General features: G+C 35.2%; 1 protein-coding gene and 1 long non-coding RNA gene across 5 annotated transcripts in view; both read right to left on the minus strand.

The window, feature by feature from the left end:
* Positions 1 to 45,358: 45,358 nt before the first annotated feature.
* Positions 45,359 to 53,815, minus strand: LOC129896007 (E3 ubiquitin-protein ligase At3g02290-like). Of its 4 annotated transcripts, none has more exons than XM_055971822.1 (5): positions 53,593 to 53,814; positions 52,284 to 52,585; positions 50,197 to 50,605; positions 49,695 to 49,804; positions 45,359 to 45,538 (listed from the first exon to the last, which is right to left on the minus strand). In XM_055971822.1, exons 2-5 carry the CDS (start codon positions 52,398 to 52,400, stop codon positions 45,512 to 45,514), a joined length of 663 nt encoding a protein of 220 aa, XP_055827797.1. In that variant the 5' UTR covers positions 52,401 to 52,585; positions 53,593 to 53,814; the 3' UTR covers positions 45,359 to 45,511. The 4 variants fall into 4 exon arrangements, with proteins under 4 accessions (XP_055827797.1, XP_055827795.1, XP_055827793.1 ...); XM_055971820.1 differs by lacking the exon at positions 45,359 to 45,538 and adding an exon at positions 45,880 to 46,863 and having other exon boundaries at positions 52,284 to 52,576; positions 53,593 to 53,815; XM_055971818.1 differs by lacking the exon at positions 45,359 to 45,538 and adding an exon at positions 45,880 to 46,863 and having other exon boundaries at positions 53,593 to 53,815.
* An 8,936-nt stretch (positions 53,816 to 62,751) lies between these two features.
* Positions 62,752 to 64,507, minus strand: part of LOC129896133 (uncharacterized) — a 5,043-nt gene continuing 3,287 nt past the window's right edge. The window contains exon 2 of the long non-coding RNA XR_008767914.1: positions 62,752 to 63,029. This is a non-coding gene — a long non-coding RNA (uncharacterized LOC129896133). The remainder of the gene's footprint in view (positions 63,030 to 64,507) is intronic.

The raw sequence follows: 64,507 nt of genomic DNA on the forward strand, positions 1-64,507 counted from the left end.
ATGCTCTTTTACAAATGTCAAGGTATGAAAAATTATTAAAAGAGTTGTTAAAGAAGAAGAATAAGGTAATTGATGTGGAAACCATTGAAGTGTCCCGCTATTATAGTGCTATGATGTCCAACAATTTGTCCCCAAAAAGAGAGGATCCGAGAGCTTTTACTATATCGTGCATCATAGGGGTATACATGTGCAACAAAGCCTTATGCGACTAAAGGGCAAGTATCAACTTCATGCTCCTCACGATTTTTGAAAATTTAGGGCTTGGTAATCCCAAGCCTACACCAATGAGGTTGCTAATGGTGGATCTCTTAATCAAGAAGTCGGTTGGTATACTATCTATCATCTTAGGATCAAAGTAGATAAATTCATTCTCCTGATTGATTTTGTAAGGCTGGATTGCAACATGGATCTAGAGGTGCCTATAATCTTAGGTTGAATATTCCCTATCATAGGTCGTGCACTGATAGATGTTGAGCTTGAAGAGCCCAAGTTTAGAGTTAGAGAAGATGCAGTGACATTTAATGTGTGCACTCTTACAAGGCCACCTAATGAATATAAAGTCGTGTGCATGAGTGAGTTGGTAGAAGGTCCATGGCAAGAAGAAGTGACACCAGATATTGGTTGGCATTAAGGTGTCAAGATCCAAGCTAACTCTTGGTTTGATACAACAATTAAAATCCCAAGGGACCCCAACCAAGTCCCTTAACATATAATTCATGAGCATACATATGGTATTTAAAGCAATAATTCTAAGACATAGATGCGGAAATAAAGTCTCAACATGAAATGTCTCAATAAAAGAGAAAAAGGTTTCAGCTCAAAATAAAAAGACAACATAGACTCCATGACATCCAACATGCCTCTACTAATCTAGATGGGGGAATAAAACAAGCTCCTAGCTCCCCCATGACAACACATAAAATTCATAAAAACGATGAAATGATAAAAGTAATGTCCTCGAAGGAAGAGGACTCATCAACTATAAGAAAGTAAAGCTCAACTCTAGCCACGAATGGGATATTGTCACAACTCAAAATTGGGTGTGATGGCACTCCCTAACCCACCATGCCATGTCAGTCTAAGAGTCTGAACAATTTAAAATAAACAAAAAATAAAAGCAGAAATGTAAAGTCTAATATGATATAAATAAGGATAAGTGGAAAATAGATTCTAAACCACCCAAGACTTGGTGTCACATGTACAAGCCACTAGTTTTTGACAGAAATAAGAAAGAACAAGTCTAAATGTCTTGGTCCTCAAATAAAACTAAACATATAATAAATGAGCGGCGAGAGTCTGCCAGAGAAGACAAGATGCTACCTCTCCCACATCTGAAGGCTCATTCCAAACTAAAGAAATGCTAAGAGCATGAGGTACCATGCTCAGATCCTACACAAGTGTAGATGCAAGGGGTGAGCACCAACAACAAGGTACTTAGTAAAATGGAAACTAAACTCTAAGTAAAGTAAAGCAGAACACAGGTGTTCCCGACATTCCAACCACATACCTCCACAACTACACACCTACACTCAGACAACCTAGTCTCTACAATTTAAACAACAATTATCTCAAAAATATTAGACAGTCCACAAATAGAGATTATATAAATATATGTTTACATCACCATACACAACATATAAGTAAGCTCAATCATATACAACCACAGGATGAAATAGATGTAAATGCAATGTCAAATAATCGTGATACATGTCTATCCTATGATACACATCCGCTGATCAACTCAGACTGAAACCCATGGGGGACTCACATAGACCATGTATCAATTATCATTGCCGAAAGAGACCTCAGCCAATATCTGTCGAAAGAGACATCGACTATAATATCTGCTGGAAAAGACCTCAACCGCTGAAAGTGACCTCAGCAAATCACCTCGACCGGTAGAAACCTTGATCCCAATATCAGTATCTCCCTTGATACGCTCAAATTACACCACCTTAAAGAATCATAAAGAGATCATTAATCAAATATAGAACCTAACGAAGGTTAGGGTAGATCCCACGAGGAATATGGTTTAGACTATAGATTAATTGTTTATTATTTTCTTTAGTAATCAAGTTATTTCCATAAAAAGAGAAAACAAAGGGGGGAATTTTTATAACCAAATTAATAAATTAAATAGCAAACATCAACAAACGAAAGTATGATTTGATGTGGTTTAAATCAATAAGAAGTGAAACTAAGGTTTTATGTGCTCCCCATGAATCCTTAACTAAGTAGACTTTTTTATTAGTAATTCTTTCCTAGTGTGTTACATATAGAATCGGTAAGTTAATTTCATCTAAGTCCTTGATCCGGAAAATAGGAAAATTTTACTATGCAACTTGATCCGTCTACGAGTGTATGCTTTACCAACCCTTACCAATGATCCCAGATTTAGCTATCCCTTGATCCGTTAAATCTAATTAGATGAGGATGATTAGCCCCAAATCTCATTGTTTAATCCCTTTTCCTATCCGTTACCACTTTGATCCGTCAAGTAAGGATAAGGGGAGTTCTAATGTTGGCCACCATTAAAAAGCAATCAAACCGAAGGAAAAAACAATATACGCATGCACACTATTCAAGAATTACTTTTTATTAAGTTCTACATCGTCAATTCTTCATGGTTTCCACAACCCTAGTTGTGGAATTAGCTACTCATAACTATGTGTTCAGACTTAATAGTTTTAAGTTAAAGGAAATCATAAACTTACAATGAGAAGTGTGAAAGATCAAAAAATATTCAATAAATTTCGAACGTAAAATATCGATAACAAAAACTCAAATTTAAGAATAAAAGCTCAAAAGTAGTTTAAGCTATATTCTCAAACCTAAAAAGGTACCTCATAAATATGAACCTAAGAAGTGTATTTATAAACTTATTTTCCTAAATAAATATGGATTTTGAAACCAAAGGAGACTAAAATTTGGATTGGGTCTACGGCTCATTTCTATGGATCGTAAGCTTTCAGACAAGCCGTAGACCCAGCTCGTACTCTTTCATCTTCCACTAAGGACTTCTTCTTCTTCACGGAATCTCTCTATGGCTCGCTATCTTGAGAACGGCTCATCAACTAGGGTCATAGATGTTGTCCTTCATTCACCACTTGCAACTTCTAGCCATGACTGACTGCTATGCCTCGTTGAAATGTCGATGAGCCGTATAACCTGCTCGTTTCCTTCACTATTTATTCCTTCCTTCACGGTTGCTTTGATGACTAACCCCTATGACCCGTAGTTCAATGATGAGTCATAGACTGAGTTCATAGACCTCAAGAATTAGCTTCCTTCAGTGCTATAATTCCTCAATCAATTCTCCGACTTAGTTTCCTGTAAAATATGCACAACCAACATTAAACATGCTAACATATTCTTAAAAGACATGCACATTCTTAAGTATTAAGGCATTAAAAGTACTGTAAATACATGGTACATCATTTCTCATATCATTTCTCGACCAATCACAACTAACTATAGGCACAAGTAATGAGTGATATAGGATGAATATTCACATTTGATGCCATATAGTCCACAATCACATAATAAGTCAATATTTCGTAATTCACAATATTTAGACGCTTACCCATATCCAAATTCCACTATCACACTTTAAATCATATAGTTCACCTCAATTCAATAACCCAATACACCCTAGTTCACTCACATAGGAAAATACAAGGTTCAACATACTTGACAAAGGTTAAAATTCCACTTGCCTTATCCAAAAGTCATGAACAATTCGAAATCAAAGTTTTTCCTCTTCGTCCAAATCACCAGAATCTAATCAAATAAGGGTTCACAATCACATTTCAAAGCTATTGACACTAAAATCAAATAATTTGCGTGAAAATGGGAAAATGGTCAAAACCCCATATCAGAAAACGAACTTGGATTCTGATTATTTTTAGACGAAAACATTCTTCAAGTAGTAAGGAATCTAATGGTGAAAACTATTTCAAAAACAGGGTTAAAATGAGTTCACAAACCCAATTTGTGATAGAATTTCGGATTGGCCAAAACCCCCAAAAATTTCCAATTTGAAATCCCAATTTTGAAGTTCAAATCACAAATTAAACAATGTAAATCAAAGATATAAGTTGAAAATGACTTACCCAATGGTTTTCCATGAAAAATCCCTTTGAAAATTGCCTAAACCGAGCTTTGAAATGATAAAAATGGTGAAATCCCAATTTAACACTGTTCAGGCGGATTTTGTTCTCTACGAATGCAAATGACTTACTATACGAACGTGGAGGCAGCAGTATCAACCCTCGTGAATGCAACCTTGTCTCTGCCAACGCGGCCTTGTTTCCACGAACGTGGCTATGTCTCTGCAAATACGGAGAAGGGGACCATCACTCTCCGCAAACACATCCTTGCCTCCGTGAATGCGTAGAAGGAAGCCATTACCCTGCACAAACGCATAGAAGAGTTTTACATGCACTAGATAGCAGATTCTAAAAAGTCTAAAAGTCAAGGAATAGGCTCTTGGGGTTTGTTCGGGACCCTATGTACACAAACGATATATGCAATCCTACTAAATTCGATGTCCCAGACTCAGTGGAACCATTACAATTCGAATTTGAGGTCTCCTTGACCCAAAATACGATAAGTCATAACCAAACTACTTTTGGCACTTGAAATACCCAAAATACCCTCGAAACCTCTAAAATTATAACGATGCCATTTCTAGCGCTCAAATGTTGACCAAAGTCAAACTTGTATCAAACTTTAACTCAATTTCCAACTTCGGACCTAAAATCCACATTTCAACTCCAAGTCCTATTCCGACAACTCCCCTAGACCAATTTCCATATTCCAAAACTGATGGAATGGACAAAATTCCATTCCGAGACTCAAAACTCCAAATGACTTCGAAACTCAAAAATTGACAACTTAATCCTTTAAAACTCATGTCTTTGGCAAAACCTCATATTTTTACAAGATGTTCGAAAACCAACTTTTAGACCCAACCAAAAGTGACTTAGGAAAACTAACGGCAAGGGCAAAATAATAATTTTATCAAAAATATTGAAAATAACCCTTAGGATCATTACATCATCCACTACTAAAAACCATGTTCGTCCTCGAACATAAAGTAAGGGATATACCTGGAGTCTCGAAAAGATGGGGGTAACGGCCCGCATGTCTAACTCTAACTCTAAACTAGCCTCCCCCACAGGCCGATGTCGCCAACGAACCTTCACCGAAGCTATCTCCTTAATCCTCAACTTCCTGACCTATTTGTCCAAAATAGTCGCAAGCTCCTCCTCATAGGTCAAATCTATGCGCAACTCAACCAAACCAAGGGAAATCACATTGGAGTCATCCAGAATATAGCGCCATAGCATTGAGACATGAAATACTGGATTACATAGGATAGACTAGGTGTCAAGGCAAGTTTGCAAGACACCTTTCCCACTCAATCTAGGATCTCAAAAGGACCAATAAACTAGGGTTGAACTTGCCCCTCTTCCTGAACCTCATGAAACCCTTCAAGGGCGAGACCCTCAACCATAATTGGTCACCGACCTTGAACACCAAAGGTTAAATCAGCTTGTCAGTATAGCTCTTCTGGTGACTCTGAGCTGTCAACAACCTACCCTAAATCAACAAAACTAGCTCTATGGAATCTCTGAGTATATCAGTGTCTACGATATCCACCGCCACTGAATCAAACTATCCAATGGGAGATCTACATCACCATCCATACAGTGACTTAAAAAAAGCCATCTGGATGATGGAATAGTAATTGTTGTTGTAAGCGAATTCAACCAAGGCTAAGTGTTGATCCCATCGAAAACCAAAATCAATCACACATGTTCGTAGCATATCCTCAAGTACCTGAATAGTCCTCTCAGACTGTCCGTCCGTCTGAGGGTAGAATGCGGTACTCAGATCTAATCGGGTACCCAACCCACACTACAGGGCCTCCTAGAAGTGAGATATGAACTATGAGCCCCGATTAGGTATGATGAAAATAGGAACTCCAAGAAGTCTAACAATCTGACAAATATAGAGCTGAACCAATCTCTTCTCCGTGAAATTAACCTTAACCGGAATAAAATGAGAAGCTTTGGTCAATTTGTCAACCACAACCCAAATGGAATCATATCCTCCCACGGTGGTGGGTAGACCTACCACAAAATCCATAGTGATCCTCTCCTATTTCCAAGTAGGAATGGGCACCCTCTAAAACTCACCCCCTAGCCTCTGGTTCTCACACTTAACCTGCTAGCATGTCAAATGATTGGACACAAACTCGATGATGTCCTTTTTCATACCACACTTCTAATAGTGTTGACTCAAGTCATGATGCATCTTTAGTAACATCGGATAAATAGAATATTGAGTGTAATTAGCTTCCTCAAGTATCAATCTGACTAAATCACCCACCTTAGGCGGATAAATATGACTCTCAATCCTCAAAACAACCTCAAATTCAAGGACTGCTTCCTTAGCTTCACCCCTCATCACTTGTCTCGAATGAGGTACAACTTCTCATCCTCAAATTACCTCCCATAGATCTGATCCATCAAAGAAGAGTGGGCCTTTATGAAAGCAAGCAACCGACCCTTATTAGAAAGCTGCAATTTCACCAATCCACTAACCAATCTCTAAACATCTATAGCCAAGGGTCACTCCTCAGCTCGAATAGAGGTAATACCTCTCATGCTAGATATCCTCCTAATCTATACATCGGCCACTACATTGGCCTTCCCGGGGTGATACAAAATAGTCAAGTCATAATCTTTCAGAATCTCAACCCACTTGCCTTGCCTTAAATTCAAGTCCCGTTGGCTGAAATTATATTGTAAACTCTGGTAATCGGTGAATATCTCACAATAGGCCCCATACAAATAATATTGCCATAACTTTAAAACAAAGATAACCGCCGCCAACTCTAAATCATGGGTAGGATATTTCTTTTCATGAATCTTCAATTGCCTTGAAGCATAGGCAATCACCTTCCTCTTTTGCATCAACACTCCACCTAAACCTACTCTTGATCCATCACGATACAAGGTAAAGTCAACACCCTCCTCAGGTAAGGTCAATTAGGTGCGGTAGCCAATAATACCTTGAGCTTTTGGAAGCTCTCATCACAATCATCCAACCAATAAAACACCACATTCTTCTGAGTAAGCTTGATCAATGAAGCTGCTATCGTGGAGAATCCTTGAATAAAACATCTATAATATCTAGCAAAACCCATAAAACTATGAATCTCTGTAGCTGAGGTGGGTCTAGTTTATCCTCGAACCACCTCGATCTTAGATAGATTGACTCTAATATCCTCCTTGGACAACATGTCCTAAGAACACCACCAAACTCAACCAAAACTCACACTTGGAGAACTTTGCGTAAAGATTCTTCTTTCTAAGCCTCTAGAGCACAATCCTCACGTGTTGTACATGATCTGCCTAAATCTTGGAGTAAACCAAGATATCATCAATGAAGACAATCACAAATAAATCTAGATATGAAAGAAACACCCCATTCATCAACTCCATAAATGTTGCTGGGTGTTAGTCAACCCAAAAGACATAATAAGGAAATTATAGTGGCCATATCTGTCCAAAAGGTTGTCTTAGGAATATCTGAAGGTCAAATCCTCAACTGATGATACCTGAATCTCATGTCAATCTTAGAAAATAAGGCTGCTCCTTAGAGCTGATCAAAAAAATCATCGATACAAGGAAGAAGGTACTTATTCTTGACAGTCACCTTGTTCAACTGTCTATAGTTGATACACATCCTCATGGATCCGTCCTTCTTCTTCATAAATAAGACTAGGGAACCCAAGGGAAAAACACTAGGGCGAATAAACCTCTTACTCAATAGATCTTGAAGCTACTCATTTTTCTCCTTCAACTCAGCTGGAGCCATATGATAAAGAGGAATAAAACTGGGCTTGGTGCCTGGCTCAAGGTCAATGGCAAAGTCAATATCCCTATCAGGTGGAAACCCTAGAAGATCGATAGAAAATACATCCATAAACTCTCAAACCATAAAAATAGACTCTATAGAAGATAGCTCAACAACAGTATCATGAATAAATGCCAAATATGCTAAACAACCCTTATCAATCTATCGTTGGGCTCGAATACAAGAAATAACCTTATTAGGATAGGAACCACTCAAACCCTTCCACTTTATCCATGGCCTACCAGGCATAACTAAGGTCATAGTCTTGGTATAAAAATCAAAAATAGAATGATACGAGGATAACTAATTCATACCCAAAATAATGTAGAAGTACATCATATCAAGGATAATCATGTCCACCCACGTATCATAACCCGCCAAAGAAACAACACAGGATCAGTACATCGAATCCACTACTAAGGGCTCTCCTATTGAGTAGAGACATGCACTAGCACGGGCATAAGATCATATAAAAAGTCAAACCCATAAGAGAAATATACAGACACATACGAATAAGTGGAGCCAATATCAAATAACACAGACGTAGGGAAATGGCAAATCGAAACAACATCTGTGATGACTGCATCGGAGGCCTCAACCTCGGGTTCTACCTAGAAAGGCATAATAATGAGCTTCACATCTTCCACCTATTTAGGAAACTCCTCTTCCACACTATTGTTCTAAGGCATCACACACTCCCTAAAATCTAGTATGACCATCTCTATCAGATAGACCCCTACCATGACCCGGATCTGTGGGGTTGAACCTCTGGCTGGTGGTGTTGAACCCCTAACTGGAGCTGTGTGTGAGAACAGCATGGACTAGAATGAGTATGCATGGGGCATTGTCGAACCATATGGTTTGGGGATCCACACACAAAACACGATCTCGGAGTAGACAACTGCGCAAAGAAATAAGAGAAATACTGTAACCATCCCGACCCACAAGCCTATGTTGTAAACCGGATAAACTTTGACTCAAACTATATAAACCACGATGACCCTTTTTTTCCCTAATATTTCGATAAGGAAGCATGAACTCCATGGAGCCGGAAGAAATCACTACTATATGCAACACCTCTGCCTCCAGATGAGGCACCCGAAAACTTACCAGAATCACGAGCCTTCTTGGGGTCCCTAAATTCTTCCCTCTCTATTAACTCCACCTCTTTGGTGGTACTAACCACAGACTAAAAGGAGGCTCTATCTCTAGATACCCAAAATACAAATTGCTTGATAGAATAAGTCAAACCTCTCACGAAATGGCAAACCCTTTCGGTCTCATCGGGGATGACAGCATGGCAAGTCTGGCTAACTGACAGAAATGAACTTCATACTTAGAAATGGAGATCCCATTCTGCCTCAAGCTCTCAAAATTAATGTGACTATCCTCCCTCATACTCCAAGGGACGAAATATCATAAAAGCCAAGGGTGAACTTCTCTCAAGTCACTCGAGGATACCCAATTGGTAGAGACTTGTCTTGTGCACATGTGAGACCTATCAACATGGGGCTCTAATACCAATTTGTCATGACTTGGAATCAGGTGTGATGGCACTCGCCTAACCCACGAAGATGAGTTAGCCTATGAGTCTGAATAATTCAAAATAAATGAAAATAAAAGTGGAAATGTAAAGTCTAATATGATATAATAAGAATAAGCAAAAAATAGATTTTAAACCACCCAATACTTGATGTCACATGTACAAGCCACTAGTTTTTGACAGAAATAAGAAAGTACAAGTCTAAATGTCTCAGTTCTCAAATTAAACTAAACATAAAATAAATGAGCTACAAGATTCTACCAGAGAAGACAAGATGCTACCTCTCACACTCCGTAGGCTCGGTCCAATCCACAGAAATGCTAAAAGTAAGAGGTATTGGGCTCAGATCCTACACAAGTGTAGAAGCAAGGGGTGAGCACCAACAATACGGTACTCAGCAAAATGGAAACTAAACCCTAAGTAAAGCAATGCGGAACATAGGTACTCCCTACATCCCAACCACATACCTCTAAAACTACACACATGCACTCAGACGACCCAATCTAACAATATATACAACAATTATGGCAGAAATATTAGATAGTCCACAAATAGAGAGTATATAAAATATATATTCTCATCACCATACTCAGCACACACAGGTACGCTCAATCATACACAGCAACAGGATAAAATAGATGCAAATACAATGTCAAATAATCATGATGCATGTTTGACCTATGATACAAATCAGTTGATCACCTCTGATCGGAACTCATGGGGGACTCACATAGACCATGTATTAATCATCATTGCCGGAATACACCTCATCCAATATTTGTTGGACTAACAGTGAGGCCGAAAAGCCCTGCTACCAGTAAGATATCCCTTACCGACTCGAGTTGTCCACTCATTTTACAGCCAGTCTAGACCTTATCTCCGTTAGGTTTAAACTTAGTAAAACTGAACCAAAACCATTGTTATCCCTAGTAGGCTCAACTTATTTGCATCACTTGCATTTGACTTAGTGGAACTCAACACAGGGATCGGATCCGTCTAAGATAGATATTCATATTTTATTTGACTACTTAGATAATTTTATGTGCTATCTAAAAATAACATTTATTTGTAAGGTATTTTCATGTTTTATAGTGATCAACTAAAATGAGAAAAAGAGTTATCAAATCTACAAGAAAACATAATAAGAAAACACAAGAAAAGAAATATTGTCTTAGTTTTTTATGTATTTCTTTAAAATGAGTTCTTTTAAAAAAAGAAAACTTTTTAAACAAATATCACAAAATAAGTTTCTATTTTTACTTATTTTTATAATTCGTAAAGAGAAAATTCGAGAGATTTTTCTTTTATACCATTTTTTACAAAAAAAACAATAACAAAAAAAATTAGTTTCTTTTTTTTCCAACAAAGTTCCAATATTTTAAAGTTCTCTTAGCTGTCCAATATGAATGAACTACGCACACCTGATTCTCACCTCGATGACATATGTAGGCAAACCCTCCTTGGGTTCGGTGATCGTTATTCAAAGAAAAAAGAGTTATTATTCCATAGTTAAAATTTCAAAAAAAAGAACAGTGTTATTCCTTGTTCATTAAAACAAAACAAATTTTTTATTTCTTATAACAAAAAATAATCGACACGAGTATTGAGGCAATCGGTACGAGTTTGGGGCCATTTGACGTTTTTGCCTTTAAAATATGGCCTATGGTTGACTTCAACCAACATTATTGGAGTATGCACTTGGATCAAAATTCCATCAATGCAGTTAGCTCTGAAATGTCGATTTTGGTCTAGGATGACCCTTCATTCGCTTTCTAAGGCTGCCGATCTATTTCAGAGACCCGTTGCGGAATTAGGCTCAAATTGGCACTGGGTGTGGGACCCAATTTCAGTCGTAATGATCTCGTATGAAAATTTTGACTGCTCTATTGGGTGCAAAAACTCAAATTTGATGGGGTAGCATATCTTATTTGCGTGCATGCGATTCCGAACGAATTTTGTAGAACTCAAACTATGAAAAAGTGAAACAATTCTTAATATCCTATAGCCTCTAGATTATAAGTGTGGTGCAAAATACACCCATAAGAAAGACTCTCCTAGACACGACTTCATAGACTCTCTAGGACTATTGAACTATATGCTCTGTACCAAGTTTTTCATGCCCCGAGAGGGTACCCTAGGCGTGGATGACACTTAAAGACCATTGATGGTCCCCAAGCGAACCACTTGATCCGATCACACATTCAATCACTCATTCTAAGACTGAACATCAATTTAAAAGAAATTCAAAAGGGCTAACCAAATAAATATTTCAAGAAGAATTATGTATTTAAAACAAATCTCAATCAACTCCATATCATAAGGATAGTTTTGGAAATAAAAATATCTACTCGACATTATCATCTATCTATCTATGAAGCATCTAATACTATTCAGAAGATGTCAATGATAAGTCCATTGCTACCCAAAAAGAAATACTTCAAAGAAAAGATAACTAATCTAGAGTACCTCCGGATGCAAGAAGGAGTCACCAACTCTGAGAGTAGAAGTGATCGTAAATGATGCGCCTGTTAAGAATCTCTAACACCTATATCTATATCATGAAATGATGCAAGTCAAATGGAATCAGTACGTGGAATGTACGAGTGTGTAAAATGGAAGGAAGGAGAAACAGTCAATAAATACTTACCTCAAGCTCATTAATCAACTCAAAGGATATGCAAAAATTTAGAATTTAGCAAATGTTTCTCCAATCGACTCAATCATCTACAATCTCAATCTAACAATCCTATCATGCAAGATCATATCCTAATTGGGAGTTTCTCAAATTGACAACCATCATATATGCGTCGGTGATGAATAACAAAGCAGTGTTGTTGTCATACCCTTCCAATACCTTGCTAGAGTAAAGGACGAATCACTATCATTGGATCCACAATTAATAAAATTCCATCATTTTGGGACTTAAGAGGTTTAACCCTCCATCCTATGATCGCAACGTAGTTCATGGGAATTGAGTTATAACTATACTCTTATCCAAATCGGTGCTCAATACTCCTTTCAAGACTCAATATGCTCATAAGACTCAAATCAATCAGTTTATATAAATTAATCCATCTAGGCACATTGGACTCTACTCAACTAAATCATCATTTTAATCATCACTTCTTTCAATTATACATTCTTTTCAAGACTCATTCATGACTCATCAAAACTCCAATCAACAATCATTTAGACTTCTACTATCCAACTCAGGTTCAACTCATGCTCATTCAATATTCACCAATCAAACTTTTAGACTCAATCATTGTATAATACATTAAAAGTTAATACTCAAATAAGATTCATGTAGGGAGAAATATAATCATTTATTTTAAGTGTTTAATTCATGAAAACTATCAATCATGCGAATTTATGTAAAAATATACTAGGATTTAAAGAGATCCTACTCAACCAAGCATATACTTAGGGGCACATGGAAGATCTTAAACCATGCTTTAGTTAGCTTTACATACCTGTAACTCGAATAACAATCAAGAGTTCGAAGACCTTGCTTGAAGAACTTGAACTCTAACCTTTCTTCTCTTCTCAAATCCACGCTCTCAAATAATCCAAGTATTAATTAGAGGGTTATGCATTTAGGGTACTGTTAAGGAACTTAATTTAGTCCTAAAATGTCAAGGTTTTAGTCTAAGAGAGGTGGGAAAAGACCAATTTATCCTCATTAAAATCCTGAAGTTTGTCTCCTATGAGTCGTCATTATGACTCGTAGAAACGTCTATGGGTCATCATCTTCAGTCGTGGAATTCGGCTGGAAAGTATTGGGTTCTATAACTCGTGTGTTCGAGTCGTTAAAGAATCAACAAGTCGTAGACTCAAATCATCCTGCATCTCCTCAAAAATCAGAGAAAATTAAGTCTCTACACTTTTCATACAAGCCGCTATTACGATTCGTAGACTCTTTGATGGGTCATCAACTTGACTCATAGAAGTGACATTTAGGTTCTGGAATTTAGCTAAGTGTCAGTTGTTTTTAGAGTCATTTCTATGACTCGTAGGAACCTTTATGATCTGTCCTGATGACTCATAACCAAAGTATTGAGACTTGTGATTTCAAAACTTAAGCAAGGACTCTCTACGTCTCATTCTTACAAGTTGTCAACATCCTTACGAGCCGTAAGGTGACTCATAATTCCTCTTCACATTTGATCAAATTCGTCCTCCTCATTCCAAATACCATGACCATCCTACGATCCATAGAATCTTCTATAAATCATAGGTTGACTCATAATAACTGGTACAGTCCACTTTCCTCAACTTTGCACCAAGTACTCAAATTTAGTCAAGTATAAAAAAACACGGGGTGTTACAATATCTTCCTCTTGGGATCATTCGTCCTCGAATGATGACCAAGCTAAGGATTTACCTAAGACACGAATCATCATAAGAACTCAAAAGATTCTAATCCAATATAAAATCACTCAATTCCTCAACTCAGGAAAGGGTTAATTAAAAAAGAAGAGTAGGAATAGTACCTTCAACATCAACCCTAGGAGAAACAAATAAGTAAGGGTAATTGGCTTTCATATCCTCCTCGTCTTCCTATGTAGCATTCTCAATAAACTAATTTCTCCATAGTACTTTAACTAAAGCAGCCTCTTTGGTCCTCAATTTATGAACCTGTCAATCAAGAATTTGGATAAGAATCTCGTCATATGATAAACTATCTTTCACTCCAATGTTTTCTGTAGGAATAATGAGTGAAGGATCTCCCGGGCATTTCTTAAGCACAGAAATATGGAACACCAGATGAACGACATCTAACTATGCCGGAAGCTCTAACTCATAGACGATGTTGCCAACTCTCCTTATAATCTGATAAGGACCAATGTATCAGGGACTTAATATTTTTTCCTCCCAAATCTCATAACTCCCTTCATGGGCGAAAATTTTGGTATACCCAATCATTTACCTCAAACTCTAAGTCTCTCCTCCTAATATTATTGTAGGACTTTTGACGACTTTGCGTAGTCTTTAACCTTTCTTGGATTATATTTACTTTTTCCATAGCTTGATGAACCAAATTTGGTCCAATCAACTTAGCTTCGCCAACCTCGAACCAACTAATTGGTGATCTACACCTTCTTCCGTAAAGGCCTCATATGGAGCTATTTGAATAATCAAATGAAAGCTATTATTGTAAGAAAACTCAATAAGTGGCAAGTGGTCATCCCAATTACCTTTGAAGTCGATAACACAAGATCTCAACATATCCTCAAGGGTCTGAATAGTATGCTCTGCCTGACCATCTGTCTAAGGATGGAAAGTGGTACTAATATTCACCTTCAAACCCAAACCTTTATGGAACGACTTCTAGAACTGAGCAGTGAATTGATCTCCCCTATTTGAGATGATAGAAAAGGGTACCTTATGAAGTCTGACAATTTCTTGAAGGTACAATCAGGCATAGTCCTTTGTGGTGTCCGTAGTCTTAATAGGTAAGAAATATGTTGATTTAGTCATCCTGACTACAATTACCCAAATAGAGTCATGCTGCATATGGGATCGCGGTAAACCTATAATGAAGTCCATATTTATCATCTCCCACTTTTATTCTGGAATCTCAATGTTCTAAGCCACCCCACAAAGCTTTTGGTGCTCAACTTTGACTTATTGGCAGTTCGGGCACTTGGAAACAAACTCTGCTACATCTCTTTTCATTCCATTATCATTTTTGACGCTAACGATGTGATAGATACACCTCTTAGCAATTAAATTTTTGGCCTTAAGGTAGGAGATAAACTTACCCTTAGGTACCACAAAACTACCCTTCCATTCCAAGACAGGTTCATTTAGGAATTGGAACTTAACAATCCGAGTCCTATAATCAACAGAAGCATAAAAGGTATAAAGCCAGCACATGCTAAGAATCAAATCAAAATCAACCATGTCCAACTCAACTAAGTCAGCTATGGTATCTTTATGATATATTGACACAGTACAATCTCTATGGACCCTCTTCAGCTAAGATAGATTCACCAACAGGGGTAGACACACTGAAAGGCTCAAGAAGACACCTAGGGATTCTAACAAACTTATTAGCCACATAAGGGGTCACAAATGACGATGTATTACTCGGGTCAAGCAAAGCATAACAATCGAAAGAGAAGACTCAAAGCATACCAGTGATAACATCCGGTGAATTCTCCTAATCCTGGCGATTAGTTATAGCATATAGGTGGATTGGAACTCCGCTCATACCTGTAGTGATACCTCTCTAATTACCTATAGTTTGGGGTGCTGCAATAGAGGATTGGGCTCTGTCGCCCCACATCAAATACTGCCACTGAAAATGTCCTATCTTACCATATTTGTAGCAACTATTACTTCCATCTCGTCATTCTCCTAAGTGTAATTTGCCACATTTACTACAAGGTGGATTTCCCTTCAAACTTGAAGCCAAAATAGCTTGGGATTGAGAACCCTGATCTCTAAAGTTTCGGTGGCTCTGTGCCTTCAGGTCATACTTGTGTCTAGGGGAAGGTGCACTTGTTGTCGACTAAGCATAGTTAGAAGACCTATTTTGGAAGAAGGACCTATTACCCTTACCTTATCTCTCCTCATTCTCATGCCCAGCTGATTTGGCCTTCTTGCTCAAGTGATCTTTTCTTTCTTTCTTCTTATCATCCTCAACTTGCTGGACATACACCATCAACCTAGAAATATCCATATCACAAATCAGTAATGATGCCTTACACTCTTTCTTCACATGCTTTCCCAGGCCAGAGATAAACTTCCTCATCTTTAATATCATATTTGGGATCATCTCCGGAGTATATCTGGACAGTTGGATAAACTTTAGACTATACTCCTTAACTATCATACCCTCTTTTTTCAAATTCACAAACTCTTCTACTTTTGCTTCCCTCAATTCTCTAGGAAAGAAGTGATCAAGGAATGCTCCCTCAAACTCATACTAAATAGCAGGCTCAGCATCATCACCATGACTCTCCTCCCATTAGTCATACTAGACATCAGCAATATCCTTGAGCTGATAAGAAATCAACGCAACCACCTTAATGTCAGTAGTATGCATTTCTTTAAGTACTTTCCACATCTGATCGATAAAGTTCTAGGGGTCCTCCTTAGCCTTAGAACCCATAAAAATTGGTGGATTCATTCTCAAGAAGTTTCTAATCCTCGTGGCAGCAGATAGATCTTGGGTACTAGAGCTAGGAGCTGGTGAACTCTGGCTATCATTTCAGGAAGCTACCAATTGAGTGAGCATAGCAATTGCTCTTTGTAAATCGGTCTCTAAAATTAGTATAGGCTGAGTAATAGGCACTCAAGTTTTTCCACCGTAGATCGGGAAGGTCAACCCCTAGTTCTCACTTTAGGAGGTGGGGGCATCTCAGACTAAGGGATCTTGGTGCTGGTGGTGTTTTTCTGACTCGTAGTACATTTTGGAGGCATTATCTGCAAATGCGTAAATCACGAATTAGGAAGGGAGTTTTAGAGTTAAACTCTTTTACATGAACTCAGAATATGAAAAAGTGAAACAATTCCAAATTTTCTATAGCCTCCTTATTATAATTATGGTGCACAATACGCCCATAAGCAAGACTCTATTAGACACGGCTTCATAGACTCCCTAGTACTCTTGAACTCTATGCTCTATACCAAGTTTACCATGCCCCGGGAGGGTACCTTATGCGTGGTCGGCACTTAAAGACCATTATTGGTCCCCAAACGAACAACTTGGTCAATCACACATTCAATCACTCAACGTAAGACTCAACATCAATTTAAAAGACATTCAAGTGGCATAACCAAATCAATATTTCTAGAAGAATAATATATTTAAAACAAATCTCAATCAACTCCATATCATAAGGATAGTTTGGAAATAAAAACATCTACTCAACACTATCATCTATCTATCTATGACACCTTTAATAGTATTCAGAAGTTGCCAATGACAAGTCCATGGCTACCTAAAAGAAATACTTCAAAGAAAAGATAACTAATCCAGAGTGCCTCCGGAAGTAAGGAGAACTCACCAATTCTGAGAGTAGAAATGATCGTCAATAATGCGCCTATTGAGGATCTCTAACACCTGTATCTACTTCATGAAATGATGCAAGCCAAATGACATAAGTACGTGAAATATACGAGTGTGAAAATAGTAGAAAGGAGTAACAGTTAACAAATACTTATCTCAAGCTCATTAATTAACTCAAAGGATATGCAAAAATTTAGAATTTAGCAAATGTTTCTCAAATCAACCCAATCATATACAATCTCAATCTAACAATCCTATCATGCAAGATCATATCCTAATTAGGAGTTTTTCTAACCAACAACCATTACCTATGGGCTGGTGATGTACAACGAAGTAGTGTCGTTGCCACACCCGTCCAATACCTTGCCAGAATAAAAGATGAATCACTATCATTGGATCCAAAATCAATGAAAGTCTATCATTTTGGGACTTAAGAGGTTTAACCCTCTATCCTAAGTTGGTGATGTAGTTCATGGGATTTGAGTTATAACTACATTCTTACCCAAATCGGTGCTCAATACTCCTCTCAAGACTCAATTTGCTCATAAGACTCAAATCAATCAGTTTATACAAATCAATCCATCTAGTCACGTTAGACTCTAATCAACTCAATCATAATTTCTTTCAATTAGACATTCTTTTCAAGATTCATTCATGAATTATTAGAACTCCAATCAATAATCATTTAGAGTTCTACTATCCAACTCAGGTTCGACTCATGCTCATTCAACATTCTCCAATTAAACTTTTAGACTCAATCATTGTATAATACATTAAAAGTTAATACTCAAATAAGGTTCATGTAGGGAGAAATATAATCATTTATTTTAAGTGTTTAATTCATGAAAACTATTAATCATGCGAATTTATGCAAAAATATACTAGGATTTAAAGAGATCTTTCAAAGACTCAGTCGTAGAAGACCTATATCACTTACTACTCAACCAATCGTATACTTAGGGGCACCTAAAAGATCTTAAACCATGATTTAGTTTTCCTTACATATCTGTAACTTGAAGAACATTCAAGAGTTCGAAGACCTCGCTTGAAGAACTTGAACCCTAGCCTTTCTCCTCTTCTCAAATCATCGCTCTCAAATAATCTAAATGTTAATGAGAGGTTTATGCATTCAGGGTACTATTAAGGGACTTAATTTAGTCCTAAAACGTCAAGGTTTTAGTCTAATAGGGGTAGGAAAAGACCAATTTATCCTCATTAAAATCCTGAAGTTTATTGCCTATAAATCGTCATTACGACTCATAGAAACGTCTATAAGTCGTCATCTTCAGTCGTGTAATTAGGATGGAAAATATTGGGGTCTATAACTCGTGTCTTCGAGATGTCAAAGACTCGACAAGTCGTAGACTGAACTGGTCCAATAGGTCCTTAAAAATTAGAGAAAACTAAGTCTCTGAACTTTTCATACGAGACGTTATTATGACTCTTAGACTCTTTGACGAGTCTTCAACTTAACTCATATAAGTGATATTCAGGGTCTGGAATTTGGCTAAGTGTCAGGTGTTTGTACGAGTCATTTCTGCAACTTATAGGAATCTTTACTATCCGTCCTGATGACTCGTAGCCAAAGTACTAAGACTTGTGATTTCAAAACTTAAGAAAGGACTCTCTACTACTCGTTCTTATGAGTTGTCAACATCCTTAGAATCCATAAGGTGACTCATAATTTATCTTTATAATTGATCAAAGTCTTCTTCCTCAGTTCTAACACCACAAGTCCATCCTATGATCCGTAAAATCTTCTACAAATCATAAGTTGACTCATAGAACTTGGTATAGTTCACTTTCCTCAACTTTGCTCCAGGTTCTTAAATTAAGTCAAGGATAAAATAACACCGGGTGTTATTGGTGGTGTGCGATTAGCTGTGGTAAACAGTGCTTCTGTCCTTGATTAGTTGGCTCCTTTAGTGCCTCCTTACTGTAAATAGGTTGTGTCTTGCGTGTGTAGGTGCATTCTTTGACTCTCTCTTCTATATGTATCCTACCTCTTAACTCTCATTTCCTGTTTTACCTTATGTTAGATCTTAATTTCTTACTTATGCTTTATATACCAGATTACCTACGATTTATACTTGCTTTATTTGTGTAACTCAGTTGGCCTATACCTACTGTGTATCATTCATTTAGTACTCATGCTACACTTCTTCCCCTTGCACATAATAGTACCGTTCTTGATGTTGATTTGGATTGGTGCCTAGCAGCTTCTGATTCAGAGATTTGGTGAGCTCCTAGTGTTCGGAGTTGCCGATTTCTATCCATGATGGAATAGGACTAGTCTTTACTTTATTTCGAAGATTGTCTGTACTCTTATTGTATTTGCAACAGCCTTATATCCATATTTTATTTAGATGTTCGATTACTAACTAATGCTAGGTCATGGGGTAGTTTTTTCTATTTATTCAGTTGTTCTCTTTCTTCTCATTTATAACTTACTTTTCGCTTATATTATCCATGTTCCTCTTGATAACCAGTTGCCACTGGTTCTGGGCTAAAGGTTAAGGTTTAGGCTTACCTATTAGTGGGTATTAATAGGTGCCATCACGACCTGAGAAATTGGGTTATGACAAGTTGGTATCAAAGCTCTAGATTGACCGGTATCATTATATGAGGGCAATGTCTAGTAGAGTCCTGTAGATCGATATGGAGACGTCTGTATCCTATCTTCGCGAGGCTATAAGGTATTTTTAGGGAATTATATTCTTGACTCTTGATTGTTTGTCCTTTCATTAAATAATCTCTAAACTGATTATTTGGAATCCATTCTTTCTTACATAGATAGCACGAGTTTTCTAGTGGACCTGGTCGGAGCATTAGCAGGTACTTCTAGAGTTTCAGCAGATTGTTCTCAAGCAAGAGATGGGTTAGCGGTTCCCTAACAAGGTTCTTTCTCAATATCAGAAATGTCATGGAATTCCTTGAGTAGGCTAAGAATAACCCCATATCATCCCCTATGGATCGGGATATGAGTTAAGAGTTTTTTAGGGGGTTGTATTTGCCCCTCCGTTTGGCGTCGGAGCATTTAATAGTAGCTGGGTCTACCTTTCCCCAGATTTCCATCCACATGAGGGCAGTGGAGTAGTCAATCCTTTAGGCTAATGAAGGTAGTGGTAAGAGTCCTTGCTATCAGCATAGTGGTAACATCATCTCACTTTAGGGCGAGAATTAATTCAACGAGCATCATCTTTCTTCTCGACCTATTAGGCATACGGTAGTAGCACCTTAAGTTTTAGGAGGTTCTGAGGTAGATCATAGAGCTTACAGAGGAAATAGTTCTGGTCATACTTCTCAGGGTGAGCACATTGGACCTTTAGGTGTTGGAGTATATTCTATCCCATCTAGGCTCTTTTAGCGGGATATTATTAGTGATGATTTCTATGAGGGTGGCGAGGAAGGACACTTTGTTAGAGAGCATCACAGGACCCCAATATAGTCTTCTAAAGTGAGGGATAGCCATGGCGGCCAGCGCCGCTAGGGTAGTTCTAGTGCAGGCTAGAGCTTAAGGGGGTCAGCTTCACTCTCTTCCTATCGAGGTTGAATTATTACAGGCATTCAACTTCAGGATGTTATGGCTGCAGTTCACTTGACCACTAGTACCAGGAGTGCCCCAGGTGAGATCCGATATTTCAGACATTTTAGACTCCTCATACTCACCAGAATAGAGTTGTTGGACTTTGTCGCATTTATGGAGAGCTTGGCCATATATCTAGAGTTTGTCCCAGGTGTGGGACCCATGTGTAGTTTGTTTAGTCGGGTGCTCAGGTCGAGGTTGGTCACGATCCATTCCATGCTTCTATGAGTCAGTATGAGGTTGAGGACCAAGGTATCTATGGTATTTGCTGGATTCCCTTGTTTTGCTATATATTACTTATGTTATGTAGTTTTAGGGTTTTCATACCCATACGTGTCTATTTGGCTTATTAGTTACCTCCTTACCGTAGTGCTACCTTATTTGGACTTATGTAGATATATTCTAGTGTTGTAGATAATTTCTTTTAGTAATGGATCGACTAGGCCGAGGTTCTATGTTGAGTAGTAGTGGTTGACCAACTCCCCGTGCCTTGTCTTGGTGGTTCTATTTTGAGTTTGCAGTCGGGATAGTAAGCTTTCCCTTTTGTCTCCCTGACCATTAATCTTGTTGTAGTGCCAAACCTTGTTAGGTAGGTGGCTAGACCAGCTTTATTAGTTTGGCGAGAGTTATGGTGTTGGTGGATTTGGCTGGATTAGAAGGTTTCCTTAGTTGCAGGTTGTCTTGTTGGCTTAGGGGTTGGATGAAACTTCTTACCATTGTGCACAACTAGCTTTGCTTTGTTTAGTAATCCTCCTTTGCCATATTGAGTTTTCTTGGCTAGACGGCTGTCTCCATTGTTGTGTATTGTTTTGTTCGGTTCTAGGTTATGGCTTGAGGTTTGATCTGTTAGCCTACCGGTTTAGATTCCTTGTAGTAATCCCAATTGTCCATCCCTTCCCATTTTCCTTAGTCTTATTCTTAGTTGTAAAGTTGTGGTCCGTTAGTTCAATATTTTGGAAGTGGTTTCTTCTGAAGGTTCCAGTGCTTGGCTGTGGTGATTTGATAATTTAGGATGTGTGATCTCGAATGTGCCTTATTACTATTATTATTGGTTCCCTCCAATTGTGTTGGTAGCTCTCGAGGCTTGGTTTCAGATAGAGTTGGAGCAGCAGTGTTCGTGATTGGCTCCAAATGTAGCCTAAGCTGGAAGATGTGGAGTTGGTTAGAAAGTTCAGATACATGATGTGGTCAAAGTAATTCATGGAATCTGTGATTCTGAATTTGTTCAGGATATGAGGTCTGCCATTATCATATTTTGTAGCTTGCGGTGTTGTGAGTGGGACTTGGTGCCTTTAGACCATTACCGATTGGTTTTCCATATTTTGTGTATCGCCTACCAGCTTGGTTTCCTTAGACTAGGATGGTTGTCTTAAACTTGAGGTGGCAGAGTAGTTTGTGAGCACCTAGTGCTGGTGTTTCAAAAGTCCCTATGATAGGATTAAGCCGATAGAGTTGGACTTAGTGCGGTCTTGTCCTTCACAGGGTAAATTGGACTTTTGGAGTGGAGGAATGTTCAATTTTAGAAGGTGAGTTTAGGTTGGGTTTTTGGATTTTGAAGTTGGGAATGGAAGTTTGGGATTTCCCCAGTTTAGTTTCCTTATTTTGGCAGTTGTCATCCCTTGAGGTTTAGTTGGGATATGTGACTTCCCTGAGGTTGTGCGGTGTGGTTCGGTAAGTAAGTTTCAAATGGTATTAGTATAATTCAGGATAGCTAAGGACCAGCAAAATGCCCTGGTTGGCTAGAAGAAAAGAGATTGGAATCATAACATGAGTATTTGGAAATTTTAGCTGAGCTATATTTGCCATGATCCTGCATTGTCCATTGCGGTGATTTCCGCATGGTTAGATCTTCCTCGAATGAATCCAGTTTTTTTGATCAAGTTGGGTTGATTGAGCGAGAGTTGGATTCCAAAAAGGAATTGGAAAGGTTTTTAGAGTTTGAAGTCAGCTTGAGGTTTTTCTCTCAGTCTAAGTTCTATGATAGCGTCATTCAATCCGAGAGGGTGTTTGAGGGTCTGGAAGAGCATGCGGTCCTGGTACCCTCATCCTTTTGTGCCTACAAAATATGACTGTACTTTTACTTTTGTGGACAAAAGTTCTTTCGTAGTGGATGTTGTAATGACTCTCTAGGTCATTTCCTTCATTCTCCTATCTTTTCGTCATTTAGAGCATTTCTGTAGCAACCTCAAGTCATTTAAGACTTTTTGGCACTGACTATTTGGTCGTCTCGTCATTTATTTGGGTTTTAGGCCCGTTTCCCTATTTTAGAGCTTTTATAACTTAAAAAGGTAACTTTGGTCATAACTTCGGGTAAGCGACCTTAGAATGGAATTTTGATGGTTCCATCAGTTCTGGAATGGCCAAATTAGGCTAGTAGCAAAGTCAGAATAACTATCAAGGCAATCAAAATGAGTTTAGGGCCATTTGGCGCTTTATCCTTTGAAACTTGCCTATGGTTGAATTTGGTCAACATTCTTGGAAAACACACTCGGATCAAAATTCCACCAGTGTGATTAGCTCCGGAATATCGATTTTGGTCTAGGATGACCCTTTGTTCTCTTTCTGAGGCTTTTGGTCAAATCCCAAGGCCGTTGTGGAATTAGGCACAAATCGGCACTGGTGTCTGACCACTTTAACGCGTAACAACCTCTTATGAAATTTTGGTTGTGCTATTGGGTTTAGAAAGTTGAATTCATGGGGTAGAATATATCATTTGCGTCCCCATCGGGGATTTTGAACTTGCCAAAATAGCTGATGCAGCACCTTGCTGGTGTAGGGGTATTTTGCCCTTCACATTTGCGAGCATAAGGTCGTGTTCATGGAGGCCAGGTGAACTTGTCTCGGCGTTCATGAGGTTCAACGGAGTAAGCCTTCGCATTCTAGGGCCAGGGGCCGCATTCGCGTGAATCTTCCTATATTCGCGAAGGTCATGCATTTTTCCTTCCGCGATTGCGGGCTACTTAGGCCGCGTTTGCGAAGGTCTTTTAATGAGAGACCAAGGACGAACTCCGCCATAGTTGGCATTTTAAAACCTTGGATTCTCCTTGGATTCTCAATCAAATTAGGCGATTCAAGAGGCTATCTTCAAGAGAATTCATGGGAAAAATATGTGTGAGCTCATAATCCTGAGAGGAGGCTTGGTGTGAGGTATAATCTTGAATTTAGCTTCTATTCTTAACATTTTCGAGTTTAAGATTTCTATGAAATTTTTAGTTTGATTTTTTAATCGTTTTAACTCCATTTTCAGTGATTCTTGAGGCTAAGTTGTGGGTTTTTCTATAAGGAATGTCGTGGTTGATTAGTTTCTTTCGTTGAAGCATCATTTGAGGTAAAATCCATCCTTACGGGACTACTCTCTTTCTTGAATTATCCTTTAATGATGATATTATGCATGGGCTAATTTTCGTACTTTTTGAGCATCGAATTATGCTATAAGTTGGAACACAAGTTCTCTAAGCTCAAATGTACCTTTTTTGGAGTCAAATGTGGGATTTCTGGTATAGGTCCCACAATCCCATTTTACACCCAATTTTGGGTCCATTCTGAATTATGTAAATTTGGTGTCAAAACTCAGTATTGATGAGATGGTTACTATTTTGTTAGCATAGCAATGATTGGAGAAGATTCAGAGGTCGAGAGCTTCATTTTGATGGATTTAGAGCACGCATGTTCGGCTTCGAGGTAGGATACGATCTCCCCCTATTGATTGAGTTCTATTAGGTATCGTTTAGTATATATATCATGTGATTTAGGTTGGTATTGGTCGGGTTTAGGGCTTTTCTCCCTTTATCTCATTTCCTTGAATCTGGTTAAACCTTAGACTAGCGTAGCCTCCTGAGATCCTTAATTTAGGTTTGTGGTGTCGATTGCATTATGGTTTTCTGATCCTATCCTTTTAAGAATCAGTATTGAGGGCCTTAAGCTAGGTTTGAGCCTTAGATGCTTTAGTTCATGTTCCATTGCCCTTATAGCTAGGTGTAGCTTCTGGTAGGGGCTTGTGATGATTGGTGGAACTTAGTGCTTGTGTCGGAGACCTCTGAGGCTCGTCGTATCCATAGGTTTGTCTTAGTTGTGCTCATTGGGAGCTGAGATGGCATTTTTGGGGTAAGGCATCGATCTTGGAGATATTTTCTTTCCCTATTTGATTCTGAGCCAAGTCTGGATTATGTTGCTTTCGTTTAGTGGTAGGCTTATGAGGCCTTCTTATCTATTATCAATTGTTGGAACCGAGGACGTGTTTGAGGAGCGTTTGGATCCCAGGTTAATTCCTTTGCCTTTATAAGGTGGTATAGTTGGATGTTACTATTTGCATTGTGTGTGTGTCTTGTTTGGATGCTGGTGATGGCATGCTTGTATTGATTGAGTATATTTTCTCGTTTTGTGGTACGAACCTGATATTGACATTGGAATTTTCACTATTATTTTACAGAAGGCTTTCTCACACTTTTACTACTTTTAAATTGATTTTAACAAGAGTCGCACCACTTAGACTACTTTGATAAAATAGTTTGAGATTTATAAGGGGTCGAGGAGGTGATCCTTTTGACACTGATAGTTCATAGGTATCGAGGATGCGCTCAGTTTCTATTGATATCTGACGCGGCATCACCTTTTTATACTATGGTTGCATCTGGGTTGCCTTTAGTTTGTACTTGATTATTCGGCGCGGTATCGCCCTTTTCTACATCGGCTTGGCCACTCACTCTGTGGTACCACTATGGGGATATTTTATGTCTATGAAAGACCTAGTTCATACCAGGCAGTCTATACGGACTTCCTGCGTTCCCTATGGCCCCTCTAGCCAATGCACCACTAAACTAGATAAGGGAGTCGCATGGGTCCTACCTGGTAGGCCGAAGGTCAGGGTGGGTCTATACAATAGTTATTGTTGATCGCTGAGAACCACTGATGATGTTACTTTTTTCAACTACAAACTTGCATTTATTAGCATTGCCTATCACTAGTATACTTGTTTAGTGTGGTCCCCCGGTTTATGGGGGTCGGGGGTATGTTTGCCGTTGTTTGAACCTTCCAAGGGTATAGGCATCTGATTGGTTATTGTCTGATTATACTGTTCTTATCTCTTGTTGTACGTGTAGTTGGTTTGTAGGGTGTCTTAGTCTGGGTGTTGGTGGTGGTGTTTCCTATTAGACTCAGTTGGTTTGGTCCTTAGGTGGTGTGCGATTAGCTGTACAGTGCTTCTATTTTTGATTAATTAGCTCATTTAGTACTTCCTTACTGTAAATAGGTTGTGGCTTGCACATGCAGGTACATTCTTTGAATCTTTCTCATATATATATATATATATATATATATATATATATCCTTTCTCTTTACTCTCATTTCCTATTTTACCTTGTATTAGATCTTAATTTCTTACTTGTGCTATATTTACCTGATTACCAGTTATTTATACTTGCTTCATCTGTGGAGCTCAGTCGGCCTATGCTACTAATACTACTCTTCAGCCCCCTGCAGATCAAAGTACGGGTTCTCGCCGTTGATTTGGACTTGTGCAGAGCAGCTTCTGATTCAGAGATTTGGTGAGCTCCTGGCGTCCGTACTTGACGATTTTCATCCATGCTGGAATAGGACTAGTCTTTACTTGCTTTTGAAGACTGTCTGTACTCTTATTGTATTTTCAAAAGCCTTGTATTCGTATTTGGTTTAGATGTTCTATTACTGATTGATGTCAGGTCTTGGGTGGTTTCTTGTGTTTGTTTCAGTTGTTCTCTTTCTTCTCGTTATTACTTACTTTTCGCTTAAATTATTCCTTTTCTACTTGATAGCCCATTGCCTCTGATTTTGGGCTAATGGTTAAGGGTTAACTTACCTGGTGGTGGGTATTAGCAGGTGATATCAAGGCCTGAGAAATCGGGTCGTGACAAGTTGAATATGATTCATATGCATAATACTAATTGTTGGTACCCACTAAAGTCAAGACATTGTCAACATGAATTGATTTATGTTTTTATCTTTATCCTCCAACTTTTTTTATAAAAAAAGATGACTTTGTAAAAAAAGCATAAGAAAAAGAAAATTAATTTTTGATATGTCTAAACTACATTCGACCTGATTCTTACTTTGACAAGATACATATGCAACCTTATTATGAGGTTCGGTTTTCAAAAGTTGTAAGTCTCAACCCTATTACAAGAATTATCTCTAAGTTTCATGCCTTTCTTTCTTTCTAACCCTATCTAAAAGTCACGTTACAATCCAAATAAAGACCTTCTAATCAATTTTTAAGAATAACAAGTCAAGAAAGCTTTCAATGTTGATATCATATAAGGAAAAATATTTTGCCACTTGCATAAGGAGTGAAAAGTGAGAGAGTCTTAACGATAAATATTCTCACGAGCATCGTAAGGCATCATTGAGCTTATAGAAAGTTAAAGATGAGAGAGTTTTATCGGTGAAAACCTTCATGTGCACTATAAGGTGACGGTGAATGAGAGACAAACAAAATAAGAGAGACTGTCGGTGAAAACCTTTCGAGGCACCAAGACCACAAATCGATCACCATTTTTAAAACTCACAATTTTTCTTCTTTCATTCTTTTCTAAGCAGGGGAAATGTTAAAGGTTATCTTGAAGACTCAAGTTTGAAAACATGGTTACAATTTTAAAAAATCTTTTCTTTACATGCACGCACAAATATATTTCATTTTTCTCCTAGGATAAATACTTTCTGAGACAATTATTTTTTATGTTCTCCTAGGATGAATACTTCCTAGTCTGAGATAATTATATTTTATTTTCTCCTAGAATAAACACTTTCTAGTCTGAGACAGATATTTTTTATTTTATCCTAGGATAAATTCTTCCTAGTCTGAGGTAATTATTTTCTATTTTCTCATAGGATAAATACTTTCTAGCCTGAGACAGTTATTTTTTATTTTCTCCTAGGATAAACACTTCCTAGTCTAAGACAGTTATTTTTTCTCCTAGGATAAACATTTCCTAGACCAAGACAATTAATTTTCATTTTTCTCATAGGATAAACACTATCTAGTCTGAGACAGTTATTTTTTATTTTCTCCTAGGATAAACACTTCCTAGTCTAAATTATTTATTTTTTATTTTCTCCAAGGATAAACACTCCTAGTCTGAGACTTTTATTTTTTATTTTCTCCTACAATAAACACTTCCTATTCTGAGACAGTTATTTTGCAATCTCTTCTAGGATATACACTTCCTAGTCTAGGACATTTATATTTCATTTTCTCCTAGGATAAACATTTTCTTGTATGAGACAATTATTTTTCACTTTCTCCTAGGATAAACACTTCCCAGTCTAAGACAGTTATTTTTTATTTTCTCCTAGGATAAACACTTCCTAGTCAGAGACATTTATTTTTCATTTTCTTCTACGATAAACACTTCCTAGTCTGAGACTGTTATTTTGTATTTTCTCCTAGGATAAACACTTCCTAATCTAAGATATTTATTTATTATTTTCTCCTAGGATAAACACTTCCTAATCTGAGTTATTTATTTTTTATTTTCTCCTAGGATAAACACTTTCTAGTCTGAGATAGTTATTTTTTATTTTTTCCTATGATAAACACTTCCTAGTGTGAGACATTTATTTATCATTTTCTCCTAAGATAAACACTTCCTAATCTGAGACATTTATTTTTCATTTTTTTCTAGGATAAACATTTTCTAGTGTGAGACAGTTTTTTTTCTTCTTCTCCTAGGATAAACACTTCCTAGTCTGAGATATTTCATTATCATTTACTCTTAGGATAAAAACTTCCTAGTATGAGACATCTATTTTTCATTTTCTCCTAAGATAAATACTTCCTAATCTGAGATAGTTTATTTTTCATGTTCTCATTGGATGAACACTTCCTAGTTTGAGACATTTATTTTCATTTTTCTCCTAGTATAAACACTTCTTAGTCTGAGATATTTTTTATATTTTTCTCCTAGAATAAACACTTCCTAGTCTGAGTTTATTATTCAAAATTTACAGTTAATTATATAACTCACAATTTTCTTTTTCAGTGAAAACTAGGGAAATTTGTATCTATGTTATTTTTCTTTAGGATCTAGATATGGAAGACCCTTCTGAATAATGAGATTTAGTTTAGCAAGACCTTTCTATATAATGGGATTAGAAGGACCCTCCTATATAATGGGACTAGCAGGACCTTTCTGAACAATGGATTAGAGGATTCAATATAAATAGATCTTCATGATCAATTGAGCTACTTTGTACTAGTCAAAATTCATCTGAAGGATGCATTGCAACAAAGTCAGGGATCCGCTTGCAGAATAAGGTCAATCCACATTTCAAGCTAAGGATCTTATCTGGAAAGCAGTCAACTTTCAAGCTCATTTTTAATTCAAGTAGCAGGAGCTCACCTTAAAAACAAGATCAATTTCCAATCTCAATTAGCAAAAGCCTACCCAGAGTACAAGTTCACACTGTCAAGCTCACTCGAGATGAAAATGAATATCTCACCACTTGAAAGGCATGAAGACTCAAATCAAGATTCAAGAGAAGCTACAGAGATAGGATCTTGTACTTGTATTTTCTATTATTCTTTTCTTTCAGCTTTATGTATAAATAGGAGCCACAAACTGGAGCCTCGATTGGACTTCACTCGACCTTCAACTCATCATTTCATTTTCTTGAACTACACATAAACTGATTCTCTTCTAACCTGGGATATGTAGGCTGTCCAAAATCAAGACTCGGTCACATATTTTTTCTTTCAAATAAGAGTCTGATCAACACTGGTCATGTTGACTACTTCTTTGTGTGCAAATACTTCATTTTTCAGTCAAATAGGGGCAAACTGTAGACACGCAATTTTTGACCGAATATGAGGTTTAACACTATTTTAAGTGCCAAAATATTTCTTTTAGATCTAAATTAGATATTTTAATTTTTATCTTATTTTTGGTAAGTTTATTTTAAAAGATTTGAAAACTACAAAAATAGAATCGCTCTTTAGGCTAAGTTTTATTTTCAATTTCTTCAAAAGAAAATTTACAAAAAAATACGTTTCTTTTAATTTTGATTTTATAAATAAGCTAGTGTTTCTTAATTATATTTTTGAATTAGCTATTTAACTTTTCTTATATTTTTATTAGTTTAAAATAGTTAGCTAATAATTTTGTCATTATATATTATTTATATATATGTATTTTAATTAAGAAAAGAAAAACAAAAAATAAACCTAAACTACCCCACCCACCTTTTACCCTTATTTTTCCTCCCCCACTTCACCATGCACACTCCCCTCAACCACTTTAATCTACTCACCCTCACATCTCACACCTATATACTCCACACTCTCCCACAAACCAAAAAAAGAGGACACCCACTCACGTACTGGAAGAAAAAAGAGAAAAACAAATATAGACCATCTGCACAACAAAAAAGAATAGACATTCCATTCTACCCACAACATACACGGAGGAACTAAAAAAAGACTAATTTTTTCCTCACATCCTTTAATCACCGAGCAGAATCCCAAAAATATTGACAACACAGTACACAAAAAAAAAAACAAGAACAAAAAACGGACAGCAACAAAAGAAAAAGAAAAATCAGAAGAAAAAATAAAGACGGAGTTCGAGGTTTGCTTTTTTTTTATGGAAACAGACCCTACACGAGGCTCCCACCTCTCGTGCACAGTCAGGGGTTGAGCATCACCCCCAAGCCTTAACATAAAAATAAAACAGAAAAATACAAGGAGGGGGACATAAACCTTACCTCCGATCCTATGTTGGTTCATAAGTCGGGTAACCTATTAAGGTCGGTTAACTCATCCCCGTAGCAAAAGGAACTATCTATAACTAGAAAGCAGTAAACTTATGAGAGGACTCCTCCCGATACAAGTCGACTAAGAAAGAATAAATGAGGGAGACTCTCCCCTTCCATGAGAAGACAAGAAAGTAACCTACACTAGTCCTATTCAACTATGCTACGTACCATACATAGCTAAATTGAAGAAGAACAAGTATATGAACCTTCTATCTCGCATGGGGTGAAGAAGCTCTTTTCATCTTTGCCCTTTCTCGTCTTGTCGTACCAAGTGAGTCCAGATGGAAGGATGCATCAACTCCAAGTTTGGGGTTCTTGATCGTAGTCTTTTTTTCTCATGAATTTATTTTCACAAAAGATAACACTTAATCTTAACTGTATGGCTTGATATCATAATTATATAAGATGTGATTCCAATGTTATGAAGTTATTCAAATTTTATGTGTAAACAACTTTGACACTATATATTGAAATATATTTGAACATTTGTACAGTTAAATTTTGGAGTTAGATTAACATGTGTTAAATAAGATATATCAACATGTGTCATTAATTATTAGTTAAAGTGTGCTCTTAATTTATTTATTTTTGTTTTGCTTCATTGAAGATTAGCGTTTAGAGTTAGAATGGTTAAAAAATATTATGAATTAATCACGCCCCATTTAGTTAATATCTGAAAGTAAATTGTGTTAAAGTGATAAGGTTTAATTAATTAATTTTAATAGATCGCGTGGTGGTAATTTAAATACATAAAAAGACTTTTTGACGCTATAATATGTTGATGTTGCTATTTATCTTTTTAGATTGTATTAACTTAATTGTAAGAAAATTAGGATTCATTAAATATTAAATGAGTATAAACATAATTAAATTTTGTCTCAATTAAAAATGTGGTCACACATTTTTTTCTCTTCTCGAGACGCTTAAAACAAATTCAAGGATGTGGTGATGCACCTTGACCAAATTGTTTTAATAATTTATTTTCATTAATCCAAATCAAAAATGGGTAGACAAAATTATTAGGTGCGATATACAAATAAACAATTCGTGGCTAGGTTGAAAAGCGTTGCTATCAATACACCACACACTAATAAAATAAGACAGTTTTAAATGAATTTTTAATAAATCAAAGAAGACGGGTAATAAACTTTTTTTTTTGTAAAACTCACAAGTATAATATGATCAAATTAGTTCAAGCCATATATAAATCAAAAGAGCGATCGTGCTAGTACCACGGAACTCGAGTGCTGCCTCACACCTTCCCCTCGATTAACAGAATTTCTTACTTAGATTTCTAGTTTCCAGACCATAAAATAAAGAGTCAATTTTTCTTTTGATTAGGGATTTAACAAGGTGATTTGGAACACCAAAACTAAATTCCAAGCGGTGACTCTAAATAATAAATAATTCCTTTTCAAAATAGTCATTTAAATTGGAAAATTCCATCGAAAAAGGGGTGTAGCAGGGTGCAAAAGTGTAGTATGAGTACCAAATGAATGGTACTCAATCGGCATAGGCTGACTGAGCTCCACAGATAAAGCAAGTATAAATAGCATATAACCAAGTAAATACAACAAGTCACTAATTAGAAGCTAACACAAGGTAGTACAGGAAATAAGGGCAAAGAGAGAATGCATAGAGAAAAGAGCAGGGTCAAGAAACACACCTGAAAGCACAAGCCAACAACCTATTTACAAAAGAAGGCACTATAGGAGTCAACTAATCAAGAACGGATTACCAACTGTCACCGCTAAACACATAGCCACCGAAGGACTAATCCAACTCAACCTAGTAGGGAGTACCAACAACAAATACAGCATAAGATAAGTACAAGTATAATCAAACAATAACCGACTAGATACGCATACCCCCTGACGGTACAAACAATGACAAACATACCCCCAGCCCCTATAAAATTGGGGGACCAAACAACAAACAAGTATACAGGTCATAGGCGATGCTAATAAATAGAAGTTTGTCGTAAAAATCAGTAACATCATCGGTGGCTCTCAGAGATTGTCCCTAATAAGTGTATAGATTCACCCTAACCCTCGGCCTGCCAGGTGGGACCCATACAGCTCCCTCATCCAGTTCAGTGGTGCATCGGCCAAAGAGGCCCATAGGGGGATGCGGAAATCTGTATACACTGCTTGAGCCTAAACCAAGTCTTATATAAACTTATAGCATCCCTGTAGTGGTACCGGAGAGTGAGTAGAAAAGATGATATTAAAAAGGGCGACATCAAGGACAAATACAGGCTAAAGGAATTACAGATGCAACCAATGTAGTAAAAGCGCAATGCCGCATCAGATATCAATATAAATTGAGCGCATCATTGATACGTCTGAAACTGACAGTATAAAGAGAAGCACATCCTCGACGCTTCATAAGTCTTAAAATCAGTGTCCAAATAATTTAGGTGGTACGACTTCCATTAAAAAACAATTTTAGAAATATAGTAAAAGCATGAGAATGCCTTCTCAAAAATAGTAGTAAAAGTCCATGAAGGAATCAGGATCGTACCACAAAATATGTGAAAATGCTCAATCAATGCAAGAATGTCAGCACAGCATCCAAACAAGACACTTAATCCAAAATGTAACATCAAGTCATACCATACTATCAAGGCAAGGTAACTAACCTGCCATCTAATTGCTCCTCAAATACGGCTTCAAGCCCAATAAGAGATAATAGACATAAGGGCATTACAAGCCTACCGCTAAATATATGTGAAGTAACCGGGAAATGGCCAAATTAGATAGGGAGAGAAATTATCTCTAGGATCGACGCCTTACCCAAAATATACGTTCTCAACTCCCAATGAACACAGCTAAGCCAAATCTATGGCTACGACGAGCCACTGAGGTCTCAGGCACTAGCATAAGGGTACACTATCCATAACCAGCCCTACCTAAAGCTATGCCTAAGCTACAAGGATGGTACATCACATGATAAAGCATCTAAGCCTCAAACCTAGTCTAAGGCCATCAATATAAATCCTAAAGATGATAATAATGCTAATACAATACCATAAATGAGGCCCATCACCTAGATTAAGGATTCAAGGGGTTATTCTAGTATAAGACTCAATCGGGAACTAAGAAAATAGAATAAGAGAGGAGAACTCTAATCTCAGAAAATACAAACCTAGATCACATGCAATATATACTAAGCAATATCTAATAAATCACAATCAAAGTGGGAGACCATAGCCTACCTCGAAGCCAATCACGCGCACTCTGAATCCACCAAATTGATGCTTTCCACCTCCAAATCACCTCCAATTGTTTCCACACTATCAAAATATTGATTATCTCATCAATACAGACGTTTTGACATCAAAATTACATTTTTGATCTTCGCATCAGTAAGTGGGTCCTTTCTTGATGTAGTTAACCATGCTCGGAATATAGAGGAGCTTTATTGTGAGGCCTATGGGGGAAGCGATAAGAGGGATCACTTTCTTGGAAACTACAGTGGGTCTCAGTCTTGTGGTAGGGGATTTTTGGGTAGTCTAGTTGACCATTTAAGGCTTCACTTCAGACTTCAGTCCATAGAGGCTAAGGTGGATCAGATAGTCTTCCTTCTAGATCATAGGGTGATCGCGGTTGTTTTCATTGTGGCAAGGTTGGCCATGTCAAAGATTACTCTAGACATAGGGTTATGGTACCTCCAAGTAGAGGCAATGTCAGGGTCGTACAGGTGGTCCCTAGGGTGCTCGAGGAGGGGCACGGGCAAGTAGAGCTGGTGGTAGGGATGGAACACAATCTGGGGGGTAGATGGGAGCATTTTTTGTTGGCACCTACTAGGCTGGAGGCTAAGGCTTCAAAGTTAGTAATTGCAGGTACCATCTCAGTTTGCCTGCAATCGTCCTTTGGTTTATTTGATCCAAACTCTACTTATTCATATGTATCTTTTTATTTTGCTCTTCAGTTGGAGTTGCTTTTTAACCCTTTGTCAGTGTTGTTGCATGTATAGACTCCCCACGAGTGGAATTTTAGTAGTGGATCAGGTCTATAGAGCCTGTGTGGTGACTATTTGGGAGTGCGACCCGTGGACTGACCTTATTTTTCTAGATATGATTCATTTTGATGTTATTCTAGGCATTAACTGGTTGTCCCCCTATCGTGTGGTCCTAGAGTGTTATTCCAAGATTTTTACCTTAGCCATGACTGATGTTTCCTCGATTATGTAGTAGGATTTTGGTAGCCGCACCCCAACTAGATCATTTCTTGTGTTTGGGCTTGGAGATTATTATCCAACGGGTGCTTAGCCTATTTGGCTTATGTTAGGGATGTTTGTAGGGTGTCTACAGTTGATTTTGTCCCAATTGTGCGAGTTTTTGTTGATGTCTTCCCAACTGACCTACCTGGCCTTCGTCTTGAGTGTTATATTAATTTTTCTATTGATCTTGAGCCGGACACTCGTCCTATTTCTATGCTACCCTACCACAAGGAACTATCTGAGCTTAAAGAGCTCAATTTTTAACTTCAGGATCTTTTGGGTCAAGGCTTCATTAGACCGAGTGTCTCACCTTGGGTTTCTCCCATTCTGTTTATGAAGAAGAAGGATGGGTCTATGTGTATATGTTTTGAATACAGATAGTTGAATAGGGTGAAGATGAAGAATAAGTACCATATGCCTCGTACCGATAACTTATTTGATCAGCTTTAGGGTGCCATGAATTAGGGTGGAGGACATCACTAAGACAGCCTTTAGGACTCATTACAGTCATTATGATTTCCTAATGATGTCTTTTGGATTGACGAATGCCCTAGTGACTTTCACGAACTTGATGATGTGTTCAGGCCCAATATAGACTCATTCGTCATTTTGTTCATTAATGATATTCTGGTATAATCGCAGAGTATGGAGGATCACGAGTATCATTTGAGCCTGAGCGTTCATATCTTACTATTTGAAAATCGCTCCTATGTTTCTTAACTTTAATAGAACTCCAACGTGAACTACGTGGACTCTACACCTAGTTCGAGAAAATAGTCCAAATTAAATTATCCTCGATAATTAACTATGAATTAATTGGAGCTCTGTTAGTGTCAAGGGCAAATACTAACATTTGCTAATGACGTAAGTATAAATAACCCTAAAGTATATGATGGATGATAAATTAAAGATATTTTATACAATTGAGGGGTCTTCAACAATTCTACCTCCAATCTAATTTTAATGTCTTATGCATGGATCTTCTTCATACTGAAATGATTAATAGCTTGAAGAAACATATGTTGAGAACAACATGCACCAATCATGAGGAGGTACTGAGCAAAGTGGTAATTACAGTCAGCAATATCCTGAAACTCAAGGTTTTTTTCATCCTCTGGAATACAACTCTGCATTGCAAATAGGGTAAGCTTTTGATAAATTATAGTATATATTACTCCTAGATTACAAGGGGAGTCTTGGCGTAACTGGTAAAGTTATTGACATGTGACTAGGAGGTCATGGCTTTGAGATGTGGAAATAGCATTTTGTAAAAATGCAAGGTAAGACTTCTTGGTACAATATACCCTAGTGTTCAGCCCTTCTCTGAACTCACCTTCATAGCGGCAGCTTAGTGCACCGGACACCCTTTTGTTTTATTACTCCTATATTATGAGGTGTTCATTTATGATTTTCAACTCGAACTATTTATTTGGTTAAACAAACTCTGCAATATATATTATCAAAATACAAGGATATTGAAAGATAGCAAAATATAAGAAGGAAAAGAAAACTCTACTAAATCATGTATATTCCTCTTTACAATACAGATATATATAGCAAAACAAAATAAACAAAACTACCCAACTATCCTAAATATTAGCTACCTTAAACAACAAATTACTATTTACATAGAAGTAAAACTGGAAAAGTAACCCAACTATCTCCTGATTATTAGCTACCTTAAATAATAAAATTACTATTTACATAAAGTAAAAATGAAAAAGTGAAACTATTATTTAAAGATGGAAAGGAAGTAAAAATATGTTTTGTTTTGTCTGAAAACAAAACACAAGATCATGTTAACCTTTTTTATTGTGTGTTGTTGCTGATCCTTTTTTCTCGAGCTTCTTTTTTTGACGAGTCTCTAATAATTCTAACACCCCCCTCCCTCAAGTTGGAAGGGGAGGAACAAACACCCAACTTGTTCAATAGGAGATGATGAGAAGTACCAGGTAGAGGCTTAGTAAATAAATCTGCTACTTGGGACGATGATGGAAGAAAAGAAAGAGAAATCAAGCCATTGAGGTATTGTTGACGGACAAAGTGACAATCTAAGTCAACATGTTTCGTCCGCTCATGAAAGACAGGATTTTTAGCAATATGAGTTATTGCTTGGCTGTCTGAATGGAGAGAAATTGGTAAGGAAGGAGGCAGAGAAAGGTCAGAAAGGAGACAAACTAACTAAGTCAGCTTAGCAACTACCCTCCTCATTGATCTGTACTTAGCTTCAGCGGATGATAGGGAAAGGGAAGGTTGTTTCTTTGATTTCCATAAAATAGGATTGCCGGCAAAACTAATAAAAAACCACTAACTGGCCGTCTAGAATCTAACCAAGTAGCTCAATCAGAATCGTAAAAATCTAGGAGAGTGAAAGAAGGAGAGGAATTGAGAAAAATCCCCAAACTAGGATAGAAAAGAAGATATCGAAGAACATGGTGTGCAGCTGTAAAATGTGCTTGATGTGGAGACTACATATTTTGGCTAAGATGTTGGACAGAAAAAGAGATATCAGGCATCATATGAGTTAGAAAAATTAATTGTCTAATTAGTTGTATGTAAATAGTGGGATCTAGAAGAGGAGAACCCATGTTTGTGTGTAATTTTAGAGTGGGATCCAGAGGTGAAGAGGCAGGTTTGAGTCCAAGGAAATCATATTCAGATAAGAGTTCCAGAATGAATTTTCTTTGGGTGAGGATCAAATCTTGAGGCTCTCGAATGACTTCAATGCCCAAAAAATAGTGTAAGTTACCTAAATCCTTGATCTTGAATTCGGAATTGAGGAAAGATTTTAATGCTTCTAGTTCTTCCATATCATTACCTTTGAACAAAATATCATCCACATAAACGGCTAATATAGAAACAGAGCTACCAGTGCATTTGTAAAAAAGTGAATAATCATTCAATGAGTGTTGAAAACCTTGTGAAACTTAATGTCGCGGTCAGCCTTGCATACCATTGACATGAGGCTTATTTAAGGCCATATAAATATTTCTTTAGGCAACAAACTTGAGTAGGATCTGAAACCTTCAAACCTGCTGGGAACTTCATATAAACTTCTTCATCCAACTCTCCATGTAAAAAAGCATTGTTTACATCTAATTGGTAAAGATCCCATCCTTTCTTAGTAGCAATTGCTAAAACACACCTTATAGTAGTGATTTTCACAATTGGACTAAAGGTTTCAGTAAGATCAGCACCTTCCTTTTGATCATAACCCCTAACAACTAACCGAGCTTTAAGTCTCTCCACAGAACCATTAGAGTTGAGTTTGACCTTGTAAACCTATTTATTAGGTAAAGCCTTCTTTCCAGGGGGTAATGATACAACTTCCAGGTGTCATTTCCAATAAGAGCCTCTAACTCTCTTGTCATAGCCTCTTGCCAATCGGGATATAAAATGGCTTGGCAAAAAGTGGTAGGTTCTTTAATTTGTGAAAGAGGATTGATATATTGTTGATTAGACGTGGACAAAGCATTAAAAGAAAATGATCTGAAAGAAATAGAAGAAGAAAAACAATTATCAGATACATTAGAAAACTGTACACTATTGCAAATGTAATCTTCCAAGTATGCAAGGGTCTTGGTAGATCTGGAAAATCTTCTCAAGGTGACCGGATTGATAGGCAGGATAGAAACTGAATATTGTGAAGGAAGAGTGGGTGTGAGAAGTACTGGAGAAGGTTGATCAGGAGGAACTAAAGAAATAGGTATAGGCGAAGATATAAAATGATAATCAAGATCAAGTGTAACCAATGAATCTATAAGAGGAAAAACGGAGACAGTAGGCTGAACAGAAGCAAAAGGGTATATATCTTCATAAAAAATAATATTTCTAAAAATAAAATATTTTTGAGAATGTAAACTAAGCAACTTATACCCCTTTTTCCCAAAAGGATACCTAAGAAACACACAGGGCTCAGCTCTAGGATCCAATTTAGATCTACCCTAGAAAAGAGTAGAAGCAAAACCAAGACAACCAAAATATTTCAGGTTAGAGTAATTTGGAGGATGACCAAAAAGTTTCTCATATGGTGTTTGAAAAGATAGTAGTTTAGTCGGACATCTATTGATTAAATAAGTGGTTGTCATAAGACAATCCCCTCAAAATTTTGGTGGAAGATGAGACTGAAAAAGTAAAGCTCTACAAATTTCCAAAAGATGCCTATGTTTCCTCTCAACGATACCATTTTGTTGTGGTGTGGAAACACAAGAAGTTTGATGAATGATGCCTTGTGAAGACAAAAAATTAGAGGTTTCTAAACTTAAACCTAATTCCCAAACGTTATCAGATCTAATGACTTTAACTTTCTTATTGAATTGTCTTTCGATTATTGCAAGAAAAGATTTGAGAATAGAGAATCCATTACTTTTAGTGGCTAATAAAAAAGCCCAAGTTCCTCTACTAAAATCATCCACTATTGTTAAAAAATATTTATAACCATCATAAGTAGGGGCTTTATAAGGCCCTCTAGTATCAATGTGGATTAAGTCAAAAAAAAATTGTTGAGATGAAATATGACTAATAGGAAAAGAAAGTTTGGATTGCTTTGCTAATGGACAAATTGAACAAGGAACAAAATATTTAGAACAAACTAAAATAGAAATTCCATTGATATTTTGCATATTTGATAAAGGCATATGCCCCAACCTTAATTGCTTTGAAAAAAAGAAAGAGAAATACATGACAAGCTGGATTTATCATCCTTTAGGGAATTTAAACTAGAGCTAGACTGAAAACAGGAATTGGTAGAATAAGAAGCAACTGAAAGCCTATTCTTCAAGATGTAGAAACCATTCTGACTTTCATCAAGAAGCATTGGGCTCTTTATTGAAGGGCCATGCATGAAACAATGAGAAGTAGTGAAGAATAATATATTAGAAAGTTGTGTGCACAACTTGTGTACAGATAATAAATTGAAATGGAAACTAGTCACATACAACACATTATGAATGGTTAAATTTGAGAATAGTTTGACAGATCCTGAATGAGAAATCTTAACCCTTTGTGAATTTGGAAGACTTACAGAAGTAATTCTAGGCAATGGTTTAAGATTAAAAAAAAACTTTTTTGTAACTCATATGCTCAATTGCACCCGAGTCTATTATCCATGTCTTTTTAGTGAAGATTTTACAATAAGTATCTGAGTTTAGAGAGAAAGGATTAGGGATTAAAGTAATACCAGCACAGTTGACAGAAGCTATGACATCAGAATTATTGCCCTGATCCTTATTCTTCACATCTTGAAACATCTGCATGACCTGTGCCAGTTGCACCTGTGTGAGCAGTTTCTCATGTTCCTCTGATTCGACACTAGTCATGAAAGAATCTCCAGAAATTTCATTAGAAGTCAAAGCATTACTCTTAGCAGAATTCTAAAAATTTCTCTGCTTAGTAAATTTAAAATCAGGTAGAAAATCATGTATTTTATAACATTTTTCAATGGTATGTTCTGTTTTCTTGCAATATCTATAGACAAGAGTAGACTTCTTGTAATCATAGTTTCCTTTTTGTCCCCTGAAATCAGTAGAAAATGGTCTATATCCATTATTTTCCTGACTGGCAGTAAGGAATGAAGAAGATTTACGGGAAAATTTTGGTGTTTTTTGGACCTCCCTTTGCATCAACAATGCATAAGCATTAGGGATAGAAGGGAGTGGTGAAATCATAAGTATATTACCTCTAGGTGGATAATAAGAATCATTAAGTCCCATTAAAAATTGAACCAATCGTTCATCTTGCTTGGACTTAATGTTCTTGTCCTTTGCTCCACATGAACAAGCACAATTACAGGAAATGAAGAAATCAAAAGTATCAAACTCATCCCAAAGACGTTTTATCTTAGTGTAATAAGTAGCAATATCATATGAACCCTGAACATGGTCACTGAGTTCCCTTTGAAGCTGGAAAAGCTTCGCACCTGAACTCTGTCCAAAACTGGCTTCATATTCTACCCACAGATCTTTAGCAGTGGAAGAGTATATAACACTTTTAGAAATTTCTCTAGAAAGAGAGTTCAAGAGCCAGGAAATTACCATATTGTTTGCTCTGGATCAGGCACTATGTAGCTCTGTACCAGCAACAGGTTCATGTGTTGATCCATCAGTAAAACCTGATTTGTTTTCCGCGATCAAGGCTATGAGCATGCCTCTCTTCCATCCCCCAAAACTCATGCCATCAAAAGATGTATTGACAAGCAACATACCAGGAGAATCAGAAGGGGAAATAAAAAAAGGATGAGAAGGGTTTGTGAGAACAGTGGATGCATTAGTTTCAGCAGGAGTAGGAACTTGAGTTTCAGAAGATGTGTTTATAAGATCTATCATTGTAGCAAATTATAGAGTAAGAAATAATGAAAATAGAAGTAGAAATTTAAAACTTGGCTCTAATACCATGAAAGATAGCAAAATATAAGAAGAAGGAAAAGAAAACTCTGCTGAATCATGTATATTCCTCTTTACAATACAAATATATATAGAAAAACAAAATAAACAAAACTACCCAACTATCCTAAATATTAGCTACCTTAAATAACAAACTACTATTTATATGAAAGTAAAACTGGAAAAGCAATCCAAGTATCTCCTGATTATTAGCTACCTTAAATAATAAAATTACTATTTACATGGAAGTAAAAATAAAAAAGTGAAACTATTATTTACAGATGGAAAGGAAGTAAAATTGCGTTTTGTTTTATCTGAAAACAAAACACAAGATCATGTTAATCTTTTTTATTGTGTGTTGCTGCTGATCCTTTTTCTCGAGCTTCTTTTTTTGACGAGTCTCTAATAATTCTAACATGAAAACAAAATACAAGATCATGTTAACCTTTTTTATTGTGTGTTGCTGATGATCCTTTTTTCTCAAGCTTCTTTTTTTTGACGAGTCTCTAATAATTCTAACATGAAAATAAAACACAAGATCATGCTAACCTTTTTTATTGTGTGTTGCTGTTGACCCTTTTTTCTCGAGCTTCTTTTTTTGACGAGTCTCCAATAATTCTAACAAATCTAAACTGATAGTTTAATTTACTCAAGCACCTATTGTTTATGGAACCACACACTGTTTATTTATATAGAAAATTGCATTATGGTTGCATATAACTTAAACCATTATTTGACTTATTGTAGGTATGTACCAACTAGTTCAAGCCAAATAACAGGTGTAATCAGTGGCCATAACGTTAGTAGCATAATCCGAGGTTGGATGTTGTGACTTTCCTTTAAAAGCCATCTTCAACATAAATATTATTAAACATGTAATATTACAAGTAAATAAAATAGACTTTATTCAACTATTTGACGACAGTAACACTTGTCTCTTACTGTAATTTCTTGTTTATTTAACGTAAATGCTTTTCAATTGTCTGATGTTTGATTGGTTAAACTATTTTGGAATACCTTTTTTTTCGGGAAAGCAAGCTCCTCAAAAATGAAGAAAATGACTTTGATCTTTAATATTGAAAGAATGAAAAACAAGTATCATAAATGACATTCCAAATTCATTGTCTCCTCCGGCTCCCTACCCACCCTACATCCCCAATCCCCACCCTTGAACATCCCACCCACCACCACCACCCGAACTCCCACTCTCTAACTCATCTTATTCACTAAGGGTCTGTTTGGAAAGCCGCCCTAGTAATTGGATTTAGTGTAATAGGATGTAATTACGTTGTCTAGCATGTTTAGTTGACCATGTAATTACTTGGTCAGCAGGTAATTGGGTGTAATTGACAGGGAGTAATTACCCTCTATAATTCCCAGGGGAAGGCTGTGAATTGGTGTAATTATATGGTATAATGATAAGCTGATTCCTTTTTAATTTCTTCCTTTTTATTTTTTTTTTGTTTTAATTTATTTTTATTAATATTTTTTAAATTCTAATTTTTTTATTATTCTAATTTTTTTTAAATATATTTTTTATTATTGAAATTTTATTTTCTTCTCTTTCTCAACCTTTACTTCATGTGATTCCATGCAATTTTTCGTATTACTTTTTTATTTATTTTATGTTTATTATTTTTATTAGCATAATTTTTCTAGTATTCTAATTTTTAAATAAAAGTAGAAGTCATTGTTGAATAAAGTTGCAGATTTATGTTTTTCTTTTCTTTTAAATCGTATTTATGTACGTTATGTTGAAATTTGACATAAGAGTAGTGTTGTGTTTAATTTAGAACATATGTTATATTTTTAGTTCCATTTATTTTAGTAGTATTGACTTGATATTACATATTGCAAGCCATTTATTTTTTAGTTAGACTCGATAGATCATCTTTTTGTCAAATTTAATAATTTCATGACAATATATTTATAATATTAATATTATCATCAAACATGCATTTCATGATGTTCAAAGAAAAATTATATTTTTAGTTTCTATGATTAATTAATTAAAATATACTAATTTTAGAAAATATAAATTAATTATTTTTTATGATATTAGTAAGAACGTATTTTTATTAATTAATATATTTTGAAAAGATAATATATATCTTAAATATTTAATTTAATATCATTTATAAAGGTCTTATTTGTCTAATGTAATTTTTATGTTTAGATAATTAAATATTTTTAAGAAAAATTAATATAACCTTGTAATTACACTTATGCAACCATACAGTACAATTGTAATTACACTATAATTACATTGTGGCAAACAAACAGGTCATTGTAATTACTAGGTTGTGTAATAATAGGCAGGTAATTACTACCCTAATAATTACACAAATTCCAATTACCAAGTGGCTTTCCAAACAGACCCTTAATGTTTTGCTAGATTACATATAAATATTTTTGAGTTTTGGGATAATTTTTTTTATTTATTTATTAAATACTGAAAAATAAACCACTTATTTTTTAATAAAACATTTTTCATTTGAAAATGTTTTTTTGTACCAAATATAAATCCTAAAAGATTTATTTGTATTATATGTCGCTCTACCATGTTTTATCAACGATCGGTGATTTGCTATAATTTTATGACACATTAGCAAATTTCTATAGTACAATTTTTGCACCGTAAGAAAGTTTCAACTTTTAAGGGGAAAGGGATTATCGTTCTAATATTTAGTTTAATGATTATTTTTTATGATGTTCCATTTTTTGTCCCGGCCATGATATTTGTCTAAGAGCTCTTTTGGGTTATCTTTTATTGTAAAATGATGGTAAGTTTTGGACATGTTTGAAAAGCATTTTTAGTTGTTGAAGCTGATTTTATAAATATATAGTTGTGTGTGAAAACTTATAAATCAGCTCATTTATGTAGTAAAGTATACCAATCTAATATGGGTTAACTCGATATCAACCCGTCCATGTTTTACCCAGATGAAATATGAACATGTTGAGTTTTTATCCGTTTTTATTTAATCCTACTCAAAGATAATTCAGCCCGCCTATTTGGCATTACTAACCAAAAATTTAAACCAAAATCATTAGCTACACACATCAATCTTAGTTTACAATTCATGTCATGACACAGCCACATGTAATAATGATTGGTCAGTCAAACACCCTTAATCAAGAAATTATACTGTATAAATTAAAAATTATTTTTCATATATTTATATTAGATCTTAAACATTCTTTTGCAAAATTTCCAACTTGCCACTGACCTCATGTAACCTAAAATAAAGCTACAGGCGTCTTACACCATTGCCCAAAAAATAATTGTCTCAAGAAAACCAAAGATGATTAATCAACATGTGATTTCATCTCGTTATTTGAAATTATGAGATGAAATCAGCGTTTGAAATGCAATTTCATCCCATAATTTCAAATCATGAGATAAAATCCCAAACGCTTGATTTGAAAATTTCATATCATGATTCTATATTTTTCAAATACAAAAATTGACCCACGAGTTATTATTTTGTAAAAAAAACATCGTTTTATATCTATCAACCATTAATTTCATATGTAAATAAAATTTATAACAATGTTGGTTGGTCTTCTCGTTCATCTGATCAAGAAATGCATGTTCAACATGAGGAGATAGTCATACTATATGGGAGGTTTATATTAAAGTGTAGTACACTACAACTAATATTCAATTTTACTTTTTTATTGACCTAAAGTTCTATCAATAAATGTTATATTTTTTTAAGAATAGTTGCTGTAAATATAAGTTCACCAAATTTTCAAACGTAAAGGAGCTTTAAACTTTTGTGTTTTTGGTGCACCACAACCAGTGACTTGTATCTGGAAAATCCACCCAAGTGGAAGTACAGAAATTGTAAATATATATATATATATATATATATATATATATATCAGTGCAATGTGAAATGCATTTTACACACTGTTACATTGAAAAATATTTTTTATATTTACTTTATAGGGTAAAGACCATATAGCTAGACAGTATTCACAATGATTTTACATTATCCCTTGCTGGTTTCATCCAAGACTGCAACTTTTTGAGAAAAAGATCACCCACTATCATCAAATTCCATCTCCTAGAAACCAAAAAGAGGGTCAACAAAATGCTCTGAATAAACTACTTTTTCAGATTTCCTTGATGAAAGAAAAACTAATTCCAGACATATAAATATACACAGTTTCTGAAATATAAAAGGGATAATACATAAATGTGCCCTTTAAATTGACCGTAGCTGGCATCTACAACCTTCAACTTTGGTTGTGCACAAATAGATACTTAAACTTATATAAAGATGAACACCACGTAGGATGTGAATTTCCACGTAGAACACCACATAGGACACATGTGTCTACATGTTCAACTCTATACAAGTTTAAGTGTCTACTTGTACACAACCAAAGTTGGAGGACATAGATGTCAGTTGAGGCAAAGTTAAAAGGCACTTTTATGTATTATGCCAATACAAAAAGATTCACCCCCTGATTTCTTAAAAAAGAGCAACATATTTATTAAATTTAACACTCCTCACACAAACTCATTCACCTGCTTATGTTTTAAATGTTTTTTTGAAAAAAAAAAACCTCAAACAGAGAGGACAAGGACACCATCACTCTATCAGTAATCCAAAATTATTCATTCCCTCGTTTAACTGCATAACATGAATGGTACATTTATTACCTATAGAATTCCTAGCTTTTCTTTTTTGTGGTACTCTTCTTTTCTTTAACTTCTTCACCTTTAAAAGAGAGGCGGGGCAACGAAGATTAATCACAAATGAACTACTAAAGAAATTGCTGCGAAGTTCTGGCATCTAAAGCCTGTAGAACTAAAAAGACAAATTAAACAGATTCTCATTCACCTCTCTCACCTTTAGCAGTGTGGTTTTAACCAGTCCAAATGAGCCTTTTTTCATTGTAGATGAACTCTTTTACTTACCAAGAAAATGAGTAGGAAACAAATACTTATCAAGGGTGCATGTAAAATAGTTGACTAGATCTGATACTTATTTGTACAATTTCAATTTATCTGGCACTTGCCTGATGCCTCTAATAAATTTCATTATCATTTACTAATAAGAAAAATAATTGATAGACATTTTTTAATGATATTGTACCAGTGACTGACTTCTACAAAAAACAAAACAGAACCATCTGTAGCCTTCACCTTCTAGTCCCTCGTTCATATCTCACAACACCCTCAACTTTCTAAAGGTAGTAGCTGCATCTAGTTCTTTTCTTACTCCCAAGATGTATCTCTCCTAAAAGAAATGGAAGCTATCATATAACTGGCCAAAATCAGAAGATATTGGTAGCACAAACTAGAGCCACATGCAGCAAAATGCTCTGGTAGCCCTTTAGTTTGAAGGGAAAGTGCAAAAATTCTCGTGTCTTCCCCGTGGATCTGCACGATTAGGAGCTTTCAGCTATTTTTGTGTTCTAAGGGTACGCAACAGCAGGGAATGGGAAGCAATGCATATGCATAACAGCACACAGAAAAGTACAAGAAACTGAGGGAACAAGCAGCCAGAATAAGCAATAGCAAGGACTGGATGAGTTATAACTATGCCTTTGCACATTGAAGAGATCCCAGTAACATTATCATCAACTGAAGTGCTTAGATTCTATAGGTCCCATAGATGTATTTGCACTGGAATTATAGGATGTAAAACTTATGGATGACCAGTAATGAAATCTTGTCCAATTAGACCTCCTTCAAAATAGTCAAAACTTCTTGTTCAATGCAGGTGTCAAACAAAGTAAACTTCCACATGATCATCTGGCAACCCCCGATAAATTGAAGAGATGAGAATCAGCTAGATTCATCTACCTTCCTTCTGAGTTCTGTCATTGCCTTGTCTTGCTTTATCTGTAGACTATGGTAAGGACCCACAACCAATCAAAGTCCATACCTTAGGGACAATTTTCGCAACTGAGACAAGTCATTGACCAATTTTCTTAGCGCAAGATAAACCTAAGCAGCCAGCCAAGTAGATCAGGCAAACCACCAGGATGGTGGCCACACATCATTCACAAGCATTTTGTTTGAATACTGAATTCTACCGTATTCTTTTTAAGCCAAGACTGATAGTATTCTCCAAAGAGATCTTCGGACTTAACAGAAGTGTACAAATGCTGATGCTTTTCATCTTCTTCACCACTATTTTCTCACAATACACTTCATTCAAAGGAAGTTCTAATTAGAGTGCTCTTGCTCTAGCTCTCGCTACATTTTGGTACCCTCACTAACCCTTGCTATCTGTTGTCTATCGACCTCTATAACCCCAAAGACATGTCTATTGCGATTTACTCATTCCCTAAGCCCATTATACATACATCTAATACAAAATGGTAGGAATCTTGGAATTGCATATAAGTTTTCACGGAGTACTGTTCTTGTAAGTTCTGACAGTTCTCTCAGACAATCCCCTCCCCCAAATCTAGATATTTCAGATGGTGGTACAAAAAGGAGTACCGCCTAATACGATTCCAATACAGAAAAATCCCTTTTTAGCAAGTTGTTTAGCTGTCATTAGTTTAATTCAGTTAAGAGTTGTTTGGTAAGGTGTATAAAAATAATGCTAAATAGAGTGTATTAGTAATGCTTGTATGAGTTATGCTTGCATTAATTATACATAGATTATTTCTTATGCATTATTTGGTTTGGTGTATAAAAATAATATGGAGTGCATAAAAATATGGGATAATTACAGCAAATGGTCATTCGGTCATTTTAATTACCAAACAAATGATCATTCGGTGTATATTCATGTATACGCGGATGTATAGAGTGTATCATAATGTATATTCAGTGTATAGCTCATGTATAAGTAATCTATATTGTATAGTCAGTGTATACTTTCTATGACTTTTGGCAAGCTATATTGTATAGCCAATGTATATTTCCTATGATTTTGACTATTTCTTATGTAAATAAAACATGGTTATGTTTGTTGCAAACTAATTAGTTTAGGGATAATTACAGTAGATGGTCATTTGGTCATTTTAATTACCAAAAAAATGTCATTCGGTGTATATTCGATGTATATTTCATGTATAGAGTATATCATAATGTATATTCAGTGTATAGCTCATGTATAAGTAATCTATATTATATAGTCAGTGTATATTTTCTATGACTTTTGGCAAGCTATATTATATAGTCACTGCATATTTCCTATAAATTTGGCTATTTTTTATGTAAATAAAACATGGTTATATTTGTTGTAAACTAATTAGTTTATTGTATATATTTGAAATTGTCTCATTAGTTTATTGTATATATTTGAAATTGTCCCTAAAAATATTTATTTACAAAGATATCCTCCACAATTATGGTAGAAAAGATGTAAAGAGTTTTGAAGGGTAATTGGGTCTTTAACCATACCAATGCATGCATTCCCCTTGAATTACTAATACCAAGAAATCCATGGCATTAGTAATGCACACCTTAATATACAATAGAATGTCCAAACAAGGTATTATGTAATGACTAGCTAGGTCGTTTTCTCCTTATCTATGAATTTTCGTCATTTAGAGCTTTCCTATAGCGACCACAAGTCATTTATGATTTGCTGGAACTAACAGTTCGGTCTCCTAGTAGTTTGTTTGGTTTTTATGCAAGTTCTATGCTTTTGGAGCTTTTGAAGTTTGAACGGTGCTCCAAAAAGACAGATTTTGCATAAAAACCAAACGAACGATCAGGTGAACTAACTCTCAGTCCCAGCAAGTCATAAATGACTTGGGGTCGCTATAGGAAAAATCTAAATGATGAAAATACACAAATAAGGAGAAAATGACCTAGCGGGTCATTACATATTATTAATACACACTCTACCAACGACCCCTTACAGATCATGAGACAGGTTGTTAGGTTGTTAAAAGTTAGTTATAACAAACTTTTGGATTCTCTTCCTGTTATTCTCATTTGTGTTGCTCAGGATATAAGTAGGAACAGTTTACAATTGCAGCTTCATTAAGCAATATGACAAAGATTGTCGATTATGTTGATTAAACATTGAAAGCACTTGATTGTATTAAGACCAAGAGGTGGAAAAGAAACCAAAGATGAAAATTTTCCCTCAAAACATTTGGGTATTGCTTCTAGCAGGATAGCATGTACAGGGCAAGCTTAACTGCAACATAAAATCAAGAACGCAGATAGATAAGCAGTAATCATAAAACAGTAGACAGTGGACACTACATTGCAAAGGATGTAATATTACGGAATATTACCTTCCCACAAACTGGACAGTTGTCACTTCTCTCCATCCACTCATATATGCAAGCCAGGTGGAAGTGGTGAGAGCATTTTGTCATTATTTTTGGGTCTTCTGCTGTATATTCTGAAAGAGAGAGGCTCATCAAGGCCATGAAAATTGAAATTCAAGAGATTCCTGAACTTTGCTATTCAATGAAACCCAGGAATAAGGAAAATGTACTGCATTAAAAACAGTTCTCTCTCAATCCTGCTCTTGCCTGTTAAGCACATTTATTTTTCACAAGCCCCAAAACAAATTGCATCAGGTCCTTAATTTTAGACAGAAACTATGAAAGTGACTGGTGTATTTTAGATTTGATTGTCCATCAGCACCGACTAAAGTCTATCTGTGATTCAAGATGGCAGAGGAGAGAAATATAAAAAGAACTTTCACAAGATCCTAGACAGAGGGATGCATATACTACTTTGTAAGTAAGTTCAATGAAGTTTGACAGAAATCTCATACAACTGATCTACCTTCAAGACATGTTGGACAAACATCTTCATCTTCTGAGGAGGAATAGATATTAGCAAATCCAGTAGTCGTTTTAGCTGTTGACATCTTCACCGAAAATTTGAAATTATTTTCTTTCGATCCTTCTTCACATTTAGACACATCCCATTTATTTCCCCTACTCAAAAATTCAGAATCATCATCAATATCACTTCTTTGTAACGGTTCAGTTTCCTCATGCGAGTGACCTGACCCTTTCTCCCGCCTTGACACTAATCCATCTCGTTGCAACCGGAAATATCTTGGATCAGCATCATAAAGCAATGGTCTCGGAGGAGAACGATACATATCAAACATTGAGTTATCAAGAGATGCTGTTAAGGTGGGTGAAGAAATGGTATTTTGTTCTCCTCTATGAAATAATGATGTATACTGCAGGATAAAAAAACAAGGATCACTCTATATTATAGAAATGAAGGAGAATCATTGTGTATTTATGTCAGCAACCTATTCATCAAAAGCCTTGACTTCAAGTTGTAATGATTAAACCCTAAAAGTTTTATATGAAGAGATAATGCAGATGAGCTCAAGCTGCTAAAAAGCTAAAAGATAACAACAACAACATACTCAGTGAATTCCCATAAAGTGGGGTCTGGGGAGGATAGAGTGTATGCAGACCTTACCCCTACCTCGTGGAGGTAGAGAGGTGATTTCAGGAAGACCCTTGGCTCAAGTGAAGAAAAACAAAGGAGTAATGAAAAGGAAAAACGGCAATGGAGAAAACATGCAACTAATAGGAAAGCAATGCAAAGCATAATGGCAAGGAACAGTAACATCAACAAAAGAGTGCAATCACCTAAACATAATTAACAACAAAATAGTGCAATCACCTAAACATAATAAACAACATATGGTAACACATAACAGAAGCAAGAAACTACATGAATAAGGCTATTATTACTATGACAGACACAGTGCCCTAGACTACCACCAAGCCTAATCTTGTCGAAAAGCAAGACATCACTCAACTACCTACTAACATTCTATCTTCATACCAGTGTTGTTTAAGGCGCGCTTAAGCCCTGAAGCAAGGCTCAAACTGTGTGCTTCAGTGTCATCATCATAGTTCTAAGGCATACTTTTACTTGCCAATGAGCCTTTTCTGAAGCGGTGACACTAAACAATTGATATTTCACTTTATCGTAAAAAAGAATAATCAATTTCTTTGGTCATGTATTTGTCATACATTTATTAGTCTTGGACTAAAAATATATATTTGTATTTTTTCTTCCTTTGTGCCTTTTTCATTAAAGCTCATGCTTTATTTTCTCGTTGCAGTTAAATCCCTAGTGGACCTTAGATCTTTTTTGTGCTTTTTACTTTTGAAAACACTGTTCCATACCCGCCATTCCTCATTTTCTGTGTAGGAGAGCTTCGGATAGTTGGTCTTGGTGAGATAGTAAAGGTGTTTCGTGGTAACGTGGAGACCAAAGTAACCTCTTTTAGCAATGCAATGGAGCCCTATGGACTAGCCTGCCCATATGTTTGTAATATATACTTGTCTGGGAGATTTATTTTCTCAGGTATCGTCAGTATGAGCGGACTTTCCTTAGCCAGAGGCTTAAATCATTGCTCTTCTCAGTGCAATGATTTCAGCAGACACAAAGATCCAAATAAGCTCATACAAGAGCAACTTAAAACTGTAGTCTTCAGGCACAATTTAGCAGAGGAATAGCTACATATCAAGTTGCCACAAACTTACCTAATTTTTAAGTTATGATGGTTTCTATTTACAGAAATTAATGAGGTTCTGATTCTAAACTCAAAGCACCAGAATATCGGTTTTTGCCGCAATCACTGATGTTCTCAGTTCAACAAATCAAAAGCTGCTCAAAACATGATTAATCTTTCAAAAACATCAGAGCAATTGAAAGAAAATCAGTTTGAAGCTCTTGGACTAGACAATGATCAAGGAAAAGTATTCTTATTTCGGATATGGAAATACAAGAAAAGTTATCACGGAATGAAATAACCAGTAGATAGCTGAACTATGTTTGCAAAGAGGGCAAAGATAGGAGATTATCCAACAATACAGTGGAGAAAAGCATACCACATGCAAGAAGTTCTGAACAAAAGATCGAAGGCATAAACAGTTCCTATACATTGAGCTGTTGGGATTGGCCAAATCTTCACATTCATCTCGCAAACAGCAACAACATGCACCCATGATACCGTCTTTGATCTACTTTGACAGCTCGAAAACCTTTTCTATAATCATCAGCAGTCCTTTAGTGACATGATCGTGTGGTTGCTGGAAGCTAAACATGTGTCAATCAAAATTTGGGCCCGCGGATGAAGAAGCAAAGGAATTGAACACCTCTCTCTTCAGGAAACCTTGAATGACTGTATGTTCTTTGTAATCAAAACATTGAAGAAAATAAATTATATGGACTGTAACTTGTAATATTAGATAAAAACTGAGCTATTTGAACTAAAAAACACGTACATGGATGATTTACTTTAACACACAATACTTCCAAATTGCAGGACTATAAAAAGAAGAAAGGATGTTGCAGAGTCCCAAATGCAGGAGTTGAAGATCTGTGTACAATACAGGCAACCAAGGAAAAACTGCTTCTTTTGGAGTAAATCAGAGCATGGGCGGAGCTACCTTAGGCGAAGGGTGGTCCAGCGTACACCTTCACCAGAAAATTATGTGGTATGTGGTGTACAGAGGTTAAATGTTAGCTATTATTAATGTATATTTAATTTTGCACACCCTTTACACAACAGAGAAGAAAATTTGCTCACCCGTCACCAAATTCTTGGCTCCGCCACTTATTCAAAGAGGTTATATATAACAGATACTACAGGAGAACTTAGCAAAATAGTTATGGTTTGCAACAACAACTAGTCTTATTCGCAAACTAGTTGAAAACAGCTATATGATTGATGATTCCTCCTTATCATTCTATTAACTGAGACAAATTGGAGATTCTTTAATGTCTCCATCTCCACAATCTTTACTGACGTATAAATCTCTAAACATAGTAATAAAACTTCTAACTCAACCTTAAAAGTTGTGGCTCGAGTCAGAAGGGAGCAAAAAGGTGGGAGCTCCTAGAGAGGGTAAATCAAACATAAGATTTTCTAAGGAATTAGAATATTCTTTTTGTTTTACAACTATATTGTAGTGTATATACACAACTGCAAATAAAAAAATTAAGAAAAAGGGTAGTTGCAGGGAAAGAAGTTCAATTATCACAATTGAATAAGCAAAATGCCAACCAAGAACTCAACAATTTACATTTCAGATCATTATTTAGGCTGAAATACGACTCAATCAACCAATTTAGGCAACACCCATTTAATAGAGTAATGAGTAAAGCTTAATTAAGGAAAGATAAAAAGGAAAATACCTCCACTTAGATATGGAGCTAAGAGAGAGTGTGCAGGATAAGATAATTGCAGTCCAGAAGAGAGCAGCCTGAAAGATGTTTGGATTGTTAGATTTTTCGCCGGTAAAAGCTAATACGCCTAATATTGCGTTCCCCTCTCCTTTTCTTTTGGTGGGTGAAATGTAATGCAACTATTTTAACTTCGTTTTTGGTCGGATGGTGGGTGCCATTTTTGTGTACAGCTGTCTCGAATTAGTCTATATAGGCTTTGGAATTTTATGGATCAGACCATGTTGATTTATTATTTTGGCGGATCAAAAACAGTCCGTCCAATTTACAATTTAAATTTAAATTCTAATTTTAAAATGTTAACATAAATATCAACAAGATAATATTACATATTGTTTATTATTTATTAATTAAGTCTTAAATTCGTAAATAAAATAATCTTAATAACTTTAAATAAATATTTGATTGTATGACTTCAAACTTAAATCATTGTCATTTTATATAGATCTTTTGAATACAATCGTACAAGAAAATATTTTTAATATTTGGGTTTTTAAACTTTATAATATTTATATGCATGGTTTAAGACTTTATATTTGGACTCCTCTTGTATTTTTAGAATTTTATTAAGCCTACGGGGCAGCCCAACCCACATTGGTCAAGCCTTACATGCTAGCGGGCTTATTCGGGCCGGATTAAAAAGTCCTACTTTAGATGTGCTCTAAAAATCTTAGCACAATCCTATCAAATCACGAATTGAGATGGATTGGCCCAACGGACCTAGCCTTTATTGACGGTTCTATTTTTGGGGCTTATAATTTTGAAGTGGTCCTTATTATTTATTTAACAAAAAATTATGAGTCAAACTATTCTTAATCTCTTAATTTTGCTAGGCAGTACTATCTAATTTGCAAGATAATTTTTTTTAGAAAACTTTGTCTAGGGCATAAGTTTAGAAGGCATAACATGTGTTTGGGGCATAAGTTTAGTAAACATAGCTTGTGCCTTGGAGCATAAGTTCAATAGTATAAGCATGTTTGGATCAATTTATTTTAGATATTTTTAAGACAAGATAGTTTTTAAAAAGTTTTGCAATGTTTGAATAAAATATAAAATAGGAGTAATCTTTAATCACTTATTTTTAAGTCAAAATAATAAAAATAAGCCAAACATTTAATTTTTCATAAGCTATAAACTAATCCAAATAAGTTCTATGAGTTTCTTAAGGCACAAAATTCTAAAATTGAAAGACATAACTTGTGTATTGGGCCATAAGTTCAGAAGTATGAAGTCCTTAAGATACAAATTCTATAAATAAATGTATGTCTCGTAAAACATAACTTGTGTCTTGAAACATAAGTTCATTCGTATGAATTTCTTAAGGCATAATGTTTTTAAAACTGAGCTAATGTTTTGGAACATAACTTGTGTCTTGGAGCATAAGTTTAGTGTATGAACTTCTTAAGGCATAATGTTCTAAAATTGAACTTATGTGTTCTAAGGCATAACTTGTGTCTAGCAAATTTTATTTGTGTGGCGATTTTTTTTAGTATTAAAGATTTTTTATCTGTGTTTTTATTATTTAAAGCTAAAGGACAAAACTAAGGATCATGAATTTGAGTAGCAAAAATTAAAGACTATCCCAAAATAAGGACATTCCTACAAAACCTAACTTATTAACTCATTCAATCCGTTTATATTTTAACATACCGAAGAGTGATAATTTAAAGAAAAATATAGAAAATGTCATCAAAAACAAAGTAATTACACAAATTTGCTCACATACGTTCCACATGGTACAAAAAAATTACCTAAATGTCCCTTCTTTTGCACACTTCAATATGCTCCATCTTTTGTCCTTTCATTTATTGGTTTTCGTCTTTTCACTTATTATTTTGTCTTTCCTTCTTAATATTAGATTTGCCCTTTGATGACAGGTGTAACACTCTAAGATATTCTAACTCAATTCAGTTTCAAAAGCCTAAAAAAAGTTAGAAATTTTTACTGAAGTCTGACTGGTACGAGCACCATCTACGACCCGTAGAAGTTTTCACGGATCGTAGTTGGTCTCGTGGTATTGAACTTCAGTAACTATAATTTGGATCAGGTGCTACGGATCATAAAAGCTTTTACGGGGCGTAGGCCTGATCCGTAGACCAAGTCCTGAGACTTGTAATTTCTAAGTGTACATGAGGATCTCCTATACGGACCATAGAAAGTTTTATGAACTGTAGAAGGTCTCGTAGACCCAACTTTAGAGAATCCCTCCCTCAGTTCATTTTTTAAGAGCATCTTTACGATCCTTAAAAGGGTTTACGGACCGTAGAAGGTCATGTAGACTCAACTTCAGAGGACTAGCCTCGATATTTTTCCTAAGACTTAGCAGCACGGTCCGTAGAAAGGGTGTACGATCCGTAGAAGGATCTGTGACCTAAATTTCAGAAACCCCAGATTTCAAAGGCACTTTCTACGATAGGTCTTCTACAGTCCATAGGTCGACCCGTAGACGTCCCCAGTCAATTTTTAATGAGCGTTAATTTCGTCTTATTTCACCATTTCTAAGTTCAAGCCTCGACATTTTGGGACCTAATTAAATCCCTTAACCAGTACCATCCGCCCCTTTTCTCTCATGATTACTCTCAAGACTTAGAGCGAGGTTGCAAAAGGAGAAAAGCTAGGATTTCAAGAATATTCATTAAGTTCTTCTCGTTTCTTCAAGAAAATTATTCTTCCGGATATGTAAGGCTACTCAGAGTGTTGGACCAAGTTCATCCTGACGCCCTACATTTAAATTCAATCAATAAGGGTTCAACTTAGAATTTTAGCCTAATTTTTCTTGAATTTCGAATTTTTATTATTCCTTGTTTTGCTGAATTCGATTCTCAGTCGTTGAACTTATGATTTCTTGTATGATTTCTATTCTTGATTATTTTTCATGTTTGCTTTTCACGTGAACCCCAATTGAGTTGTTGAAGATTTTACCTTGCTATACATATATTACATTGTTTTCAGTTAAAGTAAGAGTATTTCAAAGCGTTGAGTAAAAGAAGAGTTTTAAGAAAAGATAAGTGTCCTAAGTTGTTAAAGCTAGCTAGTCCCACAAAACTCCTAACCTTAGTCACAGAGCTAGGACAGACCCAATTCTTAACTGTCTCAATCTTTTGGGATCTACCGAAAGCAATAAAAGACAACCAGAATACACACTTGAAAAATTTAGCATAATACTTTTGCTTTCCTAAAATATCTAAAATAATACGAAGGTGGTCTGCATGTTCCTCCTTACTCTTGGAATAGATCAGGATATTATCTATAAAAACAATTACGAAAGAAACAAAGAATGGTTTAAACGCCTCATTCAGCAAGCTCATAAAAACGATTAGCACACTGATCAACCCAAACGACATTACTAGAAACTCATAGTGCCTAAGTCGTGCCCTAAAGGCCGTTTTAGATACGTCCTTAAGAAATCTCATTCCTTATCAATTTCACGGTTCATTCAAGTCTTTAGTAAGTCAAGGCATTCGGGAAGTAGGAGATCGATCCGCTCTTTCCTTAATTAATAGTACTCCGACCTCAAATTGATCTTAGTGAACACTCAAGCACCTTGTAACTAGTCAAACAGATCATCCATACGCGGTAAGGGGTACTTGTTCCGGATGATGACTTTATTCAACTACTTGTAATTTATGCACATTCTCATGCAACTATCTTTTTTCTTTACAAACAACACTAGAGTACCCCAAGAAGAATCACTAGGATGGATGAATCCCTTGTCAAGAAGTTCCTGAAGCTGAGTCTTAAGTTCTCTCAACTCTGTCGGAGCCATGCGATAGGGAGGAATAGAAATTGGACGAATTTCAACTCCAAATCAATACAAAAGTATATATCCCTATATGGAGTCATACCAGACAACTCTATAGGAAATACCTCCTTAAATTCAGAAACTACAGGGATACACTCAATGGAAGGGGACTTTGCACTAACATCTAGAAGATGAGCCAATTAGGCCAAACAACCTTGCCTCACTAGCTTGCTAGCCCGAAAAGAGTATATGACTTTTACTAGCTTTGGCTTGTACACCCTTTTCCACCTAATTTTTCCCTATCCAAATCTATAGAGTCATAATCTTAGCATTACAATTAAGCATAACATAATAAGAGGACAATCAAATCATACTCAAGATCACATCAAAATCAGTCATATCCAAAATGACCAAGTCTATCCAAGTCAAAAAATCCACAAACAAAATAGAATAAGCACGGGTTACATGGGTAACGACTACAGACTCTCCAACCGGGGTAGATACATAGATATGGCATCAAGAATATTACACATCAAATCAAGATTCAAAGCAAACTCAACAAATATGTAGGAATATATAGAACTCGGATCAAACAACACTGTAGCCATCCGATCACATACAAGAATAGGACTTGTAATTGTTATACCCCATTTTAACTCGAGGTCAAATGGTGTACAACATATTGATGATTGCTAAATTATTTAACTTAAGGAGTCGCCACCTAATTATTTTCAAAGGTAAATTAGGATACCTAAATAAATTCACTAATGTAATGCTAAAAATAAACTCCAATTAGTGGTCTACTTAACTTATGTGATTCTAGGTAAGGAGTCTAGTTCTCCTAAAGAGAATGGGTTAAGCATCCTTTAAGATTCGTTGAAAAACGATCACCGATCAAACTTACGTTAATTAATAGAGGACTATAAAATATATTATTTTTGAAAAAAAATAGAAAAATATTAATATTTTTTATAACTGGATCCAAATTAGCCTTAAGAAAGCATTAATGTGGAAAATTTGAAAATATACTAACTTTAATTATAAAGACCCAAAAGTCAAATAAAACTTACCATAACTTTTACTTTATTTAATTTAATTTATTTATCTTTTTTTAAAAAGGTTAAATTGGTTAAGACTTGATTTTTCTAACAAGTCAAAGAGTTTGGGAGAATGCATATAACTTGTCGGGTCTTTGCTTTTGAAAATAGATGGCTAAATCGGATACATTTGACAAAAAAATTCATAAGAACTAGTTAGAAAGGAGTTTCTTAAAGTTAAAGAGATAAAATTTTCAGCAATATACCATATGCATTTTGCCTAAAAAATATTTTTTATCCACTTAAGTTTGTATTTCTTCTTCAAATTGACTTGTTTAAGGTTTTCCAAAAGAGTTGCGTTTTTAACTCTAAGCCTGCGAATGTTTTTAATACTAAAATAAAAATCTGCATTTAAGCGTGCTAAAACAAAATGGTGTATCTTCATTCAAAATCAATCTTTTGATATTTAAATTGCTTCACTTTAAAGCTCTCAAAAATTATATTTTTAACATCAAAAATCTATTTCTCGAGGTTGTTTTTTTTAAAAAAAAAACTATAATTTAAAAGCTAATAATTTATCAAAAAAATAAATTAAAAAACAGATATATATCTACCTAAAAAAATGTTCACGTTTTTATGCTTTCAAAATTTAAAGAAATAAGTTAAGTAAACAAAACGCAATTAAAAGTATCACTCTAAATAAATATACTAAACCCAATATCTAAAGGATAGATAGGCGAGTGACTACATCTTATTATCGTTCTTAGTTGGTTTATACAAATTCAGACACAAATAAAGACAAGCATCAATATAAGTGCAAAATATGTAAAAACATTAACCAAGGGATAACAACATATGTATGCAGAAAATAAAAATATAGAGCTTTGAAGTGAGGAGGAAGTGATGGGTTTTATTTTTTTGAGTAAGCAAATCACTATAGACTCAAGCCAAAATGCATATACTGATCGCTTCTCTGATTTGGACAGAGATGGAGTCATATCATAACTCTACATGTGCTCCCGAGTGTACATGTAAATAAAGAGAGTAAAGAAATTAGTAAAACGATTCAAATTTTCATGATATTAAATAACATAAATATAGAGTTATGTAAAGTTACTAACACAAAATACAAGAATACAAAAATATGCAAGATTTAAGCGTTGGACAAAATACCCATATTGAAATGCATGACTTACGGACCAATACAAAAATAATAAAATAACAATACATATCTCTTAAGCATAAACTAGCAAATACCCATATTTAACTAAGAAATTTATCTTTTTAAGACGTGAATGAAATTAATCAAAAACCATTCAAATTTTATATGTACCAATTATTTAAAGTTTAAAAGACAACTTATACATACATACATACATACATATATATATATATATATATATATATATATATATATATATATATATATATATATATATATATATATATATATGGAAACACAAGTGCACTGCGTACCGTAATGTTCCATGAACTTTTTGTATTTAACTACACACTGGTTGTTATTAAAAATTTTAAATTAGTAAATGTCAGTACATAGTTAAAATTTTAATTAATATACCTCTGCCACTTTTTGTAATGCTTAGAAGTCACAGTATTTTAATGATCTTATCACAATCTGCGTTTGGAAGGATTTGCAAATAGTTTTATATATATATATATACACACATACATATATATGTGCTAACAGAACATGAAAGAATTTTAAAGCTTCACATTTTGTATTGTGTGGGGTAGAAATATAAAGAGGAGCTATATTTTATTTAAAAAGGGCCACATGATCAGCCGATATTTTTAACTAAAGAAACAAACTTCTATCCTTTAAACTTGTTTTCAACATAGGAATACATACAGATATTAAATGACATATTAACTGGAAAACAACAACTCGAAAAAAAATTAAAAAAATCATACGAATCTAAAGCTAAGTCATTAATCAATGTCTAATTCTAAGATTAAATCATCAATTTTTAAGTTCATGATGGCTAAAACTTGAACGGAACATGGCTTAAGATCTATACAGATCTCAAACGAGAATCATAGAGATTTTTAAAACACCGCTTTATTATAGGTAAAGTGAACAGAGATAACACTTTATCATAATGACAATGAAAACAGAGGAAATGGAGTGAATATTACCTATTGAAGGGCAGTGAACGGGAGCGCTTCGGTCACGAATCTTCAAGTAAAGTCAAGTGCAATAGAGAGAAAATTCGAAAAAAATTTGCAAGAAATATTCAAAATTAGAGTGTTAGAATTTCTGTGAGTGTTCAAGTCCTGTCTCGATTCTCCTCCTCTCTTTTTTAGAGTGAGTAAATGATAACCATATAGGGATATGCGGATGAATAAAATAATACGTAATGAGCAGATGAATAAAATAATACGGAATAGGTGAAAAAATAAAATAATACGGAATGGACAAAAAAATAAAAGAATACAGAATGGACAAAAAAATAAAAGAATACAGAATGGGCAGATGAATAAAATAATACGAAATGAGCAAAAAAATAAAATAATAACGGATGAGCGAAAAAATAAAATAATACGGAATGAGCAAAAAATAAAATAATACAAAATGGGTAGATGAATAAAATAACATAGAATAAGCGAAAAAATAAAATAATACGGAATGAGAAAAAAATGAAATTGGCAGACGCATGCGTCTGAATGTGTGCACGCATTGTTCTTTTATGTTTGAGAATATTGTTGTGTGAGAATGAATTTTCTCGAGTTTGGAAATTAAATGGGGATGCTGTAGTGTAAGAGAATTTTAAATGCATAGGCGTTGGTTAGGGAGTATAGTATATTTAGCAGTAGTATTGGGATGGTGATGGGTTATTTGCCACGTGGGTGGTGTGGTGTGGTGTTGTATTGTAATTGTAAGGGTGTGTTGGAATTGGGCATGGATGCTATAGTGGCATTGTATAGTTTAGGAAAAAGGAATATGGGTATGGACCAATTTGAATATTGATTGTGGGAATTTGACATGTAGGAGTAGATTATATGTAGGAATGGAATTTGAAAATGTTTTGGTTAGGTGTATTAAAAAAAGTGGTTATAAAAATGACTACAAGGATTAAAAAGGAGTCAAAAATGTGGTTTGATTTGTAATTAGGAAAAGAGCCACATGAAATCAAAATAAAATTAAGTAGTGAAGTCAGCTAAAATTTAAATAGGACGAATTAACACTAATTAATTAATAAATTTCTTAATTCTAACAAAATAAAATAATTAACCTAATCACAAACCAATTAATTTGAAAATAAAAGCTACTAATTTAAGAAATAAAATAAAAAAATCTTTTTTGAGATCAATTTTGAATATTTCTACAAGGTAATAACTATACAAAACTATATATATTATCTTAAAATAATAAAGATGACAAAATTATTTTAAAATAACTTGAAAATATTTCGGATTTTATAAAAGTTAATTATTTCAATTTATTTAAAATTGAAGAAGGCTAAAATTAAAATAAGATGAATAAACAACAATTAAATAACAAACTTCTTAATTTTAACAAAGTAAAATAATTAACTTAAGTTTAAACTAATTAACCTGAAATATGAGTCTATTAATTAAGCCAAACTAATTAACAAAATATTTAGTTTAAAATAAAAATTCTTTTTAAGACGATTTTCGAATAATGATAAAAAGTAATAATTATATAAGTAAAAATATATATTATTGTTCAAGAATATATATATATAGTTTTTTGCAAGCTAATTATTTTAAAATTGAAGAAACTCAATTTTTTAAATTACGTTGTGCAGGGTCAAAATTGGGTTTCAACAGTTATCACTGTGTTTGATGCCTCAACCTTTGATTTGCCCGAAAAAGCATAATATTGAGCTTTATCATCAGTACGAACAACCCCTCTATTTGGTTGCGCTGCATTTCTCCCTACATTACCATTTCCTTGGCCTCCACGACTTTCCTAATTATCTCTTCTCTCATTTTGTGGACGTCTTCTACCATTATTTCCTCTGCCTACTAAGACTGTTGCTCTAGTCTACAGCAATTTTTTTTTAATCATCACCAATCTCTAATAGTTCCAACGTTAAAAGTTAACGACCAGATTGAAAATTCAGTCATTAAAGAATCTTTAGTGACAGACAAATTCAGTGGCTGAAACTTTTTACTAACGATGGGTAAACCTGTCGTTGTAACTCTTTTTAGAAACCATGAATTTTCTCTTTTAACGACATTTATAGATCAGGTCATTATAAACACCATCTCACAACTGGTTTCCTTTCTTTAATTCTGATGCAACTTTAACAATAAATAAATACAAGTCAAGTTGTAATCTGAAAATATGTAAAATAAACAGTTTTTATATATAATTTTATAGTTAATTACAAAAGAACTAAAGTATCCCAATGCCAAAAATATATATCTTCCAAATTTTGTGATATTATTTCATCAACTACTAACTCCAATACACAAATTTGAACTTCAAGCATCTACTAATAAGAACAACAAAATGAACATGCACTTTTCCTGTATCTATCCACCACTTCAATCTCCTCCATTTTAGCAGCAAGTGAAAAACAAGCTACACCCAATAATTGTATCTTTCATGCTTCTCCATTCTGTCAAAACAAGAGCATATGCTATCGGCTATTTGAGTAAATGAAGATAAACATATAGTATCACTAAAAATAATGATAAAAAAATCTTACTGGTTAATCCTATGTATAAAGGAACCAATTAAGATATTTAACAATCACATATGCACACTTGATCCAAAGTTGAAATGTGAATTAGCCTGCAACTTTCAACTATCATTATACTTAAATTATAATGAATATACATTCAAAGATCAATCAATATATAAGAGTAATTGATAATTAATCACAAATCATAGCACTAACACCAAGAATATAAACAGAAGGTGTACTTATAAAATCCTAAAGGAAAAAAAACAAGACATCTTAAGGTAAACTAAGAGACTCAGCAAGTGATTACAATTTCGAAAAAGCTAAGATTGAATTTATCTTTTCACATTAAAAGTTGTATAGGGAAATGGAATAGTAAAAAGTTAATTATATTGTATTCCACGTCATTGACAACAAGAAGATGCTAACAGAACAAGGCATACCTAATTGATCTCAATTCTGTACAAATTCACTCTTCTCTTATATGTTTGAAACAAAAATTAAGAAATTCCTTAAGCTAAAACACTTGACAAAGAAACTAATATAGTGACTATTTCAAAGTTCATAAATGAATACAAAGGATAAAATGTCTCAAATGAATCTCTTGAAGTTTAGAAATTCACAAACTGATAGGAAATTGAATTTGCAGAAATGGACTTCTGCACTAGCTTTCTCAAGGTAGGATTAATTCATTACAAGCTTAATTTATGGTTTTTTTGACAAGTCTAAAACTAAAGTTAAGCAAATAAAATCTGTTACCTTTGTCAAAAAAAAAACGTTAAGCAAATAAAATTGTTTACTTACACAAATAAAAGAAACGGATTCTAAACAAGGCCAAACGTCCTTCAGCCCCGCATCTAGCTCTGCCTTAGCAAACATCGTTGATTTAGGAAAAGTGCTTCCATTATAATAGAATCCTAGCGATTTTTTATCACAAAAAATTTATCATATGATAACAAGTATAATAGAACCAAAGCACAACAAATGTTTCAAATCTGAGAGGAAAAAACTGATTTGCTCTATTATTAAGAGGTGCTGCCAAGAACTGTGTGCTAATAGTAGATGGACCATCACAAAAAAAGGAACATATAATTGTGGCTACAAAACTGACACAAGATTCAATAATGAGCCATTAACATGCTTAGCACCAATAAGACTGAAGAATGAGCTATTGAGCTTGTTTTGTGTTGATAATACTTGATTTAGAACAGATTAGATTAAATCATATGATGGATTTGCTTACTTGATAAGTTGTGTGATGAGAAGGAAAATGGGCATTTTAATTAGTGTACCAGTGAGTATTAACACAAAAAACAGATAATGGTTAGACTTGTTGTGGCACTATGTGCACTAGGATTCTCAATGTGCACCTCTGAATGCCCTGTGGGCGATAAAAATGCAAATTTTACTTT

Source organism: Solanum dulcamara, chromosome 7 (assembly GCF_947179165.1).
Source record: "Solanum dulcamara chromosome 7, daSolDulc1.2, whole genome shotgun sequence".
In the NCBI taxonomy this organism is placed as follows: Eukaryota; Viridiplantae; Streptophyta; class Magnoliopsida; order Solanales; family Solanaceae; genus Solanum; species Solanum dulcamara.

Bases quoted from the DNA above. Each gene is read 5' to 3' on its own strand.
- LOC129896007 (XM_055971820.1), bottom strand. From the start codon at position 52,400: ATGGGTGCATGTTGTTGCTGTTTGCGAGATGAATGTGAAGATTTGGCC. The intron at 50,606-52,283 runs GTATGCTTTTCT...TTTATCCTGCAG, and splicing joins TTCAGAACTTCTTGCATGTG to TATACATCATTATTTCATAG. The intron at 49,805-50,196 runs GTAGATCAGTTG...TCTCTCTTTCAG, and splicing joins TTGTCCAACATGTCTTGAAG to AATATACAGCAGAAGACCCA.